At 31.9% G+C, this 72,089-nt stretch overlaps 2 protein-coding genes and 2 long non-coding RNA genes across 6 annotated transcripts; 1 reads left to right on the top strand and 3 right to left on the bottom strand.

Moving 5' to 3' along the window:
* The first annotated feature begins 17,628 nt into the window (after window positions 1–17,628).
* On the top strand, window positions 17,629–37,511 carry LOC134694000 (uncharacterized). Of its 3 annotated transcripts, XM_063554982.1 has the most exons (11): window positions 17,682–17,746; window positions 20,113–20,186; window positions 23,393–23,566; window positions 25,460–25,701; window positions 26,494–26,644; window positions 28,068–28,085; window positions 29,199–29,391; window positions 31,588–31,769; window positions 33,445–33,558; window positions 34,578–34,724; window positions 37,255–37,511. In XM_063554982.1, the coding sequence occupies exons 2-11, from the start codon at window positions 20,115–20,117 to the stop codon at window positions 37,447–37,449; spliced, it is 1,488 nt and encodes a 495-aa protein (XP_063411052.1). In that variant the 5' UTR covers window positions 17,682–17,746; window positions 20,113–20,114; the 3' UTR covers window positions 37,450–37,511. The 3 variants fall into 3 exon arrangements, with proteins under 3 accessions (XP_063411054.1, XP_063411052.1, XP_063411053.1); XM_063554984.1 differs by lacking the exon at window positions 20,113–20,186 and having other exon boundaries at window positions 17,629–17,746; XM_063554983.1 differs by lacking the exon at window positions 28,068–28,085.
* Window positions 37,512–45,659: 8,148 nt separating this feature from the next.
* On the bottom strand, window positions 45,660–54,612 carry LOC134694666 (uncharacterized). The gene is made up of 3 exons (XM_063555711.1): window positions 54,438–54,612; window positions 48,051–48,147; window positions 45,660–45,859 (listed from the first exon to the last, which is right to left on the bottom strand). Exons 1-3 carry the CDS (start codon window positions 54,545–54,547, stop codon window positions 45,755–45,757), a joined length of 312 nt encoding a protein of 103 aa, XP_063411781.1. The 5' UTR covers window positions 54,548–54,612; the 3' UTR covers window positions 45,660–45,754.
* Window positions 54,613–55,642: 1,030 nt separating this feature from the next.
* Window positions 55,643–58,429, bottom strand: LOC134695164 (uncharacterized). The gene is made up of 3 exons (XR_010102718.1): window positions 58,318–58,429; window positions 57,589–57,714; window positions 55,643–55,789 (listed from the first exon to the last, which is right to left on the bottom strand). It is a non-coding gene; the product is annotated as an uncharacterized LOC134695164 (long non-coding RNA).
* A 6,487-nt stretch (window positions 58,430–64,916) lies between these two features.
* Window positions 64,917–68,475, bottom strand: LOC134695163 (uncharacterized). The gene is made up of 3 exons (XR_010102717.1): window positions 68,361–68,475; window positions 67,623–67,748; window positions 64,917–65,068 (listed from the first exon to the last, which is right to left on the bottom strand). It is a non-coding gene; the product is annotated as an uncharacterized LOC134695163 (long non-coding RNA).
* Between the last annotated feature and the right edge of the window lie 3,614 nt (window positions 68,476–72,089).

Raw genomic sequence — 72,089 nt, 5'->3', positions numbered from 1 at the left:
CTACAATAAACATCCTCAATATGCATGTTGACATTGGATTCTGTTTTCTGGTTTCTAATACCCGTGGGTATCGTTATGTTAGTACTCAATGGGTCAGTTACTGACATGATTTACAACACACTAACTTAAAATAACTGTTGCTACATTATGAAAATCACGAAGTAACTTAAGTTTTAATTTCCGCAGGAAGAGGTTGTGTATAATTTGGAGGTATTTTCTATACCAAACTATATATACCAACATACTCAATGTTGACTGACCAGTATACCAAATACAAATTGAACTATACTTCAAACTGTATAAATCTAAATAATAACTCAACAAATATATATTGCATTTGCCGTACGGACGAACTAGCCGGCATTTAATATGATTTAATCTGACATATTAATACGACGATACATATTTATTACAATACATCAATCAAAATTGATAAATTAGACTAACAGATTTGTCTATTTCATAATCAATATAAAAGATTCTATTCATCGAATCTTCATCTCCGTCATTAGTGATGAATGCCACCCAGGAAAAACCATACTTGAAAAATAACAATTCATGGAAACCTGTGACTCGAGGTAATGCCGACACCACTTCCAGAGAAAGCGTCAAGTCCTGCGCTTAAAAAACCCAAATACAAAAATAAACAGCCACTGCTTATAACATAATTGTATATACATATATACACTTGTAATCTGTGGTTTACTATCGAACGTCCACGGCTAGAATGAAGACCTTAACACGGACAATTCATTTGGCGCCAAACCATAAAAAAAACATTGACCATTGGTCATTCTGAACACGTGACTACACTTAGTCTTGATGAACCGTGCAATACATTATTTTTCTACTATACTACGAAACGCAGAAAAATATACGTATTTTCTATACCAAACTATATATACCAACATACTCAATGTTGACTGACCAGTATACCAAATACAAATTGAACTATACTTCAAACTGTATAAATCTAAATAATAACTCAACAAATATATATTGCATTTGCCGTACGGACGAACTATAGAAATCCACAGAGAACGGGCGCAGAAAAGTTAGTACAAACACTAGAAAAATACATTTTCTCCTAAAAAATCAAATACCTAAATGTTTGGTCACTTCTAATCTATGTTCTAATGAATCAGCGACATATCCGTCTTTTGCCGAGTCGCTTTTCCAACGACCATGACGTTTCCAACACCTGTCGCTTACATTAGAATTCGCTGCTTTTGTAGCACCACTAGCTCTCAGCGAATGCAAACCAATATTCAAATTTTTACAAACTTCTTTCAAACGATTGACAATACATTCTCTAGACCTAGTATAACTAAGTGGTTTGTTTTTATATATCAAACTATAATATCTGCCTGATCTGAAAATAGGTCTAAATAGGAATTCATCTGACGAACTAATCTTAGCTAAATTTAAATACTTTTTTAGTAAATTAAAAGGACATGCTGCGGATTGACCTTTGGCAATAACTATCGAGTCACCTAATCTGTATTGATCGGTTTTACTCTTTTCTATAGTAATATCAATATGTGATTCACAAAATTTTATATCTTTGTATTTTATATTACTGATTTCACTGAATCGTAAAAAACCAGAGTAACCAAGCACTATCATAACTAAATCCCGTATTACACCTATGTCTTCACTATAAATATACTTTTCACAAAGCTTAACTATATCAGCTGAGTCAATAATATCTTTCTTAACTTTTGGACTATGCTCTTGTCTTTTTGAGGATTCTAACAAATTTTTGGCGAAATTATTATCTGTCGGATCATCTAAATTGTTTATATTATGCGCCCACTTAATAGCGTAAAAAGCAGTTTGTAAAACACTGTGCGAAGAACTACTGTCTAAAAGCTTGGTTAAATACAATGACACATGAATAGGTTCTGCTGGAATTGCCACTCCTCCTTCAGAAATGATGAATTTCTCGAATCTCCGAAAAGCACCATGATATAATTTAGTTGTATTGTCACTTCTAGAATGTAATAAAAAATGTACCATTCGATCGGCTAAAGTTGAAAAGTTTTCTGACGTCACACCAGCTGCACATATTTCGTCTTCTATTGTTTGTCCTAGTTGAATCCCTGTCAAAATAAATTATATAATAAATATCTATTTCGCTGCATAAAATAATTGTTCCAATTTGTAACAGCTGTTATGTTCTACACACATATGTGTTCTAACGAATTAAAAACGAATTTTTAATGCCATCATGTCAAATACAGATTTGTACATACCAAAAATACCGTTTTTTTCCCTTCCTCGTAAAATATAATTTGAGGAGAAACTTTCTGACTCTACAATAAAAGTTTTCAGTTTTCCCCCCTCAGTCACTAACATTGGCCAAAAGGCTGCTGAGGTCCATTTGGGAATTACTAATGTACATGTAACGTGTTCTTGTATTATCTTTAAAATACATTTTGCAATCAAACTAGGAGGTGGAACAATCCAATTGTTCTCTCCTGCCCATGCGTAATTAAACGCACCAATACCTTCGGTACCTGTGCACCAATGTTTTGATTTAAAACGTATGCATTTTCTATTGTAATCTGACGCGAATCTGTCTATTGAATATCTACCCCACTTTTTATCAAAATGGTTGAAAATACATTCTTTGATCTCCCAGTCATCACAATCTGATGTTTTACTGAATAAATCAGCTTTTACGTTATCAGTTCTGGGTATCCATTGTGGGCTTAACGAAATTGCTTCCCTAGTACATATGTTCGCAATATTTATTGCAATTGTTTGTAAATCTAACTTGACACTACCTTTACATATTATGTGTACAACGTTCTGATTGTCAGTTTTCAATAGAACTTTTTGACCCTTCAAATAGTTTAATTTCGACATAAGCATTCTATAAACTGCCTCAAGTTCACGCCAAGTTGAACTTTTTACTTGTTCATCAGATTTCCATGAACCTATAACTTCGCTTTCTTCATACTCTACTATATACCCACCGAAGCCTGTGCCAGAGGCATCGGTGAACACCACACTGGTGTAGACTTTCTCTTCTAACAGTTCCTTACCATTGAGGAACTCTACGTTTTCCTTCCAGAAAACGACTTCATCAAATGCCATTGCTTTAATTAAAACTGGCGAATCCCAACTAGCTTTTTGCATTATGCATTCATAAAGACTCCTAGTTCTCAATCTAACAACACTACCCATAGCTGCTTGCATAGAAATTATCTGACCTACTAATGAAGCCACTAGCCTCGCTTTAAATATAAAACAGTTTCCTGAAGAAATTTTCTCGAAAAAATGTTTTAAAAAATTTCTCAGTTTATCTAAACGTTCAGGTGACGCATAAATCTTGCCAACACACATGTCCCATATTAAACCTAACCATTTAATTGTCTGAGAAGGTTGCCAATTGCATTTTTGTTCTGCTATAAGAAACCCAAACATTTGCAATTCTGTGTGTACTTGATTACTTATTTCTAATGCTTTCTCATAATTTTCCGCTCCACCTATACCATCATCTAAATACATGATGATTTTTATACCTTTTTGTCTAAAATACTGTACTACCGGTCTAGTAACTTTAGTGAAAATGTAACCAGCTGTTGAAATACCAAATGGCAATACATTAAAAACATAATAGGAAATCTTTCCTGAAATTTCCCACGCAAATCCAAGATATGGTTTATGTTCAGAAAATATCTCAATATGATGGTATGCAGATTTTAAATCATATGAAAACAGATAATCCTGCCTGTTAAACAAAGTTGCTGCATCACTTGCATCTTCATACTTAAATCTAAATTTATGCAAGTGCGGATTTACATGCCTGGCGTCTAAAACTAATCTCAACTTATCCTTGTTTTTAGCTACTGTTAAAGGATTTACTACTTTTGGTATGAGATCTACTTTTGACACACAACCTAAATTAATTAATTTTTCTATCTCACTCTGTACAAATTCAGGATTATCTAATGCCGATCTGTTGTTTTTTAAAAAACAAATGCTTGGTACAGTGTAAAAAGGTAGTTTATACCCGTTCTTGATCACTTCTAATACTTGATCATTAGCCCCTGATTTTTTCCAATGATCTAAAGCCTTTTTAAGCATGCCTATTGGCGATCTAGTATCTACTTGTTTACTTATCAACATGTTGTTTTCGTTTAGAAAACTAGACTTATTTAAACAATCATACTTTATATTTTCAGAATCGGAAATACCGAATTCTTCAAAATCTTGACAATCTGATAAATATTCAAAGTCAATACTTATCTTATCAAAGTTCTGCTTCATTGCAGCATGATCTTTACGCCAATGACCTGATTTTCCACACTCGTAGCATTTCCCTGGTCTGTGTACAGGTAATGATGTCTGAACAGGTATGGGTGCACTCGATCTGTTTGATGTGGGGTGCGCAATGGGGGTAAATCTGCTCTTCTTTTGTCTTTCTCTCTGCCTTCATTTTCTGTGCAGCTCTAACATCAGCTCTGCGTATTCTTTTCTCGTCTTCGGAATTGTCTGCTAGACTGTTTGTCTGGTATTCCTCTACCGTCTTCCACCCGCTTTCTGATTGATCAGCCATCTTCACAAGTTTTTGCCTATGTGTTAGCAAATCAATACCTTCACCAATTCTTTGGGTTGCTGAATCTATCTGATCGTTCCGCATTGGACTGTCTTGAAGGTTAGATTGGGCTTCTTTCATCTTCTTGATGATTTTAGTGTTGATCTTGTGCTGTTCTTTATTTCCCTTCCGTTTAAACTCGTAATTATCTGTTGTCAATTCTTCTATCTTTGCAATTTGGCTATCGGACAGCTGCCTCTGTGATTCTTTCATGGAACTTTCAAAAGAACCTAGCTTGTTACTCATCAGGTTGTCGATTCTGGACAGCATGGAATTCTGAGAACTCTGGACAGCGTTATGAACCTCGTTTGCTATTAACTGTTTAATCGCCGGCTCATCCATTGTGTTGTTTACTATCGAACGTCCACGGCTAGAATGAAGACCTTAACACGGACAATTCATTTGGCGCCAAACCATAAAAAAAACATTGACCATTGGTCATTCTGAACACGTGACTATGTAAAGCAAAATTATATCCGGGTGAAATTTGATCCGGAGGAAAAAATGTCACAGTAGTTGTTGTTATTTTTTCATCCGGAGGAAAATATTTCCCTGGGATATTTTTTCCTTTGCCGTGAAATTCTATCTGGGTAGTTAACTTATTGAATAGTTATTAGAAAAAACTTATCCTTTAAAAATACTATGAAATAATAATAGTGTATTTGAATTAAAGCAAAATAGTTAAAAAAATGTATTTATCATGATTATTATGGGAAATAATTTCACAAATAATCATTGAAAATATTTCCTGAAATATTCCAGTCAACATCATCCTTTTAAAAAGAAAATTATCATGAAACATAGGAATAAAACAGAAGTTATTTCAAAGATCGTAATTGTGAAAATAATATCATGATTAAATTAGGTTAGTGAAATACACGTAAAAGTGAGTTGTTTTCAGATTTCAGTACAAATATAAATTTAAAAGTAAGGTAGAAATATAGTTGCATTACTACTGTTAACAGTAATAGAATAATTTTATTATGATGATATTTTTAACTATATAAATAGTTTTGTCTGGGGACAGAGATGTAGTTGTTTATTAAATGGAAATCAGATAAATCATAGCATAACAATATATTGGAACAAAAGCATGTTTAACAGCTGGATAGTATTTACCTGTGAAATGTTATCTGTCTTATTAAATCAAGTTGTAAGTCATCTTTTAATATAAATGAATATATAATAAATAAGATTAAAGAAAAAATTTCACTTTGAAATAGATTCAGAAATATATTATATTAATATTTTAAAATATAAATTCCTCAAAATTACAAATTATCCTCAGGATAAAATATCACAGAGGAAGAAATAAACCGTTACAACTACACTTAGTCTTGATGAACCGTGCAATACATTATTTTTCTACTATACTACGAAACGCAGAAAAATATACTTTAGTATGGCGTTCATTATCACTAAACTAGTATAATGGGAATTTCTCGCTGCATTGAATACCTGTTGGTGTCTTTCTGCTGGTATCTGTTCTATGGTCGGGTTGTTGTCCCTTTGACACATTCCCCATTTCCATTCTCAATTTTACCTTTCATGAACTTGGTCATACGTATTTACACATCCCTGGCTTTCAAACGTATATATGTAAGCGTTTTGTTTCTTATTAAGGATCTTATAATGTTTCACTGACACAAGATAACCAAAACAATCAAATGTTATTAATTTAGAAAAGAGTTTTGTTCTGGTTGGTAAAAAAAACTAAGCCTTTCTTCAAATTTGTTTTTCTTATGTAAATGTACATCTCTACAAAATGCTAAATGGTTTATGTTCCAACAAAACCAACTGGGCGAAAAAACGCGAAAAGAAATACAACTTCAATTGCAATGCATTAGCATAGACTATTTAATTTGTTAGCGTCAATTTTTTAAAAGTCGTATACAACTCTATTGTCATCATACTTCGCAGTCTATTGAAGTAAGTCACTGAAAGATATTATCCACAAGTATTCTATTTAAAACTATAATCCAAAAGTATTTTCTTCAAAGCATTGATGTAATGAAACTCATAATCTAAAGATTCTTGTGTGTCGGAGTCTAAATTTCCAGAACTTTTTGTGGACTTACTGTCTATTGACTGGGGTTGCTCTTTTTCTGTATTAATATGCATACCACTTATATTTTCAGACACATTATAATGTGTCTCACTCTGGTCCAAGTCTTCAATATCACAAGACTGCTTTAAAGTAATGAGTGCTTGATCTGAAGTCTGCTTTTTCAACAACTTTTTTTTCTGTCTTTTTTTAATTTTTCTTCGTCGTCTATATGCTTGAACATTTGCCTTGTTGTGGCGTCCCATTTAGTACAGCTACAACAAACCAATTCAAACTAGTACTATTGGTATAAAATACTCATGATATATATATATGCATTTGATATGTATTATGATATTGTACATGTATATATACATGTATAGAATAAACATGCGTGTATAAATGTACGAAACAAGTTTATAATATTATTCCTTATCTATAAATCAGATTCAATACTATTCGATAGGCTTTATGCCGCTAATTTATTCCAGTTAAATAGGACCAGGAAAACGAATAAAATAATCAATATATCTAATTACTCGAATAATTCAGCGCCCACTTTTCTCTAGGATGGATTGATCGTAGTGATCCTTATGTTATAACATGGAAGTAATATTTAAATTGTTTCGTAATTTAAAAAATCATAAATGATTACTAAGTGTTACAAAATTACCAATACAATCTTTTTTCTTCCTTTCTGATCCTTTGTCTTCACTATAACGCGTGGTCAGTAGCGGGATTGAAATGCGATATCTAACGTGCACACGTGATGGATATCGGTCAGTGGGAGCAGACGAATTATTAACTGGTCCGCCGTTTCATCTATTATATAATTGCAGTGTAGCGATAAGTATACACAACAGGGGTCCATTTCATCAATATGTGTTTGACAAGTCTGGATGTATTGTATTATATTGTAATATACAATCAAACTGGACTCCTACTGTTGGCGAAAGTTTCAATCTTATCTTACACAAACGTGTCGAAAATTATATTTAAAAGTTAAATTTTGAATAAACATTATTTCGTATAATGATTATGATGTTAAACCTAATATATTATACACGTTTTTTCTTCATCCTTGTGAATTGTTCATAATAATAGATTATCTGTTTATAAAACTGTGATTTTCTACCCCAAAATAGATTACATTGGCTTGACAAAACCTCTCGGGTTATGATTTATATGAATAGCATTTTTTAAAAGCTAAAAGATGCAAAACCTACTGGGCGCATTACGTTGCGCGAATTTGGAGATTAAATTTTTACGTTTACACGCATTTATTTTACAGGTAAACTAGGGTAAAAATAAAGGTAATATAAATAAAAATAATATAAAAAATATAAATGACCATCCTTAGTTAATTTTCATAATAGATATACTATTAATAAATTATTAATTTTGAAAATATTTGTCAATTGAATTTTTTTTTTTTCATATTGAACTCTTTAACAAAATATAAAGTGATCATGATTCCATATTTCCCTAAATATATTTAACTAAAAGCATCACTACTATCAGTAGAATTATGGCAAGCCGTAGTGGAATTTATTCCCTATTTATTAATATTAAAAAAATCATTTATTAATATTAAAAAATGATTTTTTAATATTACAAAATCATTTTTTAATATTAAAAAATGATTTATTAATATTAAAAAATGAATATTTAATATTAATAAATAGGATCTATTTTTTAATATTAAATATTATTTTTTAATATTAATAAATCGAATATTTAATATTAAAAAATGATTTTTTAATATTAGAAAATAAAACCTATTTATTAATATTAAAAAATGACTATTTATTAATATTAAATATTCGATTTATTAATATTAAAAAATAATATTTAATATTAATAAATGATTTTTTAATATTAATAAATAGGGAATAAATTCCACAACAGCTTGCCATATAGAATCCATGCGTACGTACTACATGTACAAACCACTCGGAATCATTTAATGCTCACTATAATGAGCAGAGGACTTAGACTGCCAATGGAAGTATTATATCAATATAATATACCCATTGACTGAAAGAAGGAGTACTTGTACTTGTGGATAATTGATTAAATCTATAAATGAATTTGTGCGCGCAAATTTAATGGTAGTGCGCGCAAACGTAATGCAACAAGCCAACTAGGGTGTACATGAATTTTTTTTTGATACGACCCAACTTTAACTTTAAATTGCGTTTTTGATTAAACAAAACAAAAGTATCATTTTTGTAAATAGAATAAAATAAATGTTTTTTTGACACCAATACTGAACAATCCAACGTTTATATTTAGAAAAAAGGTTCTTTTTATAGTGCATATCTTGTATATAATTATTCTACAAAGACAAGCAGTAAACGAACATACATAAAACTCGTTACAACGTATTGTTTGCAGTAAAATTCTTGTTAATTGAATATTTAAATGAAGCACTTTGGGTGGAGTTGTTACAAGCTAGACAAGTTATTGTTTCTGGGACTTAAAGAACTAAGCGTTTCTCATCCGTCAATTTCCTCAAACCTCCAAATGTTTCTTCTTCTATATATTTACCAAATAAAAATGAAAAAAAACCACTGTTTACAGTGCATTATCATGGAGTCTTTGATTCGTGGCTATACTAAGCTTTTATACTGTTATCAACTCGATGAGCATAGCATGGTTCGAATTGATTGAAGTTATCAAACAAGACACAGCATTATCCAATTGAAAAAGGTTAACAGTATCAAAGTTAATGTTTGTTCGTATACCGCTGTCCATGTTAGGGAGGTCACTGAACACTCAAAAACATGTCAGTGGCCGGTGGTTCTGTGGATGTCGTTGCATGATTCATGTCTGTCTTGTTTGTTTTTCGTAAAGTGTGGTGCTATGAAACAGGTCGTTAGTTTTTATGCCCACCTATGATAGTAGAAGGGCATTTTTATTTCTGGTCTGTGCGTCCGTGCGTCTGTTCATCCGTCCGTCCGTCCGTCATATCGTCTGTTAGTCCGTCATTTCGTCCGTTCGTCTGTCCTGCTTCACGGGTTAAAGTTTTTGGTCGAGGTAGTTTTTCATGAAGTTGAAGTCCAATCAACCTGAAACTTAGTATACATATTCCTTATGATATGATTTTTCAAATTTTAATGCTTAATTAGAGTTCTGACCCCAATTACACGGTCCACTGAACATAGAAAATGATAATGCGAGTAGGGGGGGGGGCATCTGTGTACTGGGGACACATTCTTGTTTTCAATTAAATTGTTTTATATGTTTCATGTCTGTTCCTTTTATAGCCGACAATGCGGTAAGGGTTTTCCCATTGTTGAAGGCCGAACTGTTGTTTACTGATGCTTATTTTCACGTCATTTGAACTTTAACTTGGTGGATATATGTTTCATTATCAATCACAAAACATCTCCTTATTTATTTATAGTACTTGAACAAGTCGAGTTTCTGTATTTCCGTGGTTGTCGATGTTTGTTGTCATTATGTTTGTGTTTGTATGTCTTTTTAGTATAAGCCAGGTCATCAGTTTTTTTTTCTTTTGAATTGTTTCACATTTAGTCATATCAAAATCTAGTATAATAGCTTATTTTAAGGTAAGAATGTTGCTCGTTATTGAAGGCTTTATGTTGACCTATATTTGCTTAACCTTTCTTTTTTCATTATAATAGGACAGTAAAGCTTGTTACTGTGTGAGAATAATATCATCTATAATTTTCTTGTGATTATATGATAAAACATCTGTATTGGCTTGTTGCATACCGATATAATCTAAATATTGTTTAAATCTAGTCTCGCGCAGTTATCTTAAATCATGGTCAAAGTTTATAATAGAAATAAGAAGATGTAGTAGGATATTGCAAATGTCATATCTACAGTACTATATTAGATAAAATTACTTTTCTTCAATGTTAAATTGCAACATATGTTCCATTATATCTTAAAATTGAGAATGGAAATGGGGAATGTGCACAGGCACTTGTTTCTTTCCATAGGAAGGTCGACTATCCATTTAAATAGAAGCTTCTATTTATATGGATAGTCGATCTTCCTATGGATAGTAACAAGTGCCTGTAATGTGTCAAAGAGACAACAACCCGACCAAAGAACATACAACAGCAGAAGGTCACCATAAGTCTTCAATGCAGCGAGAAACTGCCGCACCCGGAGGTATCCTTTAGCTGGTAGTTTACCTAACCTAACAATGACTTCACGATTCAGCTAACAAGCAAGCTAACCAAAGATATTACCTATAGCTACATACTCAATGAAATCTGCTGTAACGTATACTGACGGTGAGTGTTTACTTAGTGTAGCATATTCGATCTTCATTCAATTAAGGTATATACAGTTGTACATTGATGTTGTCTTCAGTAAGTAGCTGTCATAGTTCTGACAGCAATCTGTAAAGGACAGGAAATCTGAGAAACTTATTTTTTTAAATTGATTTTTGTTTTGACGATGAGAGCTTGATAAAAAGTCAAAAATAACAATAACAAAAGTGGTACTGCTTCTGTGTGAGTTGGTACTGGATTTTTACATGAAGGGGGAACTTGCGGTTGACGATGACTATGATAGTTTATGGCACAAATTAAAGTTGCACTGAGTCGACGTAGAGACAGACCGGCCGTTGTTGATGATGTAGAGGCAGGCCGGGATCGACTTACACCTAAAAGTTTAAAAAATGAAACTTTTTTTAATAAAATAAATAAAAACAAAATGAATACAAAATAGTTACTGACAACAATATAAAGTATAACACATGTTTTCAATTATTACTTAAATAGAAGTCAATAAATATTTTTATTAATGTCATTTATGATTACTATATTATTTATCTTTATTCTAGCTAAACTTAACAATTTTAAAATCATGACTTACCTATAAGTTTTAAAATTCAAACTTTGCCGTCTGACAGCATGAAAATAGAAATGACCTAATATGGTTATTGTTCGAAATACAATGTAGAGTCAAATTTTAATTAATAACTGTAACGTCATCTATGTCTATTTATGTAATATACGGATAACTAAGAAACGGATTTATATATGTTTCCGGATCCTATTAATTATTCAATTGTTTTAATATGTCAATGCCACATTGTATATTATTTAACTTGAATTTGATTGATAAAACATGTTTACACTAGTATCTACAAAAAAAATCTCAGTAGCTTATTTGAATTTTTGTATGTGCTGTTTGTTCGTTTACTTGTACTGACGGTGAATGTTGACTACGGTGCATTACGTTTGCGCGCATTACCATTACATTTGCGCGCAGCTTTTGATTACAATTGCGCGCATTTTTTTTGACAGGTAAACTCAGGTAAAATACAGGTAATAATACTTATTTATTTATAATTAGTTCAATTATTTACAAGTATAAGTACTCATTCCGTTAGTCTTGGTCCCCTACTCACCAACGATGAGGTGGAAGTGGGATTTCGAGCAAGATAAGTCCGTTTTATTATGTACAAGCACTAAATCCTAGAAATATGTACAGAGAGAAATGTTAAAATGTTAAAACGCTAAAACATAGCTAATGATAAAGGTAAAAGTATTGATAATTTCATTACTTTACATGCATGTAGGTACGTGTCGAAACTCCATGTTTGTGCCTTGGTGTAACTTTACAAATTAACTTAAACCTTTTCACTCTGAAATATTCGCAATGAAGTTACATGTATTAAGCTATACTACGGAGTTTATAATGATCACTTTATAATTGGTTTTATATTTCAATATGAACAATATTTAGTTTGAATTAAGAAATATTTTCAAAATTAATAATATAGAATTGATAGTCATATTTATTATGAAAATAAAAAATATATAGTCAATTATAATTTAATTTAATTTTTATCTATATGTTTACCTGAGTTAACCTGTAAAATGAATGCGCGCAAATGTAACCAAAAGCTGCGCGCAAACGTAAAACATTTTAATCCCCAAATGCGCGCAAACGTATTGCACCCGTTGACTAATTGTAGCGGTAAAATTTAACAAATAAAGCAGTATACATTTATGTGGCGTAAAACAGCTATCATGATCGTGAGAAGAAAATAACACTTTTTGACTATCCTATTAGTTTAAACATGTTTATTTATAGAGGATTGGGAAATAAGTTTTTACAAATTATATTAATCACTTTCCACTTTGCTAGTGTGGATGCTGCTTTGTAGGGGCATGAGCCTACTCTTTTCCAAAATCCACAAGGCTGCCTTTTACGTGCTTGTTCAAGCGTGAGACATTGCTCTCTCTCCTCTAAACACAAGTCAGTCATTTATCGTCCCCTTCCGATGGACTATAATCGCTTCTAAAGACCATACTCACAAATCATGGTGTCAAGGGAGAGCCGAAAATTTAGTGCTTGAAATTTTCTCCCATGTGCGGAGATCGAACCAACTAGAAACCATTGTATTTGTAGTCTCATTGGCGGATCCAGGGGAGGGGTTCCGGGAGTTGGAACCCCCTTTTTTGGCCGATCAATGCATTTGAATGGGGACATATAGTTGGAACCTCCCTTTGTCCTAGGTTGGGACCCCCCCCCTTTTTTTTAAATGTCTGGATTCGTCACTGAGTCTGATGCGCTAACTACTACACTACTACACCTCTATCTTCTTGACGGTTTATGTTAACTTATTGTAGCTTGATAAATAGTCAATTAATCTTTTTAATGGAAACATATCAATCATACAATGAATAATAATTTTTTTTCAGTGTCATTGCTATTTAATTTGTGTATAGCGCACGGGATGTCAGATTTTATCGAAATATCGGTTTCTTAATATATTTACTTCAAGTCAATTGCTTTTTAAGACTTCTTGAAGAGGGTAAAGATTATTGTTTGTGCACTGATCAAAGCATCATAACGAAAACAATCACATTTAATGAAGTTTTCTAATGAGTTTTAGCAACATTAAAATTATACATGAGATTTACACGTGGAGTTTGAAATAATTTTAATTATATTTTGTCTATTGTCTGATCAGTCCAATTATTTAAGTAGTCTCCGTGTTATTTATTGACCAAAAACTCGAAATTATTTTAAAAACAGAAGAATAATTTTGGATTCTTGTTTTGTTTCTGGATCTTTTCCGGTGTAGTAAACTAATAGTGGCGTGGTCATATTTCGATGTCAAATGCATTTAGATTTCACAAGGATTTGTATTCCAGTACAGTGTGAATAGTAGATCAAAATGCCTGCCGCAAAAAAGGGGAATGGGTATGGACACACTCGAAAAAATGTAATATACGCAAGCTTCAACATATTAGCTGTAATCAACTTGTATTTTTTAAAGATACGATTTGATAACTAGAATAAGGAACTGAGACATGACCGCATGAGACGCGGTGGTTTTTTTCTTCAACGAATAAAGTTCCATTACTCATCAATGATCCTCAAAGTCATAAATGTATCAGAAAAAAAGATACGGGAGCTTATTTTGATATAATATGTAAATTAGTAAGAAATTGTAGGGAACTTAAGAAGTTTTGTTTGATAGGAGAAATACTACCCCCCCCCCCCCCCCCAAAAAAAAAACAAACAACAACAAACAAACAAAAACAAACCAACCCAGTCAGCAGACTAACAGTGGGCCAACGTTGGCAAATGGTCGGCCCGTTGGTCGACCGTTGGTGTTGGCTTTACAACATTGGCCCAACGTTGGCAAATTGTCGGTCCGTTGGTCGCAAGTTTATGTTGGCTGCACAACATTGGCTCAACGTTGGCAAATTGTGAGTCCGTTGGTCGCAATTTTATGTTGGCTGCACAACATTGGCCCAACGTTGGTCTGTTGTTGTAAATTCATATTATTATCTCATGTTGGTTATAAATAATCGGGCAAATGTTGGCATTATGTTAGAAGCAACATAGGGCCGATATGAATTTTTTTTAATGGAATAGATTATATAATATTTTACGCTTTATTTCTCTTGGGAGGCGGATAATTTCGATTGCAGCAGGCTTTATGAAAAGTTAATGTTATACTGAAAGTGTTTATCAACTGAAATTACATTTACAACTTTATGTTGGGCCAATGCTGGCCCAACATTGCATGATCATATATCATACTCTATATATAAGTCAGGCAAAATTTATACTGGAATATCATTACTGTAATAAAAAAAAATGTATATCGTAAACATAGATTGCCTGGTTAAAAAATAAAATTTATTACAATCATTATTCATAATAACTTTATTCATTAAACTTTGTGAAACATAATAATAGCAATTATATGCAGAGTGATATTTGATACAGCCAAGTCTGTTAATCAAGCCCATTCTGATAAGGTTGACCATGTGTTCGACAAATTTCAAAGATAGTTGCTATGGTAATTAAGTTTATAGGAAATCTGAATGTAATGGGATGGTCACTTTTGTGATTATTTCCTGTTGTCATCTTTGAATCCCAGATGACATGATTTTCTCTTTTTGTTTTCTTCGTATCACTGCTTTCTTACAAATACACAAGTTGGGATTCAAAGAGAAAGATAGTAACATGTAAGTTATAACTTTAAAAAATCTGATAAATATACGATTTAGAATGACAAATACAATATGATTTTTTAATCTGAGGGATGTTGTTAAAAATCAAAACATATATTAATTTCTATCATTTTATAATGCTGATCTTGAAGTTTATACGTTTCGGGCGAAATATAATCATTTCAATCCTATTAATTATCATGAAATATTTGCCACTGAACATAAGTATCTTCAAACAAATGGTAAATTATATCAATCTTTAACCACAACATGTATGATCATTACTGAAGTTAATGGAATAAAATTGTCTTAAGATGTACCTTATTCCGTAATGTTTCAAAAATGTGGTATAATGATTGCTACTTCATTAAAATATAAATGAATTTGTTAGTTTTATTGTATTTCTAAATCGCATGCAAACAGATACGATATATTTGTGAAACCTGATCATATACACACTTAAATGTGTAACAGTGTTTTTATATATCAAATATATAACTGTTCATTAATACACATCTGAATTATTCTTTATATATCATGTATATTACGAATATACAAAGTATGATACCGAATTCTGAAATAATAGTAAATAAGGGTTTGTTATACCCACAAATCCGTCTAATACTAATAAATTTCTGACCATTAGAAAAATAACCAATATAAAAAAATGGTTATTTAAGATTTAATTTGTATTAAATAGTATTTAAACTCTTTAGAATATAAATTAAATTATATTACATATCTAGAAGGGAGATTACGCACGCATGCATTAGACAAATACGCAATTCAAGTTTACTTCTAACTTTATTACAGATTCGGTTAGAAAAAAACATAGCTGCAAAGAGTCTTCGGATAAGGAGATGGATGCAGCTAAAGATTGGCGGCGCTTAAGCCTTGACAGAGAAGGTAGCAAGAAACAGAGAAGGGAAAAACGAATAACCTCACGAATAACATATATAAATAATAATGACACTGTTGAAGTTTAAATTGAGGAGGACACTATTCGTGGTGACGACCAATGATATCAAATTTAAAATAAATAAAGTTTCATCTTCTGAATTATTTAATTTTCATTCTGGATCTGGAAACAATACGACTAAAATTACATCTCCGAAAAAACTATTTGTATGATCGCCTAACCATAAGCCATACGTCATTTGTTCTGTTAAAGAAATAAATGAAATTAATATGAAAAAAGAAGATGTGGTATGCTTGCTAATGAGACAACTCTTTACAAAACAGCAAATGACACAGAGTTTATCTGGTCGATCCATCAAACATTGTCAAAGAAATATCTTGGCGTCACACAATAAATAAAATTAAAGAGGCAGAGTTCATGAAAAAAACAAGGACAGTAACAACAATGGGTAATACAAAAATACAGAGTTGCTACCTTAAACTTTGGCAGTTTGGAACACAATAAAAAAAGATCAAAGTTCTCCAGAGTATTTATCATATACAGCCCCTCATGCAGCATCCATTGTAATTTGGTTGAAACAATTGACCAACGTATTGCCAACATAAAAATGAGAAATACCTACCTTGGACCAACATAGTGCCAACATAAGAGAAGATATTTCTACGTTGGTCCAACGTTGTGCCAACATGGATTTCGTTTTTCATACAATGGGCCAACGTTGGCTCTATGTATTGCATATAACAGTACAACGTTGGGCCAACATGAAGCCATCATGTTGGGCCAACGTAGGCCCACTTTGCACTTATACGTTGGGCCAACGTTAAAATACAACGATGGGCCAATGCAATGATATACATTGTGCCAATGTTGGGCCAACATACTCATGTTGTCTGGGAAACAACAAAACAAAACAAGACAAAACAAACCCCATCCATCTTTATACACACAGACATACTTATTTGAGCGAGAATTTGAAGTATATTATTGCATATATATCATAAAGTGGCCAGCCAACTGTTCTTCTTACCCCCAAAAATTTGAGTGAAAAAAACATTGATAAACTTAAATTTCCGGCTACTCGAATCCCACGGGCTTTGTTTTGTTTATTACTAGTTTACCATGTTTTCGAACCTCATTTTACAAACTTATGAATATCTAAAGGAAATCTTGGAGTAACTTATGACTCTGGGTCATTGTTCGACTGTGCATAGATGGGAACTTTAGGGAGCTACCATTTGATTTTTATGGGGGGGCTAGGATGAAATTTGAAAAAAATAGGCAGGACAGGAGTTTTGAGTAAAAAAAAAAAGGCAGGATGAGCAACTTGGTAAAAAAAAAGACAGGATGACAATTTGTGTAAAAAAAGTCAGGATAAACTAGTAAAAAAAAGGCAGGATCGAATAGAGTAAAAAATAAAAAAGGCAGGACAGAGATTACATCTAAAAAAAAAAGCAGGACAAAATTTTTCATCCTAGCCCCCCCATAAAAATCAAATGGTAGCTCCCTTAGTATTGTATGTTCCGTATCTCCCTCCTTTAGTTTGCTTGGCCTTCCGTCGAATAAAACCGTATTTGGCCGAAGATTACCGAACGCTTCAAGGAAATCGAAACTGTAAACAGGAAGTAGCGACTTCCTGTTTCTTTTCCTACTTTCGTTTCTCGAAACGTAGTTGTCCATTTGTAAAACAAAGAACAGAGACATTGTTTATAGTAAGTTTTTATATATTTTGTAAAAGTGAGTTATTATTAACCACTTGCAAAACATGCACAAGTCTGTAAAAATTCCTGAAATACATATAAATAGTTAAAATACTAGATATAAATATTTTATGTGCACAAACTCATTTAGTCCGAGATTACTCTGACGTCCATCGGCTGTTATGCCAGACAAGCTGGGGCCGTGGCCGTTGGACGTCAGAGTAATCTCGGACTAAAACTCATTAACAATAAAATGATAAATGGTTTAGACATATGGCATTACATATAATTATATCAAAACTAACATGGTATACGTAAAATGAAAGGTTACATGTATAACAGGAGGGTTGGGTGGCTTTATGTCACCAAACCCTGCTGATTACTGAAATGTCTGATATTGCCACAAACTACAGACTGCCAGACTGAAGAAGGATGCGACAAGTGATGTACTTTTGTGTTATGTTGCAATCAGACTGGTTCTTCCTCGTTGTACTGAGACGTATGATATAAGCAAATAATTCTTATATCATTTGCATATCTATAAATACTTTAATTGGATTGGTTAAGTAGAATTTTTCTCTTGGTTTACACTTCGATAAACCATGTTTCCGAAACTACTTTTGTAATCTATTCATGCGCGATACATATTCTTGCAGGGATACTGGGATTTTCAGCATGTTGAGATTATAAAACAATTGCATAACAGTTGTTTTTATTCTAATGCATATATAACCAAAAAAAAAAAGAAATAAAATAAATGCACTCAAGCTTCGAAAATGTATAAAAATAAGATTTAAATAAAATTCCGGGAAATTTCACGAATGATTTGGCGAATTTACGTCATAGCAAAACAAGACGTCATACGATTGAAAACTTTCAGACGGAATATTATTTTGTTACATGTACGCTCTAAATTCGGGTAGTAGCTAATTAAAATGAAGTTTTTGAGGTAGGTGCTAGTTCATTTTTCATTCTGTTGCATTTATCGAACATTTAAGTTTTTTAGAAAGTCAAGATGGCGCCGTACTCCTTAGTTACGACATGTCATTGTGCTTCTGTACTTCTGATGGTACATATAGTAGCCATCAAAGTAATAATGTAAATTAATAATCGCGTATGTTTGACTGAAGAATTATAAGGATTAAACACATTTTTTCTAGAGGTTATTGATGTGTAAACCGGGTCTCTAACTCACAAACTTGACATAAAAGTCCTTCGGACTTTTATTCAGTTTGTGAGTTAACCGCCCCGGTTTACACATCAATAACCTCTAGAAAAAATGTGTTTAATCCTATATGAGACTCTAATTTCAATCAACATGATCAGTTTTACATACTTTATTATCACAATCATGACAATGTGAAATATAACAACTGAGACTATTTTTTTTTATAGTAGTCTCAGATAACAATTAAAGTGTAAAAACAAGTGTAACAGTTTACAGTATAAAAATAAATCTGAATAAATATTCAACAATTATCTCAAAATGTAGTAGTAAACACAGGTAGTTCTGGCAAGGACTACAGCATTCACGACCCTATTGGATAATCAACTGCGAGAACACGCTGTGGTAGTTAGCAAATGTTAATTCTAATGCAATTTGGATGTAACAATTTTTTTCATTGGCTAACAGTTGCCGTCAAATCCACAGTTGACCAGGCTTAACTAAGGAGAGACCCGCCATTTTGAATTGATGAATCAACAAATGTTCGATTACTACTATATAATCAAAAATAAAACAACACCTACCTCGAATTTGCCTTTTTCATGTAATTTTATCCAAATTTGAAGCGTACAGGTAACGAAATAACCTCCAGTTTGTAAATTTTCGTTTGTATGACGTCACGTTTAGCCATGACGTCTTTGTGCCAAAATTGTTCATGAAGTTTTGCGGAATTTTTTTTATTTGACAAATTCAGACATTTTTTCAAGTTTTATCATATTTTTTTCTTTTTGTAATGCATTAGAATCGGAATAACAGTACTGTAGTTGAAGAGTTGCCACCGTCAATTTTGATTTGACGGTCGCAAATCTCCGTTTTACTGTCTCCGCTCCGCGTCGCCAGTAAAACTGCATTTGCGACCGTCAAATCTACAATTGACGGTGGCAACTCTTCAACTACAGTACTGTTATTCCTTAAATATTCAGCTACATTTTAAATGGTTTCCTAAAGTTTTAAAGTGTAAATAATAAACCTAAGATTGCTTGAAACTTGTTCAAAAGAGTGAAAAGTCTACATTTATTGGTCGGATTAATGATAAATCCAAGTACATGTATAATAAACCAATGGCAGATTAATGATAAAATAACATATCTAATATCATGCTAGAATAAAAAGTTACATATTGATGTATCATATTAATTTATATATTTCTTAGATATGAAAGAGGAAGACAGTCTAAGTAATAATGCTGAGCTACTGTTAACCAAAAGAGATAATTTTTCATCAGTGGTAATGTTACGCTGAATTTGAAATATAACATTTATTCTATTTTCTATTTCGGAACTATCTGAAACCCTTATACATTCTACTCTCTTTTTTCCCTTCCTTACAGTGACAGAGAGAGATTTTTCAGATGAAGTACAACAAGAGGAATCAGAATCAATTGTTTGCTTAAGAAGATCTGGTTTCGATAAATTCTTGTCTATTATTTCATTTAATTTCTCAAATTGCTTAAGTTCATTTAGTGAAGGCCCTGTCTTGTATTGATTTTTCCTGCAAAGATGAAAATTTCCCTTTACTTTTGTAGCTAGATGTCGTAGCCACTTTCTTATGTAATGCACTTTTACTCTCACCTTTCTCTTTTTCAAACTCCGGTTGTTGTCTCTTAAGCTTTTCCTTCAACTTGATCTTTTCATTTTGTAATCTGTGTTATTTTAAATCTTCTTCTGTGCTTTTTAACTCCGCCCTTAAACATCTCAACTCATCCTCTTCAACATTATCTTCATTGATGGATTTGTCTAGATTTATGGCTGCCTCCATTTATTACTTCTTCTTTGCACTGCTTTGAGTTTTTTTTCTCATCCCTCATTCACGTCCAATTTCCTTTTCACCTATTTGGATCTTTTTCCAGTTTCTTCTCCTCTTTGGTTTCCCCCACATCTGTGATCTCGTACTCTGCTTGTGACTTATAATTCGATCTGAGGACTTCTAGGCGATGTCTGTCGGCCATCATCAAATTTTTAACATCAAACTTCTAACTTCAAATTTTTCTATCTGATTACTCTAAAGAATTCTAATGTCATGAATGCAATGACTAGGAAAAGGAATTCACTTTAAAACAAAAACAAATCAGTTAAGGGAGAATATCAAACAATCGGCCAAAGAGGAGTAACTAGAACATATTTTGCATCGTAATTAATAAAAAAAAAATTTAAAAACAAACTAATTGGAATGAAATTTTATCAAAATTATTATTATACACCAAATTCAGTTTGTATGTAATATCAAACTATTACACAACAATGTAAAAAAGCTTTATTTAGAGCTTATTTTCATTGTTGTCTTTTCAAAGCATGGGATAATCCATCCATTTTTAAAGGGGGGGTTACAACTTACAGCTAGACCTGAAAAAATTATGTTGTGACACAAATTGCTTCAAATTTAAGAAAAAAATAATTCCTGCTGTAATCATGGTAATATCTTTTATTTGTCTTAAGGTAGATTCATGGTATACCGCCATCTTGGATTGTACAATCACAGTACAAAATCGGTCTAGTTATTTGCTAAATCTGCAAATTTGGAGACAGATTTGCAATTCAATGGTTTATAAGACTGTTTTTTCAATTTAAAGAAAACTTGTTAATTAATTGTATTATTCAAAATATTTAAACAAATATATATTTTTTTGGTTTTAAAATCATTTGTTTTCAAAATGATCCATTTAAGGGGAGATAACTCTTTTAGTACAAAATATATACTGGGCTAATAGGGAATTTTTTTATTTTTACTTGTAGCAAGAAAACCATTTCAGTACACCATGTTTTCTTTTTATTTTTTTTAAACATATTATGAAACCTTTCTTCTCACAATTTATTTCAAAATTCTATCTCATAGATTTTTTTTTATGCACACTAATGTGTTTTTTCATGAACAAACTAACCAAATTTTGGCAATTTTCAACTCCTCATAGCTTGAAAACATTGTGACCCATACTTTTTATTAAATTTTTGAAAAGAGCATAGTAAAATCTTCGTTTTGGCAAATTATAAAAAAATTCTGTCTCAAAAAATATATACTTGTGATCTACCTTAAACATGTGACTTACAAAACTTATGTTGTTGGCAACAAATAGAAATAAAATTATAACCTACATGTACCTACCCAACTCTAGATTTGCAAGGCATATATTTTATGTATTTATAAGGCCAATAAAGAAAACATGTGTTTCCACTAACGTGATGTAAAAAAAGGGGAGGAAGGTAGGCAATGTCAATTTATTATACAAATATATTTCAGCTGGTTACTACTAAGGATTCACTCTGACTTTAATAGTGCTTTTTCCCAAAAGACATAAAAACTGTTAAGCTAGGCACTACCATTTAGGGTAGGTTGGGTTATCATAAACACATGTTTTTTTTGGTTTACCTATTAGTGTGGCCAAAGGAGACAGAAAACACAGCTGTACATGTTTTTATACGCCCGTCTTTTAGATGGGACGTAGTATGGTATACATTGTACCATTGTCCGTCTGTCTGTCTGTCCCTCCGTCCGTCTGTCCGTCCGTCCCTCCGTCTGTCTGTCCGTCCATCGTCCACACTTCGGACAATAACTCAAAAACACTTTCATCAATTTCCATGAAACTTAAGTGAATTGTTTATATCTATTGACGTAAGCTCCCTTTCGTTTTTTTTTAAATTTCAGATTTAAAGTTTTGGATTTATGGGGCTTTATTCATAAAAAGGGGGGTTCGTCGTCCACACTTTGGACAATAACTCAAAAACACTTTCACCAATTTCCATGAAACTTTGGTGAATTGTTTATATAGTAATGAATTTTTATACTTAAAAAAGGGGGATTTTATGCAACTTTGGTGAAACTGAGAGCAACGAGCGTATCATGCACTAAAGCGCAGCCCTTTATTAAGCCTACCACTTATACCTGCATGATGAATGATGGTAAAAATTCTTGCCAAATGTATTTTGGTGCATTACAATAAAATGACGACCTTTTAGACAAAAAAATATCTCCTGATTTTGACAAATCAAGTTAATTCTTTTCCAAAAAATGACAGTAAACAATAATTATTTGAGACCTCTGACAAAGCACACTAAGGATATTTTGACAAATCATGTTAAAATTTAAGCCAATTCGATACTATCAGGTGGGTGAAAATTACTGTTTTTAAAGTTTAATGTCTAATGGTAACAGCATATTACTATCCGAATTGAGTTAACAGATGGATGAGGGGGGGGGGGGGGGGGGGAAAGACCTTTATCAGGACTCTGGGAACTGCTGTTTTTAAGCTCAGGATTTCCAGATTGACCTTTTTGGGATCCAGGAATTCTTTTTTCAGATTACTGGATATCAGGATTTAATATTTTAAATTTGTGACCTCGGGATATTGTTCTTTTCAGCCCGGAATTTCAGGATCAGGACCCCTCCTATCCACCCCATTGAATGAATTTCAATCTTTTAATTTCTTCTCTTTTTTACAGATGTTTCCAGCAGTTTGTCACCAATTTGTCAATGCCATGGGCAAGGACACTCTTATTCCATCCTCCAGTTTAGAAGAGTCCACGAGAATTTCACCTTTTAATGTTGTGGCAAAGAGACGAAAACGAAGATGGATATTCTTCCACAAAATTGAGTATTCAACGTATGACTTTCCAGTAAGGATCAGATTCTTTTGCATGTATAATTTATAATCACTCAACAATATTGAAAAAAAATCAATCTCTTCTCTTCCTCAACTTAAGACACAATCAGTAAACTATTGTCTCCTCACATGGGACAGGCGGAGTAAAACATCTTTTTTTCTTTTTTTTTCTATGAATATCTGGTTACTGTACCAGTTATATTTGTGTTTGACCTAGCTAATTTCCCTCCTAAAGTACACTACATTTCTGCAAAAAAAAATTCACTTTGACTTTCATTATTATTACTTTTGGGGTTTATGTAATAATCTGGATTGGGGTTTACAGAATAGAGAATAGCGGGCAAAAATTATGAAGAATAGAGAAAAATGTTTGAAGATTATAAAGAATAGATAAAAAGGACCCAAACTTTAATGAATATAGAAATAGAAATGGGGTGCTAAAAAATTAGGATTAATGAGCAAAAACTATAAAGAATAAATAAAAAAGGACCCAAACTAAGTGTATACTATCATGACTCTAAAGAATAAAGAAAAATGGGGTGCTAAAATATAAAGAATAAAGAGTATTGGGGTTCTAAAATATAAAGAATAAATAAAATGGCCTAATTATCTATAAAAAAAAACCCAATAAGGTAGAAGCCACTATCCAGAGTTTTTTTTCCAGACCCCCATGGTTAAGTAATGGTTTCCTATATGGTTTTAATTTATATTTATATAGATGGAATAGTCATGGGAAAGGAAAAGCACACTACATGTATTCTGAGTGGATTGAGTCTCCAAAACACATTTTATGAGAAAATTGTCTTGAAATAGGACTGTACCATGAATATTCAGTTGACAGAACAAGCATATATTTATTTTTTTGGAGGGGGGGTGGTCTTTTTCTCCCTATTTCTTATATTTTGCTATAATATAACATTTTCCTAGGAAATAATTAAATAAATATATAGTTATAAGTAGATGAAATTAATTTTTAAGGTGTAACGACAAGTTATTCACTAAAAGAGAAGCCTTTTATGTCCCTCTTTGGAACGCGGCGTAAATTAAATTTTTATGTAAGGACTTATTGAAACCTCCTTGGAGACAGTAAACTTTTATATGGATTGTTCATTCTGCTATAATGCTTCAATTACTCATTTCTTATAACATTTCTACCATAAATGAGTGAAAGTTACCCCAATATTTTTATTTATTGGCCTGAAAAGATGAAATTTTGAGGAAATGAGAGGTATAAATTGACCCAAAGAGACCTTATAAAGAAGACAAAGAGGTTTATTAGTGGTATTTTATCTTCCTAAAATCATCTTAAGTATCATTTTCAACTGTTTGTAGGCAGATAAGATAGATATTTGATCATTTATTGGTTCACACTCTATTCTATCTTGATGCGGCTTGGTTTGGATTTGTCGAAGAAATTTTGCTCGAATCGCTGTAGATGTCGTCTTTCATTATTCTAGATTTTTCTCAAACTATTGAACTGATTATGACAAAACTTGACAGAAATGCTTGAAATAACCAGTATTACAAAGGGAAAAAGTCACATTCAGTTTATTGAACAAAAAGGTCTTCTTTAGGTGTAATACCACCAAATCATGGTACATCACATCCGGTTGCATACGAAAGTAGGTCTAAAAAAATATTCCCTTGAATTTGACCGTTGTAGGTAATTAATCCTACATTTTATTGCAGTAAAACTATTTCTGTGTCATAAACATATGTCTTGGGTATTTTCTGCACAATTTTTTGAAAAGTGCAAATTTAACAAAGACTAATAGGGGAAAATCAATGGTGGCATTACACCTTAAAAAATGTATAAGCAATATAGAATAATGACTAACAAAAATATGAAGGATAGAAAATAAAATAAAATACTTACATTATAAACATTCTTATTTCTAATTTACAGCTTTATGACCTTCTCAACAGCAATGCTGTGTTTGAGTCAAAACTGGAGGAGACAGCATTCTGCTCTTACAACCCAGAGAGCACTTACTCACTTAGTGGTAAATTTGGAGTAGACATCATGAAAGACTTGATGGATGCCAATCTAAGTGCTAGCGATAAAGTTACTATCAGCGCCAAACTTGGAGAAGTGAACTTGGTACAGGTGGCTGATCCAGATAATTTTATGAGTGAACTCATGACAAGGTTTGAATATATATATGAAAATTTTTATAAACTCTGCTTGTAAGACAGCTTGTTTTTTCACAGTGCACTTTTTGAGACTATAAATTCAAATTAAAAAAAAATTACCTTCTCTCGAGCTCTCTTGACAAGATTTTTACAGTGCAGTGAATAACCATTGGGACATGCTATATCAAAATTAAAGAAAATTCTACAAGTTCTAACTCAAAATATGAACAATTTTATGTTTATGGTGTTAAAAATTTAGTTTAACATCTTCAGTCTGATACTTATATTTTATAGAATCGCAAAATATATTTTTGCTGTTGTATATTGGGATGGTTAGGATTGATTTTGGGGTGTTATGGCTCAAACCTTTTAGAAATTGCGGGCAAAAAAGGGGGAAAACAAAGGTTTCCTGTTTAATGGACTATAAAACAATTTCAAAGCAGTGTTATAGGGAGGAAATACAATCATATTTAAAGTACAATGTATTTAAATGTGTATCTATGGTTGCAAGAAGAAATAAGAATAAGAAATAGTGGGATAGGACAATTTTTACTCATTTCAGATTTCAGATATAAAAAGAAAATTTCTTCAAATATAATAAGAAATAGTGGGATGGGACAATTTTTTCTCATTTCAGATTTCAGATATAAAAAGAAAATTTCTTCAAATATATTTTTTTTGAAAGAGGTGGAGAGGAGGAAATTTAATCATTACCATTGGCTAGCAAAGATGAATATCTTATCAATTTATTTCAACGTTTTTTCTGTGATTTATTTTCAATGACGATAATATTTTTTTCTATTTAAGGAAACTTAACATGAACCATCCATTAGTGAAGCAGATTCGTAAATCAAAAGATACCGTTCTGTGTGTAATCAGAGGTGTTATACAGACAACAGATAATGCAGAGATCAAACGTATTCAAGATAAAGATCTGAAAGAAACAATGAGTGAAAAGGTAAAAACACATGTACACATGTTAAGGTTTGTCTGCACAATTTTTATCAACCAAAGTTAATATCTGAAAAAAATCTGCTCATTTAAATGATGAAGAAAGGCATGTACAATGTAGCTCTATCATGTATATTAACCATTTTGAGGAAGATTACTCATACAATTAAATTCAGGAGTTATGGTCCTTGATAGATTGGAAAATTAAACTTTATTTTGTTTCTGTGCCTTTAAACTTTTCAAGTTTTGATATATTGTTACAACAAATGGAAGTTTTTAATGACCTTGGCTGGCTATACAGCCCTTGCTAGTTACCAAAAATTTACAATGAAGGTGAAGGTCAAGGATGATATTGATAATCATCATTCTTACTGGTCAGGAGTGATGGTCCTTGATAAATTTGAAAACGACACTTTATGTCATTTCTATGAAAAAAACTTATGAACTATTATACAGTGACTACTTTTCAAGTTTGAATACCATATGGATTCTTTTATTTTCCTGGGTACCAATTTTTCTTGGATTGAAGAATTATTTTGATATCAATATTTTTTATTGATTGGTTTTAACACCTGTGACTTTCAACACTAATTATACTGTTTTACATTGTGGTCAGTTTTTATTGGTAGAGGAAGCAGGAATGCCGTGTGAAAACCACCAACCTGCAGTAGGAAAAGAAAAAATATTTCATTTGATTTCAAGAATTGGTTGAAGTCGAAGCAACATGCAAACTTTTAGATTTTTTTTTAATTTGTTTAACATTTAATTTAATTTAATTGGTACTCATGAAAGTCACAAAACTAGTACCCAATAAACAAAAATGAGACCAAGTTTGATGTTGACTTAAAATTTTTCACTTTAAATACCATTGAAGACATAAGATCCTTGATAGATTGGAAACTAGGCACAGAGCATGGCAAGGCATGCCTTTGAATTCTTCAAGTTCATTGGTACTAGCTGCCCTCTTAGACTTAAATTCAACAATTGATACCTTCAAAATACAGAAAAAACAATAAGGGTCAACCTGACAGTTGCACATTTTATATTAAAAACATTTTCATTGGCTAGAACTTAACATCAAATCAACAGTTGACACATGGATTTTAAAGGAGTGAGCAGTAGTATTTGTTAATGGTATTAACAAATGTTTCACTGACAGGATATAATGGAAATCACCTAACCTATCTACCAAAAAAACTCTATAAAATTTTTGTCACAAGTATTTCTATGTGAAAACATAAAAAATCACGAACCAGTCTTCTCCTTTATAAGTGTTTCTCCAAACTGGATTTTGAATCCCATATTTTCACTATATATGGCTTTATAGATGTAAAATTGTACTAGTTTTTTGTTACAAATTTTCAATGATGAACACTGTTTATACCTAAGCATTTGATTTATCAAATTAGCATTTCAACATATTTATTCAGTGTCAACAGATTAAGCAAGTAAGACATTTCAGTGTGTCCACTCTTGCTAAGTATTCAAAGTATACAAGCATGTTGAATATCACTGTTTCATCTTAAAGTTTATATTCTTATAGAATTATAAGTGTTAGTTGGCAGAAATAATTTAAATTGTATATTAAATTAACTTTGTTTTTACTAGTTTGTCCAGCTTTAATATAGATCTGTGCAAAAACATATTCTACCAAAGTATTATAATAATAATAGTTCTTGGCCTGATATTCATAAGCTTTTGTATTTTTCTTCAAGTGTTTTCTAAGTACTTTTCTCACTATCGAAATATGTAGTTTGTATATACGAACTCTGCATGGACTATTAGTTCTCATATATTTTCATAACTTTGCACTTCAAACAGTATATATTTATGTCTATATGTCTATCCATGATTAATGTTAATTTATTAATTTTGCCGTAAAATTTTGATAATAATTTATTAACTAGATATATATAAATTAATTTTAAGAGCCTAAATAAGAAGTTAAAGAACCAATTCCTTTGCTTTCACCAAGATGTTTAATTATGATAAATGTTTTTGATAATTTTCTGCATTCATGGCATTTATCATGCTTTTCCCTAACAAATGGTCAATTTTTTTTGAAAGAATCTACGAACATACTTAAAAATATATAGCTTATATATATTTTTTTTTTATAACTTCAACTACTCACAATATATATTTTCTCATAACCTGTGCATTTGTTATATTAGATAATTATGTTTGATTATCTTAATGGTAAACTTATTTTTTTGATATTACATGTACTGATATGGTATATAATATTTTCAAATATGTAAAATTGTATGTATAATACTAACAAAAACTAACAGTTGTATATATATGTTATTTACTAATGTTAACGAGGCCGGGCTAAGGTACCGGTACTTGATGTTTTAAAACTAACAAATGTACAGATTTCAATAAAATATGATAAATTAAAAAAAAATGTTTTTTTTTCGAAAGAACCCCCTTAGAATTATTGAAATCTGTATATTCTTTTGCATTAACTAATATATCTTGGGTATAAATTAGATGCATCTATTCAGCTAATACCCTCATGTACTCATACTTTATTTTGTCTTTATGATATTTACCAGGTTACAAAAGAGGGAGGTAATGAAAGTGGCGAATTCTCTGAGAACATGAAAAAAGATATCACACTAGAAAAAGGAACAACACTGGCCTACAAAGTCTGGGAACTGAAAATAAATGCTGAGAATGGTGCAATAGAACCCATCATGACAGCAGAATTAGAGGGAGGATTTCATCACTCAACCATGGATGATATAAGTAATTATAATCACTGTAGATTCATTTATTTTCTTGGATACAAAGTTTTGTGGTTTGCAGATAAGTTGCAGTTTCATAGATATTTAAGGTGGTACCTAACACTTTTACTAAAATTAATTTGGCTCGTTTAATTTTAATAAAATTTTGATAAAGTATTCACTTTGACCCTTTATAAATTATAAAAATTTCAAAAATTTTGAACCAACCGTTCTGTCAGAAAAATTACACTGGTTATTTAGCAGTTTGACAAACACCAATTTTGATCATTGATAAGCTTGATATTCCCTTTACAACACAACATAATTAAAACGTTTAGCTGATTTGACAGAGTTATCTCCCTGAAGTGTTAGGTACCACCTTAATTTCATTGTTGTGGCAAAGACGGCATACATTCCTTTAGAAAGTTCATAATTTGTTAAACATTTAAAATTGTGGTTCCTCGACCATCTGTTCCGATGGAATCCATTAAAATTGGTATCCAAGGAATAATAATGAATTCACAGTATATAGATGTAAGAAGATGTGGTATGAGTGCCAAAGAGACAACTCTCTATCCAATTCACAATTTGTAAAAGTAAACCATTATAGGTGAAATATAAAAAAGAAGATGTGGTATGATTGCCAATGATACAACTATCCACAAAAGACAAAAATGACACATACATTAACAACTAAAGGTCACTGTACAGCCTTCAACAATTAGCAAAGCAAAGTATGCTTTTCAACATGGAGCCTTGGCTCACATCGAACAGCACTATCTATGAAGGGAGTTGTTACGTATTATTCAATGAGACAGCATCCTGAAAACACAGAGAATCTAAGATACAGGTCAACATTATTATTCATGTTCTTAAACGTAAAAACTTATTGAGAAACAAATCATGTCTTCATGCTTTTTTTACTTTGTTTACAAGAGGGTCATCATATGATAAATAACAGTAAAATAATCTTGTCAAATGACTTTAAAAGTAATTTTTAATATGAGGCAGGCATTACCTTTGAATGGGGACGAAGTCTATGATTTTTTTTTTAAATCAACAATGATCAACAATGTTAAAAAGAGAAACGCAAATACCGTAACGTTACCGATTTTGGTCCTGTTCTTAGGGATTTTAGTTGTGACGTTATTTAAATTATGACGTCACATTCAATGTTAACAAAGAAATGGTATCATCAGGTAACGTTTTTTAAAAACAAACATTTTTATGCCCCACCTACGATAGTAGAGTGGCATTATGTTTTCTGGTCTGTGCATCCATTCGTCCTTTCGTTCATCTGTCCGTCTGTTCGTTCGTCCGTCTGTTACACTTCAGGTTAAAGTTTTTGGTCAAGGTAGTTTTTGATGAAGTTGAAGTCCAATCAACTTGAAACTTAGTATACATGGTCCCTTTGATAAGATCATTTTAATTTTAATGCCAAATTAGAGAATTTATTCCAATTTTACAGTCCAGTAAACAAAGAAAATGATAGTGCTAGTGGGGCATCTGTGTACTGTGGACACATTCTTGTTTTTAAATGAATTAGTATTAGTTCCTTTCTTAGACTGATAAATATACATTTTATTCAAAGTCTCATGTAAACAAGACTGGAAACGGAAGTAGATTTCTGCTCAGATCTGGAAATTCAAAAACGTGACAAAAAAAAATGAATTTTGAAAAAAATTGAATTTTCGGTTCATTAGTACATTGAAAAATTTTCCCGATTTTTTTTTTTATTGAATTTTCTACTGTAATAGAGGACTTCCCTTCCATTATAGATGACCCTTAAAAAAATTGGCATCATAAATCAAATTGAACTGACCAATGAAGTACTTAGATCAAAGGATCCATATGTTGATTTAGATAACCAACAATAAACCACTAATAAATTCTGCAAACATGTATTCTTCGTTGGAGTCATGATAGTTAAAACTTATTAGCATGAAAATCAAGGCGATAAACAGGAAATGGCCACTAGTGGATATTTATCACAAAGGGATATACTCAAACTCAAACTGCACAACTAGCACAAATGTCACCTCTCTTTTACAGTACATGTATGAATGTAGAATAAACACAAATTGTCTTCAGGAATGTACAGGTGTCTATACAGAAAGTTAAGCTCTTATTCATTAGGGGTTATTTATTCCAGGTTTTTTTTTTCATGTCAAGCTTGTTTTAACTAAAACTAAAACAAAGGATTATGGGTATTTTTCAGATACTGATGGTGATGAGTCTTCTACGAGCCCAACAGAACAAGAAGAAACCTCTGTACTCCAACATCTAGAGGAGCAACTGCAGCCTTTATTTGACCTCCCTGAAGCTGAAGGTCAACTGTTGAAATTGTCTTTACTCAAACTCATGACATGTCATAGTGATGTTGTCCTGCTTTCCAAACTGGTAATGTTAAATTTAAGCGGCATCAGTTAGAATTTCATCTTTATATAAATGCAGTGTTCAGGCTAGGATTTGAAAATATAGGGTGCATTTTTAAAAAAGGGCACTAAGGCGTGTTCTCACAGAAAAATATCAAATACTAAATATAACCACATACTGACATATTTTAATGTGGCCTGTAAAAACGGCTGCACTATCTGATGAAAATCTTGCCATCTCTTGAATTGAAAGTTCACGGCTACTTTTTAATTCATCTGTTATAGCTTCAGTTATGTTATCTGCTTTTGCATTTGGCAATTCAATGTCTGTTAAGAATCCATTTTGAACTTTACCATCCTAGCTAATGTAACGTGTATAAATAGCTAAATGCTTAATTGTCCTGTTATCGGTAACTTTATCTACCATTGAATCATAACATGGAATTGCTTTTATATCATCCAACAGCAAAAGGCAGAGGGACTCAAAATTTTTCGGGGACCGGGCGTGGCGCCCTTCCATTTCATGCTAGCTCAAACACTGAAATGAATATCAATACATCTGTTAACCCATTTCATATTGATCAAGTCTCTATGGTAAATCTGTATCTGTCTGTAAATAGAGATATGCTAAGAATATCTACAAAACCGACCAAAATTCATCTTTTGCCTTAATTGTATTTGAATGTTTCAAAATTTTGAATGTTTCAAAATCAATCAAAGTCTTATATATGTACATGTATGCTTAGCCTTGCATAGGGTCGATTTCTATCTGACTCTTATCATTTTTTTGCATTGACACAATGTGAAGTGACCAATAATCAATCAATCATGCTTTCCTACATACATTTAAGGTGGTACCTACCACTACAGGGAGATAACTCTGTAAAATCAGCTAAACGTTTTAATTACATTGTGTTTTTTTATTGAGCTTCTCTATGATCAAAATATATGTTTGTCAAACTGCTATATAACCAGTGTATTTTTTTCTAATAAAAAGGTTGGTTTAAATTATTTTAAATTTTTATATTTTTTTCAGAGGGTTAAAGTAAATACTTTTTCCAATTTTTATGAAAATTAAACGAGCCAAATTAATTTTAGTGAAAGTGTTGGGTACCACCTTAAAGAGATTGCAGTTCTTTTCTGAAATTGTAATTAACAATCTCACCATTTGTCCATTTTTTTACAATTGCAATAATAAATGCATCCAAAAATTTCTGAAATAACTTTTAACCATTTAGATTTTCCAGAAACTTTTGTATGGGATATTTGAGTGGGTTTACCTGGAAAAATTTGAGTTTCAGTAGAATATTTTAGATATTAAAGATGTGTTTATATGAATAACAACCTGGAAGTCTAAGAAGTATATCCATTTATAGACATTTTTACCAATTTTAGGTTGTACCAAACATTTTAATTTGGCTCGTTTAATTTTCATTAAATTTTGACAAAATGTTAACTAAGACCATTAAACAAATACACAAAAATTTCAAAAAACTTGAACCACACACTTTCGTGGAAAAAAGTCATTGGATATTAAGAAGTTTGACAAACAATAATTTTGATCATTGAGAAGCTTAATATTTTCCTTAACAATACAATGTGATTTAAAAGTTTATCTGATTTTTACAGAGTTATCTCCCTGTAGTGTTATGTACAACCTTAATTTAACTTAATTCATATTTTTATTTAATTCTTTAAAGCTTGTCCAAGCAGAAACAGGTACCTTAAAAGAAGAGAAAGAAAAATATAATGAGCTAATTGTCAATAAAGCTGAAACATGGACAGTGGCTACATCTGCAGGGATTAAAACTGAGGTAAAATCTAATTGCAAATTATGTAACATTGTATTCCTGCATCTATGTTTTCATTTTATATTTCTGCAAACAAAATCTACTTCTTCATGACAAAGCAAGATAATGGTAATATTTTTTATGTAACCAAAGTCTAGATTTATACATGTTATTTTCAAACAAAACAAGACATTCTTAAAATGGCATATCAACTCCACAATAAGTCAAAAGTCAATTTTACCCTTGTTTCAATGTAAAACACAGTACAAAAATAATCCAGGCTAAAACTTAAGACTGGATGATCCATTATCTATTTGATCTGTAAAAATAAGGTATCACATATGGAGTTGTAAAACACAGTGAGCCTGGGGTTAAGCCTTAAGGAATAGTATCCCTCTCACACAGTTTTAAGAATACATTTGAACTTTGTCTCCTAGAATTCTATAATATCAATGTTTTGAATAAACTTAATATTTTTTCTAACATTCTCTGATCAAATTAAACAGAAAGATTAATATTTGGCCAGCAGTATAGCACTTTTCAGATCTGCTACACACCTGTTTCCTGTTTGCAGCTACTTTTGATTTTTTTGTAAATATTTGATTTTTTTAATATAAAAACAAATGAAATTATATTGATCATAGAATTTTGCATTCTTTCTCTCTTTCTTGTGCAACTACTTATCGGTAAACTTGATTTCATGATGAGTTTCATAAAAAAATATATTAAGCCATTTATAATTTTAATGTGTTCATTGTGAAAAGGGAGAAAATTCAGATCATTTTGACAGTTTTGTCTCCAACCTTGAAAGTCTGTACTTAATAAAAAATTAGGTATTCTATGTAGTTTCCATTGCATTATTTAACATGTATTTATTCAGAAAGGTAAGTTTAGTGTAAAGCCCAGTTTAAGGATATTTATACCACATTTGAATGGTTTCACATTTTATGAAATAATTAGTCTGCCGCATTTGACAGAAAATTATTTTTCCATTTGGAATTGATTTTAGTTTGATCGTTCCTTCTTATTTTTTAAATTTACAGGGGGAGAATTTAGTATATGAAGGGGAGATAACTCCAATCTTAGCTGCTGTTGCTCACCTGGTGGATGCCATGCATGATGTGGAAACACAAGATCTTGAGAAACTTTGTCAGTGTAATGAAGATCAGCTAAAAGCATTAACAAAAATTGTAAGTATACATCCTGGATTTTATTAGCTCACCTGTTCCGAAGGGACAAGTGAGCTTATGCCATCACTTGGGGTCCGTCGTTGTCCGTCGTCTGTCGTCGTCTGTCGTCGTCGTCTGTCGTCGTCCTCTGTCGTCGTCGTCTGTCTTCGTAAACTAATTCAAGAATCTTCTCCTCTGAAACTACTGGGGCAAATACTTTCAAACTTTAACTGAATGTTCCTTAGGGTATCTAATTTATAAATTGTATCGGAAGTTTTGATCTATCAACAAACATGGTCGCCATTGCTAAAAATAGAACATAGGGGTCAAATGCAGTTTTTGGCTTATAACTCAAAAACCAAAGCATTTAGAGCAAATCTGACATGGGGTAATATTGTTTATCAGGTCAAGATCTATCTGCCTGAAATTTTCAGATGAATCAGACAACCTGTTGTTGGGTTGCTGCCCCTGAATTGGTAATTTTAAGGAAATTTTGCTGTTTTTGGTTATTATCTTGAATATTATTATAGATAGAGATAAACTGTAAACAGGAATAATGTTCAGCAAAGTAAGATTTACAAATAAGTCAACATGACGGAAATGGTCAGTTGACCCCTTTAGGAGTTATTGCCCTTTATAGTCAATTTTTAACCATTTTTCGTAAATCTTAGTAATCTTTTACAAAAATCTTCTCCTCTGAAACTGCTGGGCCAAATACTTCCAAACTTTAACTGAATGTTCCTTAGGGTATCTAGTTTGTAAATTGTATCCGAAGTTATGATCTATCAACAAACATGGTCGCCATTGCTAAAAATAGAACATAGGGGTCAAATGCAGTTTTTGGCTTATAACTCAAAAACCAAAGCATTTAGAGCAAATCTGATGTTGGGTAATATTGTTTATCAGGTCAAGATCTATCTGCTCTGAAATTTTCAGATGAATCAGACAACCAGTTGTTGGGTTGCTGCCCCTGAATTGGTAATTTTAAGGAAATTTTGCTGTTTTTGGTTATTATCTTGAATATTATTATAGATAGAGATAAACTGTAAACAGCAATAATGTTCAGCAAAGTAAGATTTACAAATAAGTCAACATGACGGAAATGGTTAGTTGACCCCTTTAGGAGTTATTGCCCTTTATAGTCAATTTTTAACCATTTTTCGTAAATCTTAGTAATCTTTTACAAAAATCTTCTCCTCTGAAACTGCTGGGCCAAATACTTCCCAACTTTAACTGAATGTTCCTTAGGGTATTTAGTTTGTAAATTGTATCCGAAGTTATAATCTATCAACAAACATGGTCGCCATTGCTAAAAATAGAACATAGGGGTCAAATGCAGTTTTTGGCTTATAACTCAAAAACCAAAGCATTTAGAGCAAATCTGACGTGGGTAATAATGTTTATCAGGTCAAGATCTATCTGCCCTGAAATTTTCAGATGAATCAGACAACCTGTTGTTGGGTTGCTGCCCCTGAATTGATAATTTTAAGGAAATTTTGCTGTTTTTGTTTATTATCTTGAATATAATTATAGATAGAAATAAACTGTAAACAGGAATAATGTTCATCAAAGTAAGATCTTCAATTAAGTCAATTTGACCAAAATTGTCAATTGACCCCTTAAGGAGTTATTGCCCTTTAAAGACTTTTTTCACAATTTGTTCATCATGTTGACTTACTTTAAAAAATCTTCTCCTTTGAAACTGCTGTATCAATTTCAGCCAAACTTAGGCTAAATGAGTTTCAGAGTATCTAGTATAAATTTTATATTTTATTTCCTTGTATGTCAAGAAACATAGCTCCTATGGCTAAAATAGAACATAGGAGAAAATGATTATTTTTTTTGGCTTTTGAAGAAAATAGGACGATCCAAAAAACATTTAAATAAATTGAAAAGCCAAAATAATCATTGATGAGAGATTTAACCAAAAGAATTAAGGTGAGCGATTCAGGCTCTTGAGAGCCTCTTGTTTAAACTTGCTTTAACCAAGACTCCTGGGTTTGATCTATAATTGTCTACTTTTTACTAATTGTTTCTTGACTTGAGAGTTATATCATTGACACTCATACAGAATCTTGTTATATCTATTTAGCAGTTAGAAAGGTATCTGAAATTAAGTAAACACCATAAAAAAAATAAAAATCAAAAACAAAATAAAAATAAAAATAAAAATAGATGGAGCTGTCAAACAAACCTGAATGAACAAAAATGTTGGGACAGGCTAAGACATGATCTAGACCATATGCAAAATTTAATCTCTGCGAAAAAGAGTATTTAATAGGGCCTCTTACATATTTGTTTTTTGTTCATTTTTATGTAAATAAATAACGCTTTAGTTTTCTCGTTTGTTTGAATTGTTTTACATATGTTATTTCAGGCCTTTTATAGCTGTATATGCAGTATGGGCTTTGCTCATTGTTGACGGCTGTAGGGTAACCTATAGCTGTTAATTTCTGTGTCACTTGATCTCTTGTAGAGAGTTGTCTCATTGGCAATCATACCATGTCTTCTTTTTTTATAGTTGAAGATAATCTTTAACCTTTGTTTTCAGTTTAAGAGTGCAGTATCTAGCAGTATGCCGATACCTCTAGACACAGAAACTTCTCCAGCAGTAGAGGATCCTGCAGATGGTATTCTCTCCGACATGAAACTCACAGTTTATAAAGACAATGGAACTATACTACCACCAGAGACAAAGACACATATCCATGAGTGTATCTACTGTATTCTTCACTGTGTCTCTTAAAATGTATCATGGGCGCTTAGAACATGAATGTGGCTATATTACTTACAAAGACAACTTTATAATTTTTTTTTTATTTTCAAATTTTTTCACAAATTTCAAAATTTTATTGGTTCCGATCATGAAAACTGCAAAATAAATACTTTTTTTTTTTACTATTTTTGTTTTTTATTTGAACAGAAACACACTAACAAACAATTTTAATATGCTATTTAGTGTTGTTTCAGATCTTAGATTTATTCTGTTTTTTGTTTGTTTGTATTTATTACAAATGCAGTAAAATCAGGGATATTAATTCTCCTTAAAATGCTAACCTAAACCGAAGAAAATATTATAGTGATTAAGAGAATGATCTGATTATACAAAGAGGTTTTTTTGTCTATTCAGCATTTTAAGCTTCTTGGTCTAGCTGTGTTGTGTGAGGTATTTTTTTTCTGATCAAAAATCTATTTTTACAATTAATTTTAGGGTAAAGATACTTAGACTTAAATGTATGGCAGCAAATGTAGTTTTTTAATTTATTGAATATAAATTATATTTAGACATACTTAAAAAAATGCTCTCTTATACTGCAACTGATGAATATTTAGTAATAATTTAATTTTGGATGTTAAGCGTCTTCTAATGGGCTGATGTTGTTTTGATTATCAGCTCATAGACATAATATTGGCATGTGACCATGACCTCATCAGGTTTTTCATGGTTTTACCCCAGTTTAAAATTATTTTTAAAAATTGAATTATCAGAAATGACTAATTTTTGTTCTGTCTATTCACAATAACCTTAAAATTGTGGTGCACACTTTAGTTATTCAGTGTGCACCACATTATGGATGTTACTACTTCATAGACAGAAAAAATATTAGGGATTCCTTAAATTATAAATAAATGTAAATTAAAATATAGATTCCACAACTACAACAAGTGTGTTACATTATTTCTCCACTCGAGACAGTTAAATTTTAATATTTAAAGCGCAAGGCTATGCCAAGCATTTTAAATAGTTAATATTTAACTGTCGAGAGTGGAGAAATATCATAATACACTACTTATAAGTGGTGGAATCTGTTTCTCTAATGATTTTTATCCTTCTTTTTCATTTAGATTTGAAGAAAGTTGTGTACTTTTTATGTGACTTCATCAGGCATGGTCGCCTTTTTTCATGACATCACAATAAGAAAAATCAGAAGAAACAAAGAAAAGTTAACGTCACAATAAAATTTCTACCAATCATTTGCTGAGAACAAATTTTTCACTAGAGATTAAAAATATTTTTCTCACATCGGTCAGGAAATGTGAAAATAGCATAAAAATTAGAGAAAAATGTATATATATAACAATTTTAAAACAACTCTTGGATAACAACATAAATGTTTTGCATGTTGATACTACCATAAATGTATAAATGAATGTTATTTATGTGTATTTTATTATTACTAGAACACACCTGTGAATTCGCAGGTCCGTGACTGAATTAAAGTTTATAACTATGCATATGCCTTATTTAGTATTGGTATTGTCATCTGATAAAGTCATGCCGATTATAAGATACACAGTTTTCTCTGCTATCAAAATCTTTCTGTTTGAACATGTCGACCTGGAACCTATCAATTATTGGTAATATTAATAATTTGGAAAACAAGGGCCTGGAATGGAGTATTTTTTTACGTTTTTACGTGATGACGGCTGACAAATTGGACCTCGTTATATTAGTATCATAGATATTATGTCTCTTTGTTTGTAAATTGTATCTAAGTTTCTATAATACAAATTATTGTTATGTATCAGCCGTTTATAGATTAAAAGATTTCTTGAAACAATGTCGATATGAATTTTGTTGAGGTCACAAAGAAAAAATGTATGATATCACAAATCTAGTGTAATTTGTTTATGACATTATGATTTATGTTTCAAAATCCAAGCATAAATCTTGTAGAAGCCATGTTAGCAATAAGGTCTAAATGCTTGACAGTGCATTTTTATGGGTAGATATGGAGTGGTGTATATACTAGTAAATAGGACAAGCTCATCTATCCATGTTTGTTGCTCTCCTGTATGACCTAGTCTACTACAGATTGAGTTTCGGACAGTTGATCCTTTTTACAAATAAATGTGAGTTATATTATCTCCTGTGTAAAGCATTGCATAAAATATTTAAAAATAATACCACTGCATGTACATCTTCAAGTGCTCGATCAGCTCATCAAATGTACAATTCTTGCCAGATTCTATTTAAATTATATCATAGGTACATGTATTAACAGCAATATGTCTCATACAAGTTTGAAAATCAGTACCATTCAACTATTTTTAAAAGAGTAATTTGAGTTATATATTAATAAATTATTTAGTCTTTGCTCTTGGATAAATGAAATTTGTGAAATGGGGGGACATTGGAACTCTGTTTTTTTTATTTTAAACTATTTATTTTTTTTGTTGATGCTTGTAAGATACGAATCTATATATCGTTATTTATGTAGAAGCATTTGTTTGTTTGTTCTGATGACATTGTGTTCAACTTTTCAAAAGTGTTCAGTGATTTTTAAAAATTCTAGGAGTGTTATGATACTTTACGTAAGTTAATCTCTTGATGTGTTTTGGCTTTCATTATGTTGTTTTTCTCACCCCTTCACAGGGATCACCATAGGTTATATTGAAGAGTGGTGCTCCTCCATCAATGGATTTCCAGCACCACTTTTGATTTTGTCAACATAATCTTTAACTTTTTTGATTTTATGAGATAAAAAATATTTCTTAATCAGAAGTACTTATTATGCTAGTAAGTTTTTTTCCCAATGAGGAAACAAACATTTGGCAAAAGGCTAAAAAATTTTGGACAAGGGTAAAACTTAATGCCACCTCTGCTACGGTAGGGGTCATAAACAGTTAAAATGTTTGTAAACAATCTCAAACTACCAAAATGTTACTGTGGAGATTTGTGATATATATTTACATATTATGCTGCTTCTGTTATATTTTTTATATGTTACAAATGCCAATGTATTGAGATGTAATTAAAAATTTAAAAACAGTACAATTTTTGTTTTCATTTATGGTAAAAATGAACATTGGTTAATGCCCGTGTCACACTGTCCCGATTTTTATATACGATGGACACCCGAATGCGAAAATTGTAAGTTCGTACGAAGTTGGTCCCGATCTCGTTAAAATATTAAAAAGTGACAGACGCAAGTACGATGAATAACGAAGTCTATACGATGGTGCCGAAATCATATACGATAGCAAAAGATGGACATACGAAGGTTAACCGAAGACGGTTATTTAAGCTTCATAACTCAACCGAAGCCTACACGATGGATCACGAAGGCTACACGATGAATTACGAAGGCTACACGTTTGATTACAATGATGGCGCGATGGCCATTTTGATGTATAAAAGACATCGTGTACAGCTTACGATAAGTATACAAACGATCTAAAAATGTGTTCTACCTGCTTTGAACTTTTTTATGATACGAACAGAATTTCGACAACACATCGTTTCTGTACAAGTCTGCCATGCATGGCGGGAAATCGATCTTTTTGTCTTATTCTTATAAAACTTAGTTCAACATACCCTCGCCTACTACATGTAAGTTGCGTGTAGATAAAATTGTTATGGACACTCTAGAACCAAAATGTTTAAAACTTGGTATGGTATAACTCGTTTAACGGTTGAAAGGTCAAGGTCACAGTGGCAGTCGTAATACAAGGCAATACCACCCTTGTTGACACTCTCAAACCAATATGCTTCAAAAGATTTTAACCAATTTGGTATATAGTTCCTCCTTGTAATGATCTGACATTTTTTACGTTCAAGACCAAAGGTCAAGGTCATGCAGATGGACTTGTTTTTTCTCCTTGAAATAGCATAATACACAGGAAATTGGTTGCTCAATTTTTTACCTGCTTATTCTAAAGACAATATTAAAGGTATTTCCAGTTACTGAATCTTTTGTTTGATTTCTAAAAGAATAGTTTATGTATCAAAGATGCATATTCAATTTACCATTTTCTGCATGTGTCATATACAAATATAGTGTTCATATTTGTCCCCAATATGTTACATACGAGGGGATGCCACCGCTCGGCATTGCCTTGTTTGCCCTGTTAAATGAGTGCACTTGTCTGAATAATCACCCATAATTATGCCCATGTTTACTGATTTATCTTAAATGTAAGGTAATGGGTTCGTTGATCCCTTTTATTCAAAAAGAGTTCTTTCCAGGAGAATATCATAACAATATATACAAAAGGAAGGATGTGGGAAAGCAACAAATGAGGCAAAATATGACATATAGAAAACAAAATGGTTATGGAGTAAACGTTCGTGTGTCAACAACTCAGACGATACATAAAAAATCAGAATAATGAACAAAAAGTTGGTTTCCCTATATACGTGAATATGCAGTGTTGGTGTATGAGGCGCGTTTATGATTTTCATTATGTTACTTGATATGAAAAATTGACAAAAAATAATATTTTGATTGTAAAAGTAAATCCTGAGCCTGTAATAGCTGCTCTTCTTGTTCTATTTGAATTAATAGAAACAACGCTGTCGCCTTTTTTGTTCTGATAGAATCATATGATATGAGCTCCTTGTTTTGTGAACGTCTTTCTTAACTGTCGTATTAGACTGACCAGTGCATATCGCGAATGGCACTTTAAGTTATTTTAGCGCGAAAATTAACTTACATTTAGCTGAATTTTTGCCGTCGTAGATCCATCTTGTCGCCTTCGTACTTTTAATTCGATGGCAACACGACGGGATTACGAGGTCTTCACGAAGTCGTGTTTCCATCGTAAGACCTGCTGGTAGCTTCGTGATTCATTCGTGTAGACATCGTAATGTCAAAACTGCCCGATGGAAACGATGGAAACACGAATGCAATACGATGTTCATAGATGCATTCCCGGTGACATTACGACGGTGAGGATGGTGATACGAACTCAATACGAACCCACAACATCGGACGCACCTTCCCGAAGTTGTCCCCGAAGTCTAGAAAAAGTTGCCGATGGTTCTACGATGATTAAAGATTGCATTACGAATAGCCCGATCTGGATATACGATCAGTCCCGATTTTGAAAATTTCCCTAATCGTGATGACATCTGCGTAAAAATCAGGACAGTGTGACGCGGGCATTATGAAATATATCCACTTTTGGTAAATCTAGATTTTTCTTTTAGACAGGTACATGAGGAGCAGGATTTGCTTACTCAATATGAGTGCATGAGATCAACCCTTGGTTATACTACTCAATCTTTTGTTTTCTATGTTGTGTTTTGTTCTTACCCAATATGAGTGCATGAGATCAACCTTTGGTTATAATACTCAATCTTTTGTTTTCTATGTTGTGTTTTGTTCTTACCCAATATGAGTGCATGAGATCAACCCTTGGTTATAATACTCAATCTTTTGTTTTCTATGTTGTGTTTTGTTCTTACCCAATATGAGTGCATGAGATCAACCCTTGGTTATAATACTCAATCTTTTGTTTTCTATGTTGTGTTTTGTTCTTACCCAATATGAGTGCATGAGATCAACCCTTGGTTATAATACTCAGTCTTTTGTTTTCTATGTTTTGTTTTGTTCTTACTCAACATGAGTGCATGAGATCAACCCTTGGTTATAATACTCAGTCTTTTGTTTTCTATGTTGTGTTTTGTTCTTACCCAATATGAGTGCATGAGATCAACCCTTGGTTATAATACTCAATCTTTTGTTTTCTATGTTGTGTTTTGTTCTTACCCAATATGAGTGCATGAGATCAACCCTTGGTTATAATACTCAATCTTTTGTTTTCTATGTTCATACCTGCCAACTGTCACTATTTGTGGGGGATTTCCCCCATGGAGGCTCCCAAATTGAAACTTTAAAAGAGCAATTTTGTCCACAAATTTAGACAAAACAATTAACTTTACAATGACTTTAGGCTTGTAAAAGTATGAAGAAGCCACAAAACAACATTAAAATGTATTTAAAGGCCCCCTTGAAGTTTTTTTAGGACTATGACAGCCATCTTGCACACAAACCCATATGGGCATTTTGAAAAGTTGGCAGGTATGTATGTTGTGTTTTGTAAACTGTTATTTGTCTTTTTATTTTTTGCCATGGGAATGTCAGTTTTTATTTGACTTACAAGTTTGAATTCATTCCCTTGGGTATCTTTTAAATTAAAACCTCTTTTTGAACACACCAAAATAAGAAAATGTTATTTGTAAATATTCTAGACACTTCAACTTATGGACTGTTGTGGAAGTTTTGGTACTGACATGATATGAAACATACTTTCTAAAAATTAAGTTAAAAAAAATGGAGAATGTGTCCATGGAACACAGATGATGCCCCCATTTGCATATTATGTTATGACAGGAAATATTTCAAGAACTGTAAAAGTGAGCATACCCTTTGTATTTGATTTGAGTTTTGTGGTTATAAGCATTGTGCATAATTTCATAACATTTAGTTGAGGCAAACTGTAATCCGAGAATGGAAACAAAAAATCTAGCATTTTTTCGATTTGTCAAAGACACAACTATAGAACAGTTAAAGTGAATCCACCAAAATTTGAACATGATTTGTGTTTTGTGGTAATAAGCAGTATGTATAAGTTTCATAACATAAGGATGAGGCAAACTAAAGTTAACGAACGAAAAACGAAAAAATTCAGCAATATTTCCATTTGTAAAGGGGCATAACTCTAAAACAGTAAAATTGACGCCACCTAATTTCAAAATTAGTCGGTGTTATAAGATAATAAGCATTGCGTATAAGTCTCATAAGATTTGGTTGAGACAAACTAATAGTAAAAGAACTGAAATAAAAAAATGCAATTTTTCAATTTTTAAAGGGGCATTTCTATAGAATGGTTAAAGTGATGCCACCAAATTCAAGCTTGATCTGTGTTTTGTGGTATTTAGCATGGTGTATAAGTTTCATGAAATTTGGTTGAGGCAAACTCAAGTTTGAGCATGGAAACAATTGTGGGACGTACTTTCAGAATTTTGGACAAGGGTACACCTTAATCTCTACTAGGGCAGGGGTTAAAACAATTACAATAACAAAAATACCAAACTAAGAAAATCGTGAATTAAATCTAAATTTATAGAGCCTAGCTAACCTCACGCTTCAGTCAGATATCTACATATATTATATGAATTGCATTTGTGATTAGGGGAGATAATAGAGAATTAGCTCTTTGCAAATGCATCATTATTATACATCATTACTTGTAATTAATTGTAAATAATGAATACACAGTATCATGTCTTCTTGTTCTGCTTTTGCTGTATGAACACTTTTTGAAAGTACAGCAACCGTTAAATGGTATAAGACGGCATAATTATTTTATCAGTTGGTTATCACCTTCTTGTGCCTGTCCAAAGTCAGGAGCCTGGGTTTCTTGTCACAAAAATTTGGAAGACAATAAGTTTATAACGGAATTTTTCTTGTTTGTTAATTTTGAAACCATGAAAGAACATACAGGGGTGTCTGTGTGCTGATAATTATGCAATTAAAATGAATGTGAGAGAGAAGAAGGGAATCAGAGACATGAGTTTTAGGTCATTAAAGATAGTATGCCTTTGTTGTGTGTAAATTTACAGCCAATTACATTGAGTGTGTAGGCAAAGGTAATATCTTTGGTTAGCCTGCTTGCTAGCTTAACTGTGAAGTCATAATTAGGTCAGCTAAATTACCCTCCTTTCAGAGTAGACTAGTCCGACAAACCAATCTTATCTATCTGTTGGACTAGACTACTTAATTAGAAAGATGGTAGTTTAATTGACCTAATAATGACTTTACAGTTAAGCTAACAAGCAAGTTAACCAAATATACTACCTTTTGCTACACACTAAATGGAATCCACTGTAATAAACATAAGTATGTTTGTTTGTTGGGAGGATATGAAAGTACTTTCTTCCCCTCCCCTCATCTTTTTTAATAGAAAAGCCATAAGGCCATGGCAATATAATTAAAACAATAACCTTTTTTGTATATGAAATTCTATTTAAAAATAACAAGTCATAATAAATGTACATCTTTTTTTCAAAAACAGATACACAACATCACTGAAATAACCAATATGTCAATAAATGTACAATCTCAAAATGTTACATGATAAATACATGACACAATTAAGTTAAAACTCATATCACAGCACACACTAACTGTGGATACGGCCCGACTATATAAAATTTAAAAATAATTGGAAGTAACACACATTGTGTGTTTCGCTTTACCCACTAACAAATTGTTTCAAGCTCAAATTAAACATGTTAAATATGATGATCTCTTTATATTCTATCAAACTGGTTCTTTTTCAAGTTTTGTTTTCCTTTCTGGTCTCAGGAACCTGTAGGCAACATATGCAGCAACTCCACCCCACATCAACACTGAAAGACGAGCTAACTGAAATTAGAAAAAAGTTATTTCATTATAATACAAATTTTAAGTGTATCTGCATAGTTTTACAATCCTAAAGGTATATAAATTTAATAATTTGCTCCAGGTAAGGGAAAACATTAAAATAACAATGAAGGATACCTTTTTTTTAAATAGGTTGGGGTATGGGTCAAAATTGCTGCAAGTTTTATTTAATTGACATCAATTTTTTATATATCCATATTGGTCAATCAGTTTTGCACAAATTAAGTTAAGAGGGGGGGGGGGGGGGGGGGGGGGGGGTAGGACTCGGGGTCAGTCAAAAAACTATATGAATTATTTTTTTTATCCAACATTGAACTTTTGATGTCATCCCTAACTAACCTATAATCCAAATCAGTAAATACTGAAATCCAAACTAATATTTAATAATGTGAACTTGATTTTATATTGATGATTCAAAACATGCACCAGTGTTAAAAACTCTTTGAAGATACAAGTCATGTACAGGGGCGTAGCTAGGTACTTTGTCAACTGTAGGCACCAATCGGCAGGGGGTCTGGGGACCGGTTAAGGCCCCCAGTTGGTAGGGGGTTCAGGGGGGCGAAGCCCCTCGACGGAAAACGGTTTTCAGCGTTTTAGCTGCAAAATTGTATGTACAAAATATTAAATTTACTGGTTGTTTAATCAAGAAAATTACAATGTACATGATGAAAAGTTCGAAGAATTATGAATAATTTACCATAACATCTGACTGGTGAATTAAATATAAATGCAGTACAATCGGAAATATATATAAAAAAAAAAAATACCATATGCATTGCTCAGCGTAGATCAGCATATCCCTCTAACATGTCTAATTAACCAGTACAACCTATTTGGGTTTTTTCATATCTCTGATTTTAATTTAATTAACAGTACATATTGACGATCATTCATTAAAAAAAAATAGGAACGTAAAGAATGATATTACTTTATAATAAAACTATCCTTTTGGCTAGACATCAACCATCAATCTTTTGATTCTTAAACCTTCACCGAAGCCACACAAACATATACACACTATAGTCGATGCCTAATGCAAAAGTTCTGTTCTGTCCATACTATCGTATTAAACATAATTCAAGAAATTCATGTCTTTATATCCTCTACTTTTATTAATGAATGATCGTCAATATGTACTGTTAATTAAATTAAAATCAGAGATATGAAAAAACCCAAACAGGTTGTACTGCTTAATTAGAGGGATACGCTGATCTACGCTGAGCAATGCATATGGTATTTTTTTTGGATAGGAGCAGAAATTTTGCCTTACAGTAGACCAACTATGAACTCATCAAAGAGTAGCATTCTCTCTACATCTAGGCGTCAGATTTAATGTCCCCATTCTAACCAGACGTGACTGTGTATTTATACATCCTGCACAGCCAAACAGAATCGATGAAAGAGTTTTGACAACTTCACTGGCGTTCATCTACAGATAACGTTGTTTATAATGTTTTTTAATAAAAAAAATATTTGTGCAAAAAATATGTGTAGGCACGTGCCTATAGTGCCTAACGGCAGCTACGCCCCTGATGTATCAATTGTAAAATGGTACTTCCATTATTTCAAGGGAACTAAAGGTCCTTACTCCTAGTAAATAAACTCATCATAGATACCAGGACTAAATTTAGAATATATGCGCATTTCGTCTACAAAGGACTCATCAGTGACACTCGAATCCATAAAAGTTAAAAAAGCCAAATAAAGTACAAAGTTGAAGAGCATTGGGAACCAAAATTCATAAAAGTTTTGCCAAATACAGCTAAATGTAGAATTGTTTTTTTACAAAAAATAGATCTGCATTTTTGGATCCATGGCATTGGCAGTGTGATTAAGCATTTGTGGATGTATATTTGAGCAAAGGCTTTGGTGTGATGTAGAGAAACTGTAAAAATAGAGAAACTGTAATAAAACCCTTTAGTTATTATGTACAGGCATATTTTTTTCTGTGATAACATAGAGGTGTTGATTGGAAAACTATGAACTGTTTTATCCTTTTATAGTTTAGTATACATTTCAATAAAACAAATACACATGAATAATGTATATTGGCCCTTTGAAACGTGTAACATACATATGTTATCACAGTTTTTTGATTTTTTAGTTCCCATTATAACAAGTGTATGTTATTTTTCTCTAATAACCATATAGATTTATATCTTTGACTGCTCACCATCAGTTTCCCTTCACTTGTACATGTACTTGTGTATCTCCTCCAACCTTTTGTTGTTAATGCTTTTCTTTGGGCGCTTTCATAATCTCCTTTAGTTCTGAAAGAAACAAAAAGTGTCAGTTATTATTTTATTTAATTTAATATTATTTAAAACCCTATCCTGAAATTTAAATGTCACATTAACATGATTAACTTAAATATTTACAAAATTAAGTCATACATGTAGTGTGGAAAATGTACCACCATATGATTCAATTCATGAAATATATTTTATATGTCATGTGTATGTATAAAACTTCTAGTACATAGAATAAAGGGCCCTTTTTTTTTGGGGGGGGGGGGGGGGGTATGTTATGTACATGTACTTAGTGTAACTTAACAGGCAGGCATTTTCTAGCTTATTACATTGTATTATGATCATCTTTTACCTGAGTCAAAAGAATGCATTTAAAAATGTATGCGTCAAATGCATTCAACATTTCAAATAAATGTAAAAAGAGATTCAGAGCACCTTCTGTGGGTTAGAAAAGAAATGAATCTCAAAATCAAATGCATTTTTTGTTTCAGAAAAATGTATAACTTAGTTTTTACATTTTTTAAAACAAAAACATAAATTTTTGAACATTTAAAAATGTTAACAAGAGGCTCTCAAGAGCCTGAATCGCTCACCTAAATTCTTTTGGTTAAATCTCTCATCATTGATTATTTTGGCTTTTCAATTTATTTAAATGTTTTTTGGATCGTCCTATTTTCTTCAAAAGCCAAAAAAAATAATCATTTTGTCCTATGTTCTGTTTTAGCCATAGTAGCTACGTTTCTTGACATACAAGGAAATAAAATATAAAATTTATACTAGATACTCTGAAACTCATTTAGCCTAAGTTTGGCTGAAATTGATACAGCAGTTTCAAAGGAGAAGATTTTTTAAAGCAAGTCAACATGATGAACAAATTGTGAAAAAAGTCTTTAAAGGGCAATAACTCCTTAAGGGGTCAATTGAAAATTTTGGTCAAATTGACTTAATTGAAGATCTTACTTTGCTGAACATTATTGCTGTTTACAGTTTATTTCTATCTATAATTATATTCAAGATAATAAACAAAAACAGCAAAATTTCCTTAAAATTACCAATTCAGGGGCAGCAACCCAACAACAGGTTGTCTGATTCATCTGAAAATTTCAGGGCAGATAGATTTTGACCTGATAAACAATATTACCCAATGTCAGATTTGCTCTAAATGCTTTGGTTTTTGAGTTATAAGCCAAAAACTGCATTTGACCCCTATGTTCTATTTTTAGCAATGGCGACCATGTTTGTTGATAGATCATAACTTCGGATACAATTTACAAACTAGATACCCTAAGGAACATTCAGTTAAAGTTTGGAAGTATTTGGCCCAGTAGTTTCAGAGGAGAAGATTTTTGTAAAAGATTTCTAAGATTTACGAAAAATGGTTAAAAATTGACTATAAAGGGCAATAACTCCTAAAGGGGTCAACTGACCATTTCCGTCGTGTTGACTTATTAGTAAATCTTACTTTGCTGAACATTATTGCTGTTTACAGTTTATCTCTATCTATAATAATATTCAAGATAATAACCAAAAACAGCAAAATTTCCTTAAAATTACCAATTCAGGGGCAGCAACCCAACAACAGGTTGTCTGATTCATCTGAAAATTCCAGGGCAGATAGATCTTGACCTGATAAACAATATAGCCCCAGGTCAGATTTGCTCTAAATGCTTTGGTTTTTGAGTTATAAGCCAAAAACTGTGTTTTACCCCTATGTTCTATTTTTAGCAATGGCGACCATGTTTGTTGATAGATCATAACTTCCGATACAATTTCCAAACTAGATACCCTAAGGAACATTCAGTTAAAGTTTGGAAGTATTTTGCCTAGTAGTTTCAGAGGAGAAGATTTTTGTAAAAGATTACTAAGATTTACGAAAAATGGTTAAAAATTGACTATAAAGGGCAATAACTCCTTAAGGGGTCAACTGACCATTTCCATCATGTTGACTTATTTGTAAATCTTACTTTGCTGAACATTATTGCTGTTTACAGTTTATCTGTATCTATAATAATATTCAAGATAATAACCAAAAACAGCAAAATTTCCTTAAAATTACCAATTCAGGGGCAGCAACCCAAAAACGGGTTGTCTGATTCATCTGAAAATTTCAGGGCAGATAGATCTTGACCTGATAAACAATATTACCCCATGTCAGATTTGCTCTAAATGCTTTGGTTTTTGAGTTATAAGCCAAAAACTGCATTTGACCCCTATGTTCTATTTTTAGCAATGGCGACCATGTTTGTTGATAGATCAAAACTTCGGATACAATTTATAAATTAGATACCCCAAGGAACATTCAGTTAAAGTTTGAAAGTATTTGGCCCAGTAGTTTCAGTGGAGAAGATTCTTGAAATAACTTACGACGACAGACGACGACGGACGCCAAGTGATGGCATAAGCTCACTTGTCCCTTCGGGACAGGTGAGCTAAAAAGGGGAATCTGGAAATCTGTAAAGGTTTATAATCTTATGAAATATAACAATGTATAAAATGTATTAAAAAACATGTAAAATATAATAATGTAGTTACTGCCATGCCTTCAAAATACACCAGTGCACTTTTTTGTCTGCAATTGGATTTTTTGTATGTACATAAAGTCGGGTGTTGCTAAACGGAAGAAACGGAAAACGGAATGGAAACGGAAACGGAATGAATTTTCTATATAAACGGAATTTAAGGCGGGAAATAAAGAACTATGAAAATCAATAGATCTTGTCTTGCTGGTAATTTTTTGTTAAACATGTTTTGTGAGATCCCAACCCTCCCCTATACATCTAACCACACATAAAAAGCAATACACACAGTAAAAAGTAAAAAGTCCGAGTCTGATGTCATATTAGACATGTTTTTAACATCAGGTTTTCATTATTTAATGCGTTTTAATATATAGTATGTGCACTCTATCCCTATGTTTTAATTTTAACCATGTCGGCTAACTTGGCTGACAGGCAGGGTTATCCAACACAGTTTTTAAACTAGATACGTTAATGATAATTGTTGCAAAGTTTAACCAAAACTATCAGGCGACTCCCTAAAAGACATATGTTCAATAACATTTTACGGTACCCATTTGTTTCAGAGACTGAGAAATTTTGTAAAAGTTAACAAAGACGAAATCGGACGACAAACGTCAAGTGACAAGAATAGCTCACTCAGCAGGGCTAGGTCAAATAAAAAAAGAACTCTCACAAAGTATACCACTAAAGACTAAAGTACCAGCAGAAAACGACCATGACAGAGCAAAACCATTGAATGAATATTTCACTATAATTGTATCAACTAAGAAGACATCACCCACAGTGGTTGTCGTTTGATTATGTGTTTGTTTTTCGTTCATTTTTTGGAACATAAATAAGGCTGTTAGTTTTCTCGTTTGAAATGTTTGACATTGTCATTTCGGGACCTTTTATAGCTAACTATGCGGTATGGGCTTTGCTCATTGTTGGTCTCTTGTGTAGAGTTTGCTCATTGGCAATCATACAACATTTTCTTTTTATATATTTACGTAAATGTTGAAGTTGCAACTATGTGCTGTCATCAAGGACTGCGTCAAAAAATCTTAAAGGACACCTTACAGATATATTTATTTCATATTTTGAAAAAGCCCTATATAAACTATTAAATCAAAATTAAACAGTTACAGGAAACCAGGTAAAACACAATGTTAGATTTACACGTTCCTTTGCTTCCGCAAGCAAAGAGTTGTGGTAAATTGAACACTTGACATCAAACAGGTCAAACAGGTCGTTGATTCTGGGGTATCTCAAGGAACTGTTATGGATCAGGTGTAACTGAGTAAATGATAAATCATTGATATCTTGGAAAATTGGGTGTCTGACCAGTAGAATCATCCAAACGATCAGGTGCGTAGTGTAAAATAAAGTATCATTTCCCTCATAAATAAGAAGAGCTGAATGAGTTTTCAGTTGTCTTGACATAGCACCAAAATCATTAAAGACTACCAATGTGAATAAAAGTAACCATCAAATTTCAATATTCCTTTTGTACTTTTGGGTGAATGAATATAAATACATGTCTATGTTAACGGGTGTCACATGTGAAGCTGGATCTATTTGCCCTTCCGGAGCAGCTGGAAGTTTTTGTTGGGTTCGTGTTGCTCAGCCTTTAGTTTATATGTTGTGTGTTTTTTTTCATTTTTAGTCATGGCGTTGACGGTTTGTTTTCGACTTCTGAGTTTGAATAATCCTTTGGTATTTTTCGCCTATCTTTCTATGTTTTCTACTATAGTAGAACAAAATACTGAATCATAGAGACACTATTTTCAATTGTAATATTATGAACCAAAATTCACGACTGCTTGAGAGGAATTATATTTTCAGAGAAGAATTAAGGTGGTAGACCTAGGTTAAGGGAAATAACTCTTAAAATCATCAGTACGTTTGTGTCAGCCATTTTCATGAATCTGTTCAAAGCTTCTAGGATACATAGATTATTTTCAATCTGTTTCAGATAAATGCTTAAAATACATTAATGAAACTTGACTATTACAAACGCATCACTGAATTAAAGAGTTATCTCCCTGGACCAAGGTCTACCCCCTTAAGCGGCATGATATTTAAAGTTTGGGTGAGGGCATTGTGCAAATCGTATTTATTGATTTAAATTCTAGGAGATATACTGCTTTTCTTATGTAAATACCAAACAGCATACTATACAAACCCTTGAGTATTGTAAAAGGGTGGGAAAGGCTTTATATATCATGTATATATATAGTGAAAGATTTTGTCAATTTTTTTCATTAGAAGTATAATATACAGGTTTCTATTCTAGTTCCCTGGTTTTCATAATGATTTTGTCAATACACCATTGTCCTTTTAGGTTTCTTTTATGTTTTCTTTCCATTTTACAAGCAAAGATACAACGAAAATCTGCAATGCAGAACAACGCAACAACATACACATATACACAATATCACTAATCTTGATTCAAGACAATTCAAAAAGAAACAAAGAAAAAAATGATGCAAAGGATTTCCCCAAATATTTATTACTTCACAACCTATTTATAGAACCAGAGACATATAAAACAATATTGTATTGTCTGATAGAATCAAGGCCGATGTCTTTCTTTTTTTTTAAGCCTATAGAGATTTTTTTTTTGTGTTGTTGGGTGGCTTTCTTATTGACACTGATTAAACTTTAAAAAAAAAAAAGAACAGACTATCCGGAATCGCATGAAAGACGTACGCATGACCTTGTCAAATATTTCAAAAACATAGTCTCGTCATCTCCTGGTAATCATGGTAATCATTTCAATACTTTTTGCTTTAAAATCTTTTATTTTAAATTCATTCCCCCTGTGTTTTTTTTCTTGTGAACATGTGTAATACTATCATGACTATATAAAACATGCCTATATAGGTAGAATAGATGTTAATTCTTTCTGTTTCTGTTTTCCGTTTCCGCCGTTTAGCAACACCCATGAAAGTCATACATGTCATATAAAATTGCTATAAGAATCATAATGAACCTGTTTATTTAAGATAAGTATCTTGAATTGTACAGCTGTTTAGTTTATGTGACAAGACTGCTTCCTTTCAGTTGTTAAGTAAACATGAGGGGGGATAGGACCTTTATCGGGCCCACAGGATCAGGTGTTGTCACATTGGCATTAATCATGTAAATTGGAAGAATTTTACAAATTGCTAATAAAATTGACAAATTATGGTGATTGACCTCAAATGTTAACACTGCAGTGCAATGCTGCAACATAAACAAGTATCTATAAAATTAACCCCATGGTAGCACAGATAAATGACCAAGGAGCGTGTTATCATGTTCTTGACAAACATAACAAACTGAGCCAATATATTGCATTCCCTTTAAAAATCAGTAGGGTTATAAATGTGTTATAGAGAGCCGTGGTGTTAAGTGGATAGTGCACCGGACTACTAACACAAAGGTTCCTGGTTTGATTCCCGTTCGGGATGAAAATTTCAGGAACTCAATTTTCGGCTCTCCCTTGACACCATTTGCGAGTATGGTCTTGAGGAAACGATGATAGTCAGTCGGAAGGGGACGATAAATGGCTGACCCGTGTTAAGAGAGAGCCATTGATCTCTTGCACGTAAAAGACACCCTTGTGCATGTTGTAAATTTCGAATAAGAGTAGGCTAATGCCGCTACAAGGCAGGACTTGCACCCAAAAAGTGGGAAGGGATTAATATAAGCTGCAAAACTTGTTTCCCAATCCACTATAAACAAATATGTTTAAACTTAAATGTGTTATATATTGGTTCTATTTTTGGGAACTAACCAAACATAAAACAAATGATCATAGTTATTTACCCTATCCAAGAAAATAAACACCCTAAGCTGCTTCCTGCTGGCAACTTTGCCATTTCCCATTTTTTAGTTTTAACTCTATCGAATAGGTCTTTTTGATTTTTTTCGGTCATCGTTGTCAAAAGAGCATCATTGGTGAAGGGAGAGAAACGATAAAAATATAACTGATTCTAGGGTTACACTAAAGACCTGAAAGTGGACCTGCAAAGGCCTGAAAAGACCTGAAAATATACGACTAAAATTATTCAATTGCAAGAACTTTTTTATTATTGGATGGAATTTCTTCAAGTTGGAATTTTTTTTTATGAAATCATCCCTTCGTAAATTTTACGGACGTATATATTGATTGATCGTTTTGGAATCATCTTTATTAATCATCTTTATTCAGATGGAAAACTGGAAAACTTAAAGAAGAAGAAGAATCTGATACATTGATTGATTTATAGTTGTTTGCTTTACGCTACATGATTACACACATATCCGTTACACATATGATTTAGGATATGATCCTTATTTTATAACTACAATCCCGTCCCCTTTTCACGAAAATGAACTACCAAATTGGACTATTTAACGCGGGGTTTGTAATAATATGACCAATATGACGGGTACCACATGTGGAGCAGGATATGCTTACGGTTATACCTGAGATAACTATCAGTTTTTTGGTGGGGATCGTGTTGCCTAGTCTTTGGTTTTCTAGCTTGTATCTTGTGTACTTTTTGTTGTCTATCTGTTCGCCTTTTCTTTTATAGCCATGACGTTATATCACTGATTGTTTTCGATCTATGAGTTTGATTGTCTATCTGGCCTCTTTCGTCCCTCTTTTAGAATAGTGTCGATCATTTGCCCTGAACATGTTTTCTAATTACTAGTAGAAACATTTCATTTTTGATTAAATTTATGAATGTAAAAATCTTCAGAGACTATGGTTTACGAATATGATGATGTCTTAAGGTTAGACGAGAGACATAAGTCTATCCGCTATTGCGGGTGTATGTGAAAATGGTATAGGTTATCAACATATTTTCTAGGAGTGACATGATACATGACACATAAGCATAATCTGCACATATTTGAATACCACAAGTTTTAGTGGGATGTGTTTTGCTCAGCCTTTCGTTTTTTTTATTAATGATTTTCGATCATCTCTTTGTTATCTGTCGCATTTTTTTAGAATATAAACATGGCGGTTAAAAAAAGGACTTGAAAGCATTTAGTGAACCAAATATTTAAACATAGCATTCGGCAATCCTCGGTAGAATCCGCTACTCTCCTTCTATCCACGGAATCGGCCGAGTAGAGACGAATGTTAATCATAGAAGACTATACTTTCCAGTTGTTCCTTTCAAAACCTGAAAAATACATTTGTCAAAAGTATAAAAATTAATGACAGCATTACGCAGGCAGGTTAATGCAGTTTACATAAATTATCACTACAAGACATGTTGATATTAATTCATAATTAACTTTATTAAACTCTATTCCAGTTTGGATGAATCACAGAAATAGCGGTTGTTAACGACATGTTCTTAGTCAATCCAAACTTTTGTTTTTCAAAAAATGTACATTTGAATTGTTATACACTAGTCAAGTTCGATAATTGAATTTTCAAATATTAAAAAAAAACTATCAAAGACACCAGGCTTACAACTTTGTAAGTCAGACGAAAGTTTCGTTTTTAAAAGTCAGTGGTGAATATTGAATAAAAACATTAGCAGACCACATACCGTTCAAAATTAAAGAGTATTAAGAATCCATGTTTAAAATATGTACCTCGTACTGCAAGGGTTATTTTTTTCCAGAACGGAAAGAATGTTTAGTATTTCGATCAGTTAAAAGTCTTGTAAACAGGTACTAGTAATTTATAGATTTGACAATATCAAAAGGAACATTTCTGAATTCCGTTCTCTTTTTTAAGTTTTTTAAGCCCTATCAATATTTTAGCCAACTCAAATATTAAAGACAATTTTACAAGACTTTATGCTATATCTTCGTGGCCAGAATGAAAACGCTAGATGCCAATTATCTGCAAAACAGGAGGTGTTTCTGTTAAACATGTAACTAACTAATGTTTAACATATTAGCCTTTCAAACTTTTGATCACAATTTAAGTCTTTCTGTTTTGACAAATTCAAAATCTATACTGTTCATTTGAAATTAGCTCTACCACTTCATAAATAATCGCATATTCAAAAAGACTTTATTTAACATCAAAGACAAAATCACTTAAAGTTTGTATCCTTGTGGCCCTATTATCATATCAATATGTGATTCCCATACTTAAAATTTACTTTTTATATTTGATTTGCCTCGGTCCATAGTGTTTTAACTGATGTCAATATTTATGGTGTTCTTATTGTACAATTTTCAGTGTAGTGTTGTGTTAACTGTTGTCTGTCTTTGCCCTTTTTATATCTCGAAAATATCGAAATGGTGTTTCTAATTGAGTTTTCTCCTAGGATACTACGATACTACGATACTATACAAGTGACGTTGTAGTCATATAAAAACGTCTGCGCTACTGATTGCAGGGCAAATTTATCATTATTGATACAAACGTATGATCGTAATTAAAGAGCGAACGAAACTTGTTTCTACCATAATATTATCAGATGAGACCTCAAGTTTTTTTTAAAGCAACTTAATCAAGCGTTTGGGAACTTCGTATAATTTTGGCTAAATAGACCTAAAATTACTGACTGGGGTCAACTTTGCACTGTGTACATTCATATAATACGCAAACTATAGATTAAATCACAATGAAATACTTGTCACATGGATAGCAACTTTCAAAACGCCGGAAATGCGTTGCCTAAGTAGGAATATGCAGTTTTTGTTAATTGTTGCGTTGATTGATTTTGTCAGTTTTTCTGCACCTCCCCTTGAATTTGCCTTGGAGTTCAGTTTGATATACTTTTATACCTGTATTTCAAAATCAGTATGAAATCACAAACCGAGTGAAGATCCTCATAAGAAACTATGCATTTTTAATCAAAATGTTACTTCAAATAATTACAATTAGCCTGGACCTCTTGTTATCCGAATTATGTAGAATATAATATTGCTCTTAGCAGTGGAGCTGATTTAATCAGTTAAGCACCGCAGAACTTTTTTTACTTATTCAAAGGCATCACATGCTATCTGAACTTACCTGGGATACAACAATTGTGTGTAGGCAAACAATCCTCATGGAAAAGCCTGTGTTCACAATAGGTACCTCTAGGACATTTAAACGGTGTACAAAATCCTCCAATTGAATTGCAAGGTCCAGTGTAACCTTCAATGCAAATTAAAATGAAAAAATGGAAACAAAAATATGCTGTGTCTAATGTAAGACGATTAAATCATATCTAAAATTGTTTTTGTTGTATAACTGTGTTTTATTACAGGATATAGCTTTCGTGGAACAAAATCCCACAGTTTTTCATGTAATTAAGACGATCAACAACATCAGTAACCAGAATCTATGCTTCAAGACCATCAGAAGTCTTCTAACGTGAACATAGCATACCATAAACGTTTCCTATTACCGTTACGTACAAAACAACATCATACTGGATTGTTCACACTTTTAGATGATATAAAGATCCGGAAGCATTTATCAGTGTAGACATGAAATACAAGATTACTGCAAGTTAATGCAAATTAAATATATAAATGTTCACACTTCAAGATGATATAAAGATCTAGAAGCATTTATCAATGTGGACATGAATAACAAGATTACTGCAAGTTAATGCAAATTAAATATATAAATGTTCAGACTTTAAGATGATATAAAGATCCAGAAACATTTATCAGTGTAGACATGAAATACAAGATAATTGCAAGTTAATGCAAAGTGAATATATCAATAATATATTGAATGAAAAGTACTTACCAATTTCTACTATAGCCGATAACAGAAAAACTGCGAGAAGCACCTGTATTGCTTTCATTTTTCCAAGTACACTTTAACATGCAGAAGTTGTATAATAAATACAGAGATACAATGGTTATATATAAGCTATACCTAATTACAATAAAAAAAATAAAAAAAATGTACATCTATAATAATCTTTCAAGTATTTTGACAAGGTAGTAGCATTCTTTACAAATTATTATCTGTACTTAATCTTATTTGCATTTAATTGTCAAAAGAAGTCTTAACATCATTCAAATAACTACTATCAAAACAACAAAAAATTAAGACATTTATCATTTTCAACGACATAGGACAGAAAAAAGAAGCAAATGTTATCATTGCAAAAAATAATCAAAGGTAACAGGAATAGAATTTAATACGCCACACGTGCGTTCGGTCTACATAAATTTCATCAGTGACACTCAGATCAAAATATTTATAAAGACAAACAAGTACAACATTCAAGAACATTGAGGACTCAAAATTCAAATTGTGCTAACATACAGCTAAGGTAATCTGTTCCTGGGATAAGAACATCCTTAGTTTTTCGAAAAATAGTTTTGTAGACAGGAAATTTATAATAATGACCAAAATAATTTGCAATATATACAAAGGTATACCTACAATAAAAAAAAGGTTACGTGAACAGTAAGGTTTTTAATAATTAAAGGGAGTTTTTTTCCCTCTTATATTTAAAAATACGCGTATGGTGATATAACTCATTAACCAAATATAATTAAGACCTATGGTCTTTTGATTCGAGGTCCTTGGTTTATGACCTTGAAATTGATCTCAAGGTCATAGCTTAATTTGACGTTCTAGATTTTGACCTTTGCTTCTACCTCATATGTATACATGATAAAGCCATGAGACTTTTGGCAAAAGGTATCAAACCATATAACCTTGAAAAAAACAACAGGAAGTAACCTTGTGTAAACCGGAAGTAGCCATTTTTTGTACTTTATTAATATAAAAGTATATAGAACCAGATATTTTTGGAATCAGTGTCAATTAAATACTCATTGGCAATCATACAACATTTTCTTTTTATATATTTACGTTAATGTTGAAGTTGCAACTATGTGCTGTCATCAAGGACTGCGCCAAAAAATCTTAAAGGACACCTTACAGATATATTTATTTCATATTTTGAAAAAGCCCTATATAAACTATTAAATCAAAATTAAACAGTTACAGGAAACCAGGTAAAACACAATGTTAGATTTACACGTTCCTTTGCTTCCGCAAGCAAAGAGTTGTGTTAAATTGAACACTTGACATCAAACAGGTCAAACAGGTCGTTGATTCTGGGGTATCTCAAGGAACTGTTATGGATCAGGTGTAACTGAGTAAATGATATATCATTGATATCTTGGAAAATTGGGTGTCTGACCAGTAGAATCATCCAAACGATCAGGTGCGTAGTGTAAAATAAAGTATCTTTTCCCTCATAAATAAGAACAGAGCAGAAAGAGTTTTCAGTTGTCTTGACATAGCACCAAAATCATTAAAGACTACCAATGTGAATAAAAGTAACTATCAAATTTCAATATTCCTTTTGTACTTTTGGGTGAATGAATATAAATACATGTCTATGTTAACGGGTGTCACATGTGAAGCTGGATCTATTTGTCCTTCCGGAGCAGCTGGAAGTTTTTGGTGGGGTTCGTGTTGCTCACCCTTTAGTTTATATGTTGTGTGTTTTTTTTTTCATTTTTAGTCATGGCGTTGACGGTTTGTTTTCGACTTCTGAGTTTGAATAATCCTTTGGTATTTTTCGCCTATCTTTCTATGTTTTCTACTATAGTAGAACAAAATACTGAATGAGAGACACTATTTTCAATTGTAATATTATGAACCAAAATTCACCGCTGCTTGAGAGGAAATAAATTTTCAGAGAAGAATTAAGGTGGTAGACCTAGGTTAAGTGAAATAACTCTTAAAATCATCAGTACATTTGTGTCAGCCATTTTCATGAATATGTTCAAAGCTTCTAGGATACATAGATTATTTTCAATCTGTTTCAGATAAATGCTTAAAATACATTAATGAAACTTGACTATTACAAACGCATCACTGAATTAAAGAGTTATCTCCCTGGACCAAGGTCTACCCCCTTAAGCGGCATGATATTTAAAGTTTGGGTGAGGGCATTGTGCAAATCGTATTTATTGATTTAAATTCTAGGAGATATACTGCTTTTCTTATGTAAATACCAAACAGCATACTATACAAAACCTTGAGTATTGTAAAAGGGTGGGAAAGGCTTTATATATCATGTATATATATAGTGAAAGATGTTGTCAATTTTTTTCATTATATTAAATATACAGGTTTCTATTCTAGTTCCCTGGTTTTCATAACGGATTTTGTCAATACACCATTGTCCTTTTATGTTTCTTTTACGTTTTCTTTCCATTTTACAAGCAAAGATACAACGAAAATCTGCAATGCAGAACAATGCAACAACATACACAATATCACTAATCTTGAGTCAAGGCAATTCAAAAAGAAACAAAGAAAAAAATGATGCAAAGGATTTCCCCAAATGTTTATTACTTCACAACCTATTTATAGAACCAGAGACATATAAAACAATATTGTATTGTCTGATAGAATCGAGGCCGATGTCTTTCTTTTTTTTTAGGCCTATAGAGATTTTTATTGTGTTGTTGGGTTGCTATCTTATTGACACTGATCAAACTTTAAAAAAAAAGAACAGACTATCCGGAATCGCATGAAAGACGTACGCATGACCTTGTCAAATATTTCAAAAACATAGTCTCGTCATCTCCTGGTAATCATTTCAATACTTTTTGCTTTAAAATCTTTTATTTTACCTATATCATGTATATAGGTAGAATAGATGTTAATTCTTTCTGTTTCCGTTTTCCGTTTTCGCCGTTTAGCAACACCCATGAAAGTCATACATGTCATATAAAATTGCTAAAAGAATCATAATGAACCTGTTTATTTAAGATAAGTATCTTGAATTGTACAGCTGTTTAGTTTATGTGACAAGACTGCTTCTGGTTGTTAAGTAAACATGAGGGGGGATAGGACCTTTATCGGGACCACAGTATCAGGTGTTTTTAAGCTCAGGATTTCAGGATTGACCCTTTCGGGATCCGGGAATTCTTTTTTTCTAATTTCGGGACCTCGGGATTTTATATTTTTAAGCCCGGGATTTCGGGATTTCATGTTTTTAAACCTGGGATTTCGGGATCAGGACCCCTCCCCCCTAAACATGGTTAATCAGCCATAACTTGGCATATCCACATGTACATGTAAACAGTTAAGCTATGGAAGTGTTTAGTCTTGTAACACAGAGGTCCTAGATTCCAGTAAGCTTTGCACCTATATCATGTATATAAGGAACAGGTTGGAGCTATTGTCACATTGGCATTAATCATGTAAATTGGAAGAATTTTACAAATTGCTAATAAAATTGACAAATTATGGTGATTGACCTCAAATGTTAACACTGCAGTGCAATGCTGCAACATAAACAAGTATCTATAAAATTTAAACCCATGCCATGGTAGCACAGATAAATGACCAAGGAGCGTGTTATCATGTTCTTGACAAACATAACAAACTGAGCCAGTATATTGCATTCCCTTTAAAAATCAGTAGGGTTATAAATGTGTTATAGAGAGCCGTGGTGTTAAGTGGATAGTGCATCAGACTACTAACACAAAGGTTCCTGGTTCGATTCCCGTTCGTTGTGAAAATTTCAGGAACTCAATTTTCGGCTCTCCCTTGACACGATTTGCGAGTATGGTCTTGAGGAAACGATGATAGTCAGTCGGAAGGGGGCGATAAATGGCTGATCCGTGTTAAGAGAGAGCCATTGATCTCTTGCACGTAAAAGACACCCTTGTACTGTTGTACTGTACATGTTGTAAATTTCGAATAAGAGTAGGCTAATGCCGCTACAAGGCAGCACTCACACCCAAAAAGTGGGAAGGGATTAATATAAGTTGCAAAACTTGTTTCCCAATCCACTATAAACAAATATATGTTTATTAAAACTTAAATGTGTTATATATAATGGTTCTATTTTTGGGAACTAACCAAACATAAAACAAATGATCATAGTTATTTACCCTATCCAAGAAAATAAACACCCTAAGCTGCTTCCTGCTGGCAACTTTGCCATTTCCCATTTTTTAGTTTTAACTCTATCGAATAGGTCTTTTTGATTTTTTTCGGTCATTGTTGTCAAAAGAGCATCATTGGTGAAGGGAGAGAAACGATAAAAATATAACTGATTCTAGGGTTACACTAAAGACCTGAAAGTGGACCTGCAAAGGCCTGAAAAGACCTGAAAATATACGACTAAAATTATTCAATTGCAATAACTTTTTTATTATTGGATGGAATTTCTTCCAGTTAGAATTTTATTAATTTTTACTATCCATATTTCATAAAAATGTAAATGTTTAAAATTAAAAACATTTTTTTTTATGAAATCATCCCTTCGTAAATTTTACGGACGTATAACGTGACGGTACCCAAATTGCACCTATTTTGACAGTTTTTTCACCTACGTTTTTTTATGATCAGGAAAGAAATGTCCATACTGAGTTTATTTTGTAGCCCTATCCTTCTTTATCATATAGGTACACCAATTTAATTTTTAGTCCATATTGAGTCATTAAAAAATGGGTTTGAATCAACCTCCAAACTATCCACGATTCTGTAATGAGGAGTACCCAAATTGCATCCATGCTTAAATTTACATCATCAAAAGTCTAATAACCGAGCTTTTGTTTAATTTCTTCAAATATTTTGAACAATTGGATATTTGTCCATGCTTACTATTCATATTTTACCAAATGGATACTTATAATATATTGTAAAGATTTTGATGACGTCGCATGGTGACGTTTTCGTACATTTTGTTTTTTTCAGTAAACAGTCCATCTGTTGATAAATACTGTGAACGTTTTGTGTATAACTAAATATGTTTACCTATGTTGAAAGACGGGCATAGTATCAAATCATAAAAATACAACTTGTTTAGTCTCTAGGAAAACTTGTAAGATTTTTATTGCTATTTTTTTCTAAATAGGTGTAATTTGGGTACTCGGTGCAATTTGGGTACCCTTACGTTATATTGATTGATCGTTATGGAATCATCTTTATTAATCATCTAATCTTTATTCAGATGGAAAACTGGAAAACTTAAGGTGGTATGGGAGTCTAAAATAAAAATGATAGAATTTGTTCATACTTTGTCAAAATGTAGTATCTATTGATACATGTTCAAAAATGTTATAAAAATGATAGGTCACCGTGAATTTTCTCAAGCTACAGGTTGTGACAAAATGACAAATTTTGTATGGATTATACAGGAAAAAGCACTATTTTGTGAATAGAAACTAAACAAAATGATAGAATCGTATAACAAATAAGAAAAAGATAGCTTTCAGACAATGCTTTTAGAATATCAAAAGAAAAGATAGGGTCACCGTACGTTTATTCCGGCTAAGAGACAAAATAGGAAAATTTCATGTAGATTCCTTCAGAAAATGCACTGTTTTAGAGTTACCTCTCCTTAAAATGCCAATTTGAAAATATTAAAAGAACAACCAAAAATAATCTACACTTGTAAAAAATTAATATTTGTCAGTTATATTCTTAAAAATTGGTTCTTTTAAATGAAAATTCACATTAAATATTGCATTCCTGCATCAAATTTTGCTAACTTGATAGAAAATATGGACCTTAGATTCTCTGTTTTTTACAATCCAAGATGGCGAAAGACACCCATACCACCTTAAAGAAGAAGAAGAATCTGATACATTGATTGATTTATAGTTGTTTGCTTTACGCTACATGAGCACAAACATATCCGTTACACATATGATTTAGGATATGATCCTTATTTTATAACTACAATCCCGTCCCCTTTTCACGACAATGAACTACCAAATTGGACTATTTAACGGGTTTGTAATAATATGACCAATATGACGGGTACCACATGTGGAGCAGGATATGCTCACGGTTATACCTGAGATAACTATCAGTTTTTTGGTGGGGATCGTGTTGCCTAGTCTTTGGTTTTCTAGCTTGTATCTTGTGTACTATTTGTTGTCTATCTGTTTGCCTTTTCTTTTATAGCCATGACGTTATCAGATTGTTTTCGATCTATGAGTTTGAATGTTTATCAGGTCTCTTTTGTCCCTCTTTTAGAATAGTGTCGATCATTTGCCCTGAACATGTTTTCTAATTACTAGTAGAAACATTTCATTTTTGATTAAGTTTATGAATGTAAAAATCTTCAGAGACTATGGTTTACGAATATGATGATGTCTTAAGGTTAGACGAGAGACATTAGTCTATCCGCTATTGCGGGTGTATGTGAAAATGGTATAGGTTATCAACATATTTTCTAGGAGTGACATTATACATGATACATAAGCATAATCTGCACATATTTGAATACCACAAGTTTTAGTGGGATGTGTTTTGCTCAGCCTTTCGTTTTTTTATTAATGATTTTCGATCATCTCTTTGTTATCTGCCGCATTTTTTTAGAATATAAACATGGCGGTTAAAAAAAGGACTTGAAAGCATTTAGTGAACCAAATATTTAATCATAGCATTCGGCAATCCTCGGTAGAATCCGCTACTCTCCTTCTATCCACGGAATCTGCCGAGTTGAGACGAATGTTAATCATAGAAGACTATACTTTCCAGTTGTTCCTTTCAAAACCTGAAAAATACATTTGTCAAAAGTATGAAAATTAATAACAGCATTACGCAGGCAGGTTAAGGTTCCACTAAAGTCAAAATATAGGACACTTCATAAACATCTAAACTTTGCCTGTATTTTTCAACCTATAAGGAATAAAGTCATAAACTATGAGAACATATGCTCATTTAAACATACTTTACATATACACACTGTATAAATTGTAAATAAACTTGAAATTGTTATGTTGTGGCCAAACCGGTTCTTGGGGTGAACACTAAATTTTCTAAAAAATCTGGAGGCCTGCAATTTAAGACGACTTAATTTGCTTAAAATTGGTATGGACGAATACTATTACATGTAATGCAGGGCAAGCGCATGTTGATTTTTTATAAAATTTATTGATTTTCGAGTTTCAGTTAATTTCATGTATCTAAGTGAACGAATATCGAAGGTACAATACAGAAATTGGACAAATATGCCATTAAAACATATGTATGTGACAAATCGGCATTCGCTTGCCCTGCATTACATGTAACAGTATTCGTCCATACCAATTTTAAGCAAATTAAGTCGTCTTGCAGGCTTGCAGATTTTTTTGAAAATTTAGTGTTCACCCCAAGAACCGGTTTGGCCACAACATAACAATTTCAAGTTTATTTACAATTTACACAATGTGTATATACAAAGTATGTTTAAATGAACATATATGTTCTCATAATTTATGACTTTATTCATTATAGGTTGAAAAATACAGGCAAAGTTTAGATGTTTATGAAGTGTCCTATATTTTGACTTTAGTGGAACCTTAATGCAGTTTACATAAATTATCACTACAAGACATGTTGATATTAATTCATAATTAACTTTATTAAACTGTATTCCAGTTTGGATAAATCACAGAAATAGCGGTTGTTAACGACATGTTCTTAGTCAATCCAAACTTTTTTTTTTTTTTTTAAAAAATGTACATTTGAATTGTCATACACTAGTCAAGTTCGATAATTGAATTTTCAAATATTAAAAAAACTACCAAAGACACCAGGCTTACAACTTTGTAAGTCAGACGAAAGTTTCGTTTTTAAAAGTCAGTGGTGAATATTGAATAAAAACATTAGCAGACCACATACCGTTCAAAATTGAAGAGTATGAATGAATAAATCTTTACCGTGTTTAAAATATGTACCTCGTACTGCAAGGGTTATTTTTTTTCCAGAACTGAAAGAATCTTTAGTATTTCGATCAGTTAAAAGTCTTGTAAACAGGTACTAGTAATTTATAGATTTGACAATATCAAAAGGAACATTTCTGAATTCCGTTCTCTTTTTTAAGTTTTTTAAGCCCTATCAATATTTTAGCCAACTCAAATATTAGAGACAATTTTACAAGACTTTATGCTATATCTTCGTGGCCAGAATGAAAACCCTAGATGCCAATTATCTGTAAAACAGGAGGTGTTTCTGTTAAACATGTAACTAACTAATGTTTAACATATTAGCCTTTCAAACTTTTGATCACAATTTAAGTCTTTCTGTTTGACAAATTTAAAATCTATACTGTTCATTTGAAATTAACTCTACCACTTCATAAATAATCGCATATTCAAAAAGATTTTATTAAACATCAAAGACAAAATCACTTAAAGTGTGTATCCTTGTGTTCCTATTATCATATCAATATGTGATTCCCATACTTAAAATTTTCTTTTTATATTTGATTTGCCTCTGTCCATAGTGTTTTAACTGATGTCAATATTTATGGTGTTCTTATTGTACAATTTTCAGTGTGGTGTTGTGTTAACTGTTGTCTGTCTTTGCCCTTTTTATATCTCGAAAATATCGAAATGGTGTTTCTAATTGTGATTTCTTCTAGGATACTACGATACTACGATACTATACAAGTGCCTTGTAGTCATATACAAACGTCTGCGCCACTGATTGCAGGGCAGATCTATCATTATTGATACAAACGTATGATCGTAATTAAAAAGCGAACGAAACTTGTTTCTACCATAATATTATCAGATGAGACCTCAAGTTTTTTTTAAAGCAACTTCATCAAGCGTTTGGGAACTTTGTATAATTTTGGCTAAATAGACCTAAAATTACTGACTGGGGTCAACTTTGCACTGTGTACATTCATATAATACGCAAACTATAGATTAAATCACAATGAAATACTTGTCACATGGATAGCAACTTTCACAACCCCGGGAAATGCCTTGCCTAAGAAGGAATATGCAGTTTTTGTTAATTGTTCCGTTGATTGATAGTGTTCGATTTTGTCAGTTTTTCTGCACCTCCCCTTGGATTTGCCTTGGAGCTCAGTTTGTTATACTTTTATACCTGTATTTCAAAATCAGTATGAAATCACAAACCGAGTGAAGATCCTCATTAAGCAACTATGCATTTTAATCAAAATGTTACTTCAAATAATTACAATTATGCCTGGACTTTTTGTTATCCGAATTATGTAGAATATAATATTGCTCTTAGCAGTGGAGCTGATTTAATCAGTTAAGCACCGCAGAACTTTTTTTACTTATTCAAAGGCATCACATGCTATCTGAACTTACCTGGGACACAACAATTGTGTGTAGGCAAACAATCCTCATGGAAATCCCTGTGTTCACAATAGGTACCTCTAGGACATTTAAACGGTGTACAAAATCCTCCAATTGAATAGCAAGGTGCAGTGTTACCTTCAATGCAAATTAAAATGAAAATATGGAAACAAAAATATGCTGTGTCTAATGTAAGACGATTAAATCATATCTAAAATTGTTTTTGTTGTATAACTGTGTTTTATTACAGGATATAGCTTTCGTGGAACACAATCCCACAGTTTTTCATGTAATTAAGATGATCAACAACATCAGTAACCAGAATCTGTGCTTCAAGACCATCAGAGGTCAACTAACGTGAACATAGCATACCATAAACGTTTCCTATTACCGTTACGTACAAAACAACACCATACTGGATTGTTCACACTTTTAGATGATATAAACATGATAAAGATCCAGAAGCATTTTTCAGTGTAAACATGAAATACAAGATTACTGCAAGTTAATGCAAATTAAATATATAAATGTTCACACTTCAAGATGATATAAAGATCTAGAAGCATTTATCAATGTGGACATGAATAACAAGATTACTGCAAGTTAATGCAAATTAAATATATAAATGTTCAGACTTTAAGATGATATAAAGATCCAGAAGCATTTATCAGTGTAGACATGAAATACAAGATAATTGCAAGTTAATTCAAAGTAAATATATCAATAATATATTGAATGAAAAGAACTTACCAATTTCTACCATAGCCGATAACAGAAAAACTGCGAGAAACACCTGTATTGCTTTCATTTTTCCAAGTACACTTCAACATGCAGAAGTTGTATAATAAATACAGAGATACAGTGGTTATATATAAGCTATACCTAATTACAATAAAAAAATTAAAAAAAATGTAATAATAATCTTTCAAATATTGTCACAAGGAAGTAGCATTTTTTACAAATTATTATCTGTACTTAATCTTATTTGCATTTAATTGTCAAAAGAAGTCTTAACATCATTCAAATAACTACTATCAAAACAACAAAAAATTAAGACATTTATCATTTTCAACGACATAGGACAGAAAAAAGAACAAATGTTATCATTGCAAAAAATAATCAAAGGTAACAGGAATAGAATTTAATACGCCACACGTGCGTTCTGTCTACATAAATTTCATCAGTGACACTCAGATCAAAATATTTATAAAGACAAACAAGTACAAAGTTCAAGAACATTGAGGACTCAAAATTCAAATTGTGCTAACATACAGCTAAGGTAATCTGTTCCTGGGATAAGAACATCCTTAGTTTTTCGAAAAATAGTTTTGTAGACAGGAAATTTATAATAATGACCAAAATAATTTGCAATATATACAAAGGTATACCTACAATAAAAAAAAGTTTACGTGAACAGTAAGGTTTTTAATAATTAAAGGGAGTTTTTTTCCCTCTTGTATACATGATAACGCCATGAGACTTTTGGCAAAAGGTATCAAACCATATAACCTTGAAAAAAACAACAGGAAGGGACCTTGTGTAAACCGGAAGTAGCTATTTTTTGTACTTTATTAATATAAAAGTATATAGAACCAGATATTTTTGGAATCAGTGTCAATTAAATATTCAAATATTATCGAAAGTAACATTTTTTGAAACCGGAAGTAACAAATTATCTCCCTTATTTGAAAAATATTGTATAGAAACCATATATTTTTGGAATCAGCGTACAATAAGCTATCATTTGACGATTGAAATGACACTTTAAACTTAATTTTACAACTTTCCTATTAAAACACATTGTTTTTGGTGGAAAGACCTTCAATTGTTCTCTGAACAATTGGTTTTTAATTATTATTATTATTATTATTATTATTATTATTATTATTATTATTATTATTATTATTATTATTATTATGATTATGATTATTATTATTATTACTTTTGAACATTTTTAATATTAGTATTATTATTATTATTATTATTATCATTTTAACTATTACTTTTATGATCATTGGTAAATCTAATGATATTCGTGGATAACCATAGATCTGTTATATGTTCCTTTGGAATTTCAACCAAAGATGGAGAACCTGGATACCTCAACTACATAAGTGTCATTACACGCAACGGTATATTGCAGAGTCTTTCGAGTACTCCACGAGACCTCTTTCTTAATTATCAACATCAATTTTATCAAAGACTCTTTCATATTGCAATAATATTAACATATTTGACTTTTCTACACTTTACACAAGTATTCCCCATTCAAAACTAAAAGACAAATTGAAATATTTTTTTTTGCATTTTTAATGCTTTTTTTTAAAGAAATAATTGATGCAAGCTATACTTTATTGAAGTTTTAACATGGGTAGCCAGGATATTCGTGATTTTTTTCGGCCGCTCGATAGTGAGGGCTAAAATAACACGAATATAATGCCTACCCATGTTTAAACTACAATAAAGTAGTTGCTTGCATCAATTATTTCGATTCTGATTAGGACAATTAGGGTTATTTCTATGTCCGATTGTTATAAGTGTAGCGTGTTTGTGTAGGCTCTTCCATGAACCTCCCTTTTTGTTTGTAAACCAACAAACGACTGGCAATGTGATTTTTTAGAGGGAGTAGATTAAACAGCCAGCACGAACGGTTGTCGTATCTAGGTCAAATATGTCAATTTTCAAAAGCAACACATTACAATCATAACAAATGAATTAGTAACAACATGTGCATATATTAAATGCATTACAATTTGATAAAATTCATTATTCTGCAGTAGTCAATATACGCATGTGCAAACACATTTTATTGGATTTAGAGCATGGTTTTATTCACAAAGCGAAAGAAGCACGTCATATTATAATTCTATGTATATTAGTTTTACTAATGATCATAAAAGTAATAGTTAAAATGATAATATTGATAATGATAATAATGATAATAATACTAATATTAATAATGATATTAATAATGATAATGTTCAAAAATAATAATAATAATAATAATAATAATAATAATAATAATAATAATAATAATAATAATAATAATAATTAAAAACCAATTGTTCAGAGAACAATTGAAGGTCTTTCCATTGAAAACAATGTATTTTAATATGAAAGTTGTAAAATTAAGTTTAAAATGTCATTTCAATCGTCAACCGATAGGTTATTGTACGCTGATTCCAGAAATATATGGTTTCTATACAATATTTTTTTTAAATAAGGGAGATAATTTGTTACTTCCGGTTTGAAAAATGTTACTTCCGATAATATTTGAGTATTTGATTGACACTGATTCCAAAATGATCTGGTTCTATATACTTTTTTATTAATAAAGTACAAAAAATAGCTACTTCCGGTTTACACAAGGTCACTTCCGTTTTTTTTTAAGGTTAAATGGTTTGATACCTTTTGCCAAAAGTCTCATGGCTATAACATGTTTACATATGAGCTGAAAGCAAAGGTCAAAAACTAGAACGTCAAATTAATCTATGACCTTGAGATCAATTTCAAGGTCATAAACCAGGGACCTCAAATCAAAAGACCATAGGTCTTAATAATATTTGGTTAATCAGTTATATCACCAAACGCGTATTTTTAAATACAAGAGGGGAGAAAACTCACTTTTACGTTTAACGTACTCTTGCAATCAAAATTTATGTGTTATGACATGTCGCAAATTACAATTTAGAAAAAATAATATGTCGATATCTTATACGGATTCTGGAAATTAGTGGAAATAAGCCAAATTCAAAAATTAGAATATGACCTTGACCTTTGACCTTAATCTAATTTTTATTTTTTTGGACCAAGGACCTCAAATCAAAAGATCCTTGGTCTCTAGCACTTATGGTTTTCAAGATAGAAATGCATATCACTTATATCAAATGCATAAGGGGAAATAACTCTCATATGGAGCGTTAATATCACTTCGGTCAAAATAAGACAAATCATGCGAAGGATATAACGAGCAATTTTGTAAAATAAATTTGTCATAATATTTTACGGTTGCGAAGGAGATGCGCTAACAAGGAAAACAGTGTTTGGGGAGATAACTCCTACAAAGAAAAGTATTCGTCTACGCAGGGTAAATTTCGAAAGCGCATAAACTGTTAGATATCATATACCAAATATCTAAGCGACATATTGCGAAACAAATGTTTATCGCAAAAAGAAAATTAGGCGGAAGAAAAAAAAAAAAAAAAAAATAATCAGAAGAAAAACAATAGGTCTTTCCACAGAAAAGTGGAAAGACCTAATAATGTAGGTAATAACATTGAACAATAGAAATAAATTATTTAAAACCTTACTGTTCACGTAACCTTTTTTATTGTAGGTATACCTTTGTATATATTGCAAATTATTTTGGTAATTTTTATAAACTTCCTGTTTACAAAACTTTTTTTCGAAAAACTAAGGATTTTCTTATCCCAGGGACAGATTACCTTAGCTGTATTTTGAGTCCTCAATGCTCTTGAA

Source organism: Mytilus trossulus, chromosome 13 (genome assembly GCF_036588685.1).
Source record: "Mytilus trossulus isolate FHL-02 chromosome 13, PNRI_Mtr1.1.1.hap1, whole genome shotgun sequence".
Classification (NCBI taxonomy): domain Eukaryota; kingdom Metazoa; phylum Mollusca; class Bivalvia; order Mytilida; family Mytilidae; genus Mytilus; species Mytilus trossulus.
This window is presented reverse-complemented; position numbering and strand designations above follow the sequence as displayed.

Bases quoted from the DNA above. Each gene is read 5' to 3' on its own strand.
- LOC134694666 (XM_063555711.1), bottom strand. From the start codon at position 54,547: ATGACCGAAAAAAATCAAAAAGACCTATTCGATAGAGTTAAAACTAAA. The intron at 48,148-54,437 runs GTAAATAACTAT...TGTTTCTTTCAG, and splicing joins TGTTTATTTTCTTGGATAGG to AACTAAAGGAGATTATGAAA. The intron at 45,860-48,050 runs GTGAGCAGTCAA...TTCTAATTTCAG, and splicing joins CAAGTGAAGGGAAACTGATG to TTAGCTCGTCTTTCAGTGTT.
- LOC134694000 (XM_063554982.1), top strand. From the start codon at position 20,115: ATGAAAGAGGAAGACAGTCTAAGTAATAATGCTGAGCTACTGTTAACC. The intron at 29,392-31,587 runs GTAATTATAATC...GGTATTTTTCAG, and splicing joins CTCAACCATGGATGATATAA to ATACTGATGGTGATGAGTCT. The intron at 33,559-34,577 runs GTAAAATCTAAT...TTAAATTTACAG, and splicing joins CTGCAGGGATTAAAACTGAG to GGGGAGAATTTAGTATATGA.